Genomic DNA, 72089 nt, shown 5'->3' on the forward strand with positions numbered 1-72089 from the left:
TAGTGTATATTCCTACATTCTTCGCACAAAGTTGGATCCAGAAACTTTCTAAGTAGGTTTTCACGACGTACACTGGTGTCCAAAATTAAAGCAACAAACCTCTATTTATCTGTCCTGTGTCTACTTCACGATGTAATCATACAAACTGAAACGTCCCCTTAGAAAAATTGTACATAAATTTGTTTAAACTGACACACACTATTTTTAGCGCAACGCAATCTGACTTTCAATAATCCCTACAAAAGAATGGCCCTGACTAACATTAACCTATACCTTTCACAAATCACTTACCTCACAAAAAAATTCGTTACTCGAACTACTGCAATACAGCGAGCGCCACTACTGCCAGCTAAATAAAAGATTCAAACTACTGAAGGCACTAACTACCGATAGGCATAGTTAGGAAATGAAAGATTTTGATAGAGAACAAACAATGTATTTACCTTAATAGTGTTCAAAAGTCATAATATATATATCAGTCCATGATATCCAATATTACAAATTTACTCTTTCTGATGGACACACGTCCAGATCGTTCGCTCTCAAAATTCCGCCATCTCTCTCCCCACATCCACCACTGCTGGCGGCTCACCTCCAACTGCGCAACGCTACGCGCTGTTAACATCCAGCTGCTCAACACTACAAAAGCCAACAACAATGCAAACCAGCCACAGACTGCACACAGCACAGTCAGTGATTCTACTTACAAAACTGTCAACCAGATGTTCGAACTATCGTGTCCTGCACGAAAGATGGCATTCCGGTCAATGGATAACCATGCCAACGCTGACGTCAGGGTATCTATGAAACGAGGTAGTGTTTTCCGGGTAGTCCCACATCCACAATCACTGTGCACATAGTCACAGGCGGCGCAGACAAGATGCCAATCAGCTCTCTGCGAGGGGGAGGGGGGAGGGCAGAGAAAGAAAGTTAGTAGAACAGTCGCAAACTGATTTGGCCCCGGTGGTTTAATGTAATCGTTCTGTTGTTTCTCAGATATGGCGACAGTTTATAGGGACCGAAATTGTATCCCGAAGAGCAGGGCAGCGCCGACAATGTATGATATCAGAAGAGAGAACTTTTATTTGGCTATAAGGGCACGATGCTACCGCTTTAGTACTGCACGGCAACTGCCACGTGAGCTCGCAGCATCCACTGGACGAGTTGTATCGAGGCAAACGGTGTGCAGAAGGCTTCGGAAGAGTGGCCTTTATTGTCATCAACATTCCACCTGGATGGTCGAATAGTGGGCCAATGCTGTTTTCACATATGAGTCCCGATTTAATCTGGAGAGTGATACTCGATGGATTCGCATCTGGAGGGTATGCGGAACACGATTTCTGGACCCAAATACTGTGGAAAGAGACCAGTTTCGAGGAGGAACCGTAAAGGTGTGGGGAGGGAGTATGTTTACCATTACAGCAAAGTCTCGCTAATACGAACCCCGGTAATCCGTACGTTCGGTTAATCCTAACATGAAAAGAGATAGTCTACGTGAGGAAAATTGTGCGGTAAACTGCTATACAAACAAACTATTTTAATTTACACAGTACAGTGAACATGTATTAGAAAAATTGGCAAGAAAACACCAGGTTTAAACAATGCATGACAATGAAAGAAAAGCTGTCAAACTTATTAAAACACAGCGGACCTTTTATCCCTACTTTTTAGATGACAAAAGCTCAATCATTGTTTATTGGCGTAATGAAGACAGTCTGTTATATGACGCATAGTTGCGCCATCGTCTTATAAACATCAAATCAGCAGGTGTAGCAGTGGGCTGTTGCTCCATATAACATAGAGCGAGGTCGAGGGCTCCTGCTGCGCCACTGTGTGTCGCTTTCAGGCTCATTGCCACTTCCGTCACAGCAGTCCACTTCTTCCTGGTCTTGAGTCACAATAGCAACTAAATCGGCGTCGGTAAGGTTCTCCACACATGCCCCATCCGCTGCCATCCACTCATCTACGACTCCTTCACTAGCTTCTTCACATCCAGGGATTGTCTGTATCATTTGTAGTAGATTTCAAATGGCTCTGAGCACTATGGGACTCAACTGCTGAGGTCATTAGTCCCCTAGAACTTAGATGTAGTAAATTTACTTCTTCATTTTCAACTAGGTTATCCTGAAAATCAACAGATGTCGACAGTTTTCTCCACGATTTTCTCAGAGTATTTTCTGAAATATTCTGCCATGCCTCAGCGGCCCAATAAACAACATCCTTCACATTTGTTTTGTCCACTAAAGGATTGCTATCATCTTGGATCACCAATCTTAAAAATTGTTTTCGGTAAATAAGTTTTAATGTTTGCAGTACGCCCTGGTCCATCGGGTGTAGAGGTGGTGTAACATTAGGCGGCTAAAACTTCGCAACAGTTTCTCCACCACATACAGTAATTCCTCAGTGCTGGGGTGAGATGGCGCGTTATCATTCAAAAGGATTGCACGGGGAAACAAACGATTTTCCTTAGAAAACCGTCGAACAGAGGGAACAAATTGGCCGTGAAACCATTCTTTGAACAGCTTACCGTCAATCCATGTTTTTCTGGTTGCGATATATACCGGCAGGGACTTATGTTGTAATTTTTAAAAGCTCTGGGCCTAGCAGATCTGCCGATCAGCATTAAAGGCAGCTTGTGATTACCAGCAGCGTTGCTGCACGCTAATAAAGTCACTCGATCTTTGCGCGTTTTAAAACCAGGCGCATTGTATTCTGCTTTTCATGCCAGGCTTTTTGTTGGCAACGGCCTAAAATTAAGGCCAGTCTCGTCAGCGTTATAAATTTGTTGGGGGAATACTTTCCCTCTCTTATCATTTTTTCAAACTCACCCAAGTACTCCTTCGCTGCCTCACGGTCAGAAGAAAGCTTCTCTCCACTAATTGTTAGCTGACGGATTACATGACTTTTTTGAATCTATCCTACCAACCCGTACTCGCACTAAAAGACTCATCACCATTCATTAACATGTTCAGGTAAACAGCCTTCTCCTGAACCAGTGCTCCACTCAAAAGTGTTCCTCTTTCTCTTTCGTGCGTAAACCAAAGGAAAAGAGCTTCATCCACTTTATCGTACTGGGACTGTTTCAAATTCTGCCGAATTTGTAGTGTTTTTCCCGAAGACTTTGCACAGGACTGTTCAAGCTTCACTCGGTTCTTCTTCCAATCACAAATGGCTGCATTACCAACACCCAGTTCCATTGACAGTTTAGATACATTCTCACCATTGTCTATCCGCTTCAAAACATTCAGTTTTTCTTTGAGAGTTAATGGTGTATGTTTCCGTTTACTCATGGTGTATGTTCAGGTGTACGAATACAACTGTTACGCTTGCCAGCGATTGATAACTAACATAACCAAGCGCTTTGCGAGCCAACTGGCAGTGCACTGACCTCAGACACTAAAAAAGATCTCAACAATGCACAACAACAATGACATGGAGTGAGAGTGAGCCATTGTTTCCACATTTGTTCGCATTTGTTACCATAGTGTACCTACTTATCTCTTTGGTATACTTCATTCTAGAAACACCTCACCGTAATTCCGACTGATCCGAACAAATCAGTAATCCGAACAAGGTCCGGTCCCAATTATATCGGATTAACGGCACCCTACTGTACCCATGAAATTGTACAGGTGAATCGGCAAGGTTTAACTGCTGTCAGGAATCGTGACAGGACCTTGGGACATTAGCGGTTGTTGCGAGATGCTCTGGGCCCGGACTTCATACTGATAGACTATAATGCTCTACCTCATAGAGCACGGGTGGCTGATGCTCTCTTGGAAACGGAAGATATTGCACGCATGGCGTGGCCCGCTAGCGCTCCCGATTTGAACCCGACAGAGAATGTCTGCGATGCACTGGGGTCTCCATCACATCAGCATCCAGCAACCACTCTCCAAGACTTGCGAGCAGCTCTGCAGGAAGAATGGCCTCAACGTGAGAATGATGACGTTATTCACAGCATGCCCCGTCGTTGTCAGGCCTGTATTGCTGCCAGAGGTGGTGACATCCCATATTGAGCACATTAAACAGTTGTCGGAATGTGTGTGCAAATCCGTTAAGTTGGAAGAAAATGAACAACATTTTTGTCTACCGTTATGAAAGTTGCAGTTGTTTACGTTACGTATCTTTACGTCGTTTCTAATTCAATATCATCTCTTTATACTGTTTTGTGGCAAAATAAACACACACACGCCGGCCGAAGTGGCCGTGCGGTTAAAGGCGCTGCAGTCTGGAACCGCAAGACCGCTACGGTCGCAGGTTCGAATCCTGCCTCGGGCATGGATGTTTCTGATGTCCTTAGGTTAGTTAGGTTTAACTAGTTCTAAGTTCTAGGGGACTAATGACCTCAGCAGTTGAGTCCCATAGTGCTCAGAGACCAAAATAAACACAACCTTGCAAACTTTCTGTTTGTTGCTTTAATTTTGGACATCAATATACTTCGCGTCTATCTTCAAGTGTCTGTCAGTGGAGCCCTTCCAGCATCTTCGTTTCGCTCTCCCCGGAGTCTAAAATCACTGTGACCATTCGTGCTGATCTTCCATATATCTGTTCAATGTCCCCTTTTGGTCCTCTTTGGTATGGATCCCACCCAATTGACGAAAATTCATGGATGGGTCGCACGAGTGTTTCGTAAGCAGTTTCCTTGGTAGCATTCTACCAACGAACAACAGTCCGACAACTGCTTTACCCACGATTGAGATTACATCCTTCCGTTTCATAGCCCTATAGATTGTTACAGCCAAGTATTTGCATAATCTTACCGATTCTAACTGTGCTTCATTGATATTGTAGTAACAGGCTTCTACGACTTTTCATTTTATAATGTGTACAATTTTGGCCGGCCATGGTGGCCGAGCGGTTCTAGGCGCTTCAGTCCAGAACCGCGCGACTGCTACGGTCGCAGGTTCGAATACTGCCTCGGGCATAGATGTGTGTGCCAAATATGACAATACGGCTCAATGCTGGTGCAATCAAAAGTGCTTCGGAGCACTCTGTTGAATAAGGGGCTTTGCAGCTGACCACTCCTACAGAGGGCACGTAATCATCGAAACATGGGGACAGGTCGGGTGAATCACGTTCCATGCTACACCTGGCCGATGGTCACTTCTGGATGCACCGTCGGCGGCCGGAGTGGCCGAGCGGTTCTAGGCGCTACAGTCTGGAACCGAGCGACCTCTACGGTCCCAGGTTCGAATCCTGCCTCGGTCATGGATGTGTGTGATGTCATTAGGTTAGTTAGGTTTATGTAGTTCTAAGTTCTAGGGGACTGATGACCTCAGAAGTTAAGTCCCATAGTGCTCAGAGCCATTTGAACCATTTGATACACTGTCAAGACGCTGCAGTCGTGGACAGTGTGGCTGGTCCTGGCGGAGGTTCGAGTCCTCCCTCGGGCATGGGTGTGTGTGCTTGTCCTTAGGATAATTTAGGTTAAGTAGTGTGTAAGCTTAGGGACTGATGACCTTAGCTGTTAAGTCCCATAAGATTTCACACACATTTGGACATTTTTGAACATACACTGTCATTCAGGCAAACAGCTGCTCTAAGCAAGCTTTTCTTCAAGGACGCACGCCGATGGGAGCCGTACTATGCTACGGGGGACATTCCCCTGGTCTTCCGTGGAACCTGTGGTAGTAATCGAAGGCTGGGGATTGCATGGACATTATTGCGGGTCACCTGCACCGCTTAGTGACTGATGTCTTTCCCGACAGCAATAACATCTTTCAGCAGGATAATATTCCATATCACAGAGTCAGAATCAAGCTTTAGTGGTACGAGGAGCAGGACAGCAAACAGGAGTATATTTATGTCATTGCCACCAGATTCGCCAGATCTCTACCCGATGGAACGCTGTTGGTTACGAGTTCCGTACCCACAACCGACTGCACTGTAATGTATGCATATTGCGTGACCAGAGCGTAGACATGTGTTGCCACACACCTCCCGAAAACTACCAACCACTTTTTGAAAATATTCTACGCAGAATCACTGCTGTATTGCGTTGCAAAGGTTCGACCAATATAGTATTATACACGGTCAGGTCACATTAAAGTGACCACCGCCTATGTTCATTAACCACTCACAGACGGCAGGTGGCAGGTCTAGTAATGAAGGACATAAAGCGTGTCGGCGGCTCAGGACAGGGAAAGAGGGGGGGGGGGGGCGGGGGGACTCGTAAACAGTGCAGTCGTGGTCGTAATGCGGAAACCGAGTGATTTACCTGACGTCCAAAAGGCATGGTCACTGGCTTTCGGACCAAGGATAGAAGCGTTTCAAAAATGGCTTTGTTTGCAAACTGTTCACGAGCCGCCTTGGTTAAAGTACTGTACGTGGCAAAACTGTGCTATCTAAAACCGGCGCCGAGGCAAGTGCGGTTCACTACAGGTCGTAGATAACAGAGGTGAACGGAATGTTTGCTATGTCAGTGGATGAGAGCCCGACGTTAAATACAGATTCTGGATCCAATGTCTGTTTGATTCTATGATTTTTCAGTTGTTTATCATCGCTTTTTCTTCGTGCCAGTGCTAGTTTACAGGGTGAGTAAATTCAAGGTTTGAAGAAAAGGCATTGTGAAAGTCAGGCAAGCTCTTAGTGCTGTTGGCTGCTTTTCACATTAAACAGTTTGTCATTGTCTACTGTTCTCATATTTTGTTTGCATTCAGTAGATGCTGTAACAGCTGTAGAGTCAAGCTACAATTTCCCTAAGCAAATAAAGAAAAAAAGTCAGATCTTTATTCAAGAAATGCTTAACCCACGGGGAGATGGTAGTAGTTCTATTCCTGAGTAGAAAAATTGTGATTATGGATAGTTGTTGCACCAATGTAAAGTCGTTTCACAGCGGTTTTTTCTTCTGTTTCCTTTTTTTCTGCCAGATCAGCAAGGTTACTGGAATCGGAGCACTAGCTCAGTTGCTCAAGATTGCGGTGAAACTCGCCAAGTGGCCTTGTGGAAAGCGCACTTCAGTGTTTCGGTATTCCGTGGAGAGCTAAACCAGTGTGACTAGTATGATGGCAACCAGATATCACTGTGCTAAAACGCTTGGATTCAGTACTTCAGTCTTAAAAAGGTGTCTCTTCAAGTAGAAATCTTCAACAAGAAAAGAGATGAGAATTACTTTTTATAACTCCTGTCTGGTAGAAAACCACTATCCGCTTCGTGTCAAGTGAATCTTTCGTTGCTTAACTTACATCTTTTTCATGCTACCTGGCTGATCCCATTATTTGTAACACATATGATAAAAGTGTAGATGTTTTGAGTTCTGATTGTCGTTGAGAGAGGTGAGCGATATCATTCAAAAAAAAGAAAATAAGATTCGTAAAAAATTCTCATAACCATTGCAAAGGGGGTAATTGAAATATATTCTGAAGTACAATATGTTTCCGAAATTTCCAATAACAATTACTTGTGAGGTTGACTAATTCGTAGATTCAGTTCAGCACCCGAAAAGTTTTTGAAAAACCTGCATTTGCAGTCACGAGTTGCCTTCAGTCTTAATTTGTTAACCTCAGCGTTTTCGTTTCGTTTAACTAAAATCAGATCTCTGTCTCTAATATCCCTGTCATATAACGCATGCTATAAAATTCAGTAACGCTTTTTATTGAATGGAATAGACTTTTCTATAGTTTTCATTTATTGCACGTAAAACTTGTAAATCAGATCTTTCTTGTACAAAAATATGTCTACTGGGTTTGCACATGGTAGCACGTATATCTGCTCTGAAAACAGCAACAGTTGTCAGAGTTACCAACATCGGTTTGTTTGGAGACAAGTATTGATTCCAATAACGTTTATTTTTTCAAATGCATAGTCTCAGTCTAATAAGATCTTTCCTTTTGTTTCAGGTAAGTTGCCGACATCACTCTCTAGATTGCGTGGAGTGAGATGTAAGTAATATTTTAGTTTCTAAGAAACGTCATCCCTGCTTATTACATGAAACAGTTATTTTCTGTTTTCCTTACACAAGAGAACTATTCCGCTGTACTGCAAGTAAGATACTAATTATGCTCATTCTGAAAGTTCTTTGCCCGCAGCTCGTAGTCGTGCGGTAGCGTTCTCGCTTCCCGCGCCCGGGTTCCCGGGTTCGATTCCCGGTGGGGTCAGGGATTTTCTCTGCCTCGTGATGACTGGGTGTTGTGTGATGTCCTTAGGTTAGTTAGGTTTAGTTAGTTCTAAGTTCTAGGGGACTGATGACCATAGATGTTAAGTCCCATAGTGCTCATAGCCATTTGAATTTGAAAGCTCTTACCTTCCTTTACGCAGAAATTAAAACGGACAATGCAACAAATAATTGTTTAGTAACGTTGCTACTCTCAGTTCGTATAGCCACTAACAGATTTGCACAAGTAACGCTCTGTTATACAAACACCAAGTGTTCACACATCAGAAAGACTTTAACACTTGAGTGTTTAAAACTGTAGAAGTTAGTGGCATAACATAAAACACCTGTTCTGGAGTCCTAGCATATTAATTTCTGTCCATCCATGTAACTGAAGCTATCCAAGCTTTTTTAAATCAGCTGATCCAAATCCTTTGCAAGAGCATCAGTCGTAACTTCTACATCCCTTTCCTTAAAACAAAAAAATATACCGGCACAGACGTGGGGATGGAACGTTTACATGACTGACTGACAGGCTCGAATAAAACAGCAGTGGACATGGATTGAAGCGTGAGACGTTACGTCTAAGTTCAAATCACTATTAATAGAAAAAAGTACACCGTTCATTCATAACGACATTCTTTGCAGATAACGGACGTGGAAATGTGGTAAATACCATATGTCTGACAAACAGTATCGGAATAAAAGCCTGTGTTTCTTACGATGTCTTTCACTTCCGCTTGGGAGAATGACAAATTTCTTTGGCCTATTTTGTTCATTAAACTACATTAGGATCAAGCTGATACTTTTGAATATAGAATGTTCCGTTGGTACTAGTTTCAAGTACATCAGGATGTCTTCTTGTTCTGTTTTGTCACATCTTGTACAAAATTTACCTCAAAAATTGTGTTAAACACTTGAATGCTCGTCAGCTGACAACACTTCATTTCTGTGGTGACCCATAGTAGAGATACGGTGGTATTATTCACAAGGAATATAACCTCATACAGCCGGCCGGAGTGGACGAGCGGTTCTAGGCGCTACAGGCTGGAACTGCGTGACCGCTACGGTCGCAGGTTCGAATCCTGCCTCGGACATGGATGTGTGTGATGTCCTTAGGTTAGTTAGGTTTAAGTAGTTCAAAGTTTTAAGGGATTGATGACCTCAGAAGTTAAGTCCCATAGTGCTCAGAGCCATTTGAACCATTTAACCTCATAAAACACACCGCACACGTCCTACTTGGATAGCCGGCCGCGGTGGTCTAGCGGTTCTAGGCGCTCAGTCCGGAACCGCGGGACTGCTACGGTCGCAGGTTCGAATCCTGCCTCGGGCATGGATGTTTGTGATGTCATTAGGTTAGTTAGGTTTAAGCAGTTCTAAGTTCTAAGTTCTAGGGGACTGATGACCACAGATGTTAAGACCCATAGTGCTCAGAGCCATTTGAACCAGCCTACTTGGATAACAAACAGTCAAGTGCAAGAAATGTAAAACCCAAGAACACTGCGTTACTTATAGGCAACTAATTCTTTCCATCAGAGTGACAAGAGAAAGACACACACACACACACACACACACACACACACACACACACACACACACACAGAGAGAGAGAGAGAGAGAGAGAGAGAGAGAGAGAGAGAGAGAGAGAGAGATAGTTACAGGTGTATCGGTGTCAACCGATACTCGAGTAAACATTCATTGAGGTAACTGTCAGATTGCTAAGGGATACATTTCGCTTCTGCGCAGGTCACCATTTTTCGCTGGCTCAATTTACGTAACTATTTTCTGTCGAGAATTTACAATCTTTGTCATCTATAACTGGGCAGCTAACTTCCATTGATTCAGTCGTGAATGGTAAGGACGATTCTTCGCTTGAGTACATTTGATTATCCGTCGAAGGATTTATCCGCAGTAATGAAAACACTGTTAAACATTATCATCGATTTTCTGTAATGTTACGATCGTAAAAGATTACGACGTATCTATTCTAAACCATGAGGGAGACGCGGTAGCCGATCGGCGAATACAGAAAATTGTTTTCAAGACATGTATTTCAGTTTGGGTGATACAGGGGAGGGTGCAAGATAGATAAAGACTTAATGTGTTAGAAATGGCTGTCTTGGTCACTAACAGATTTTATGTCCGTTGCCAGATTTCAGTCTATCACATAAATTATATTTGCATCTAGTCTTACAAGAAAAAGTTCATCCATGGAAAAAAATGCAGTTGTATGTGTTTAACATTACAGGAATACGACTGCACTTCTTTCTTGGAGTCGCTGCTCGTTGAAGTACCGGTTCTAAAGACGATCTGTGTGGCAGATTCAAAGAGGTTCTCGAAAATACGTGTTGTTTTTGATACAGAAGGTATTTTTATTCAGCGATGAAGGCTTAAGAATTGATCATTGATTTACTCTGTTGTCTGATAGTAAGACGTCATATTGTTCCTTCCACAGGACACACTTGACCGTGCAATAGGTTGTATTCACATATTTAAGGGAACACTTTGCCACTTGGACTCTGGTGCTTCAAAAAATGGTTCAAATGGCTCCGAGCACTATGGGAATTAACATCTGAGGCCCTAAGTCCCCTAGAACTTAGAACTACTTAAACCTAACGAACCTAAGGACATCGCACACATCCATGCCCGAGGCAGGATTCGAACCTGCGACCGTAGCGGTGTCTGATGCTTCCTTTCATAATAAAAGTCCAGTTGGGCACCTCTGTTTGCACATGACGTGAAACCTTCACTGAAGAGCCAAGGAAACTGGTATAGGCACGCGTATTTAAATACAGAGACATGTAAGCAATCAGAATACGGCGCTGCGGTCGGCAACGCCTATATAAGACAACAACTGTCTGGCTCAGTTGTTAGATGTAACTGTTGCTACAACGGTAGGTTATTAAGATTTAGGCACGTCCGAACGTGGTGCGACAGTCGGCGCACGAGCGATGGGATAGAACACCTCCGAGGTAGCGATGAAATGCGGCTGTTCCGTACGATCATTTCACGAGTATACAGTGAATATCACGAATCCGTTAGAACATCATATCGTCGACATCGCTGCGGCTGGAAAAAGATCCTGCAAGAACGGGACCAACGACGAATGAAGAGAATCGTTCATCGTGACAGAAGTCCAACCTTTCCGCAAATTGCTGCAGATCTCAATATTGGGCCATCAATGAGTGTCACCGTGCGAACCATTCAACTAAACACCATCAAAATGGGCTTTTGGAGCCGAATACACACTCGTGAACCCTTGATGACTGCACGACACAAAGCTTTACGCCTCTCCTGGGCCCATCAACACCGACATTGGATTATTGATGACTGGAAACATGTTGGCTGGTCGGACGAGTCTCGTTTCAAATTGTATCAAGCGGATGGGTGTGTACGGGTAGGGGGACAAACTCATGAATCCATAGACCCTGAATGTCAGCAGGGAACTGTTAAAGCTGGTGGGAGCACTGTGGGACGTGTGCAGTTGGAGGGATATGGGACCCCTGATTCGTCTAGATACTACTCTGACAGGTGACACGTACGTAAGCATCTTGTCTGATCACCTGCATCCGTTCATGTCCATTGTGCATTCCGAAGGAATTGGGCAATTCCAGCACGACAACGCGATACCCCAAACGTGCAGAACTGCTACAGAGTGGCTCCAGCTGGATACCAAAGTCACCCGACATTAACATTGGTGGACATATATGGCATGCCTTGCAACGCGCTGTTCTCCAACTCCCTGTACTCTTACGGATTTATGGGCAGCCCTGAAGGATTCAAGCTGTCAGCACTACTTCAGACCTTAGTCGAGTTCATGGCACGTCGTGTTGAGGCACTTCTGCGTGCTCGCGGGGGTCCTACACGATATTAGGCAGATGTATCAGTTTCTTTGGCTCTTCAGAATGGTTCAAATGGCTCTGAGCACTATGGGACTTAACTTGTGAGGTCATCAGACCCCTAGAACTTAGAACTACTTAAACCTAACTAACCTAAGGACATCACACACATCAATGCCCGAGGCAGGATTCGAACCTGCGACCGTAGCGGTCGCGCGGTTGCAGACTGTAGCGCCTAGAATCGCTCGGCCATCCCGGCCGGCTTTGGCTCTTCAGTGCATTATAAAATCATACCACCGTTCGGCAATAACGCAATAGCGCGATCTGTGAAACTATCAAGGAACTCCTTGAGAGCGAGATCGCAAATGCCGAGTGGTGTTCGTGGCATTCGATGCCACACATATTGTCTTCCATGCCACCACAATAATGCCTGCTAATGGCAACACGGGGTGGGGCAGGAGGTGTCCAATTGAAAGGACAGCATGAGTCTACGAAGGGTAGTTCAACTGCTTGGTAGACGAGTGACTCAAACAGTGCTGCAATGCTAGTGGTGTTGATCCAAAGCAGATCAATGGCAACAATAAACAAAGTAATCATTGGATTATGTGTACAGCAACAATTGACGAAGTTGACATTTAGTCAGAAAACAACGCAAGGAATTTCGCCGGGTGAGACATAAGTGGCAGATGAAATATTAGCGTTTCTGCAAGATGAGTCAGTGGTATGTGTGCTGCCGTATACCCCCAGCTGTGCGGACGATGTGCATGAGGACTACAATGATGGCGATACGTGCTTAAAAAGTGAAAGTGGTACCTGCAAGATGAGTCAGTGGTATGTGTGCTGTCGTATGCGCCCGACCGTGCGGACGATGTACATGGCAACTACAATGATGACGATACGTGCTTAAAAAGTGAAAGTCATACTGAAACAGTTGTCATGTCACGTAGTTGATTATCGTTGTCAAAAAGGGAGCGACAAATTCCGTCTCCAGTGAAACATGGTAAAGGACGATCGTTGTCAAGGAGCGGGTAGTAAAAATAGTTACGTAAATGGATCATCATTCACAGCACAGTAAATAAATAAATAAAAAAATAAATATATATATATATATATTTATTTATTTATTTACTGTGCTGTGAATGATGATCCATTTACGTAACTATTTTTACTACCCGCTCCTTACCACATCAAATTGCGCGCGCCATAGGTTAGAGTGATTTTGAGGGAAGCATTGGATGGTTGCGTAACTTCAAATAGTGCTACAGAATTTCAAGATCTAAGGTAACGCAATTTCCAAAAACGCGTCAGGTTGACGATGCTCTGCATGTGTTGGCGCGAAAATTTGTAGATGAGATGTTCAATAACGAATTTCTTTTCAACTACGACCAAGAGGGATATGAAGAGGAAGTGCATGTGGAAGGAACCCTGGAAATTAGATGTGCCAAGAGAGTTTATCAAGATCATCTAACATAAGTATCTTAACACATTCGTAGACAATTATGCCGACTGTTAATCTGGATGGTAAATCGGCTGGAAAGTTATTTATTGGCTGCGATAAGTTGGATATGCTCTGCCCCCTGCGATTTTTTCTCATGTGCGTGATGTTGCAAGGTCAGTAGGGAAAATCTACGTCACGGCAAGCAAGACTGGGACAATAGGCATAAGACAACTACAACTATGCTATGAGCACTGACTTTGGCCAATAGCTGGTCAAAATAACTTGCTTTTGCTTGATTCCAGGTCTGCGTATAAAAATCATAAAATCATACTCCTTCTGCGGGAACTACCCCTCCTGAAAAGTATGTGACATTGCAATTCATACCGCCCGGAGCCACTGGATAAATTCAGCCTCTGGATGATGGATTTTTCCTTGCCTATAAAACATACTGTACACTATCTGCAGCCACGCCTTAAAGGGCAGCCAGTTTCACATAAGCTCCATGACAGAGTGCTTCACATTCGGTTGCATGCCATCGCATCCTATCAGATCTCGTCACCCCGTTGCACCAGTACGATTCTAAATGCATTCTTTAAGAGCGGATACCTAGCTGAACGCCCTGCACGGTTTGTAGCTCTCAAGGAGTTCGCCTTCGATCTTGATGGTGCGAAACTTTATGATCCCTGTGGCACGCCATTTTTCATTCGGTGTTCATTATGAAAGTTAATGGTTTGTTTTGGCCACTTCATGAATGTCGACGATGTCTGTTTTGCGAAGAGCAATACATGTATCCCATAGAAGATTCATCTCTGCACTTCCTGGGTACTCATTTTCTCTCTCTCTCTCTCTCTCTCTCTCTCTCTCTCTCTCTCTGTCTCTCTCTCTCTCTCTCTCCCCCCCCCCCCCCTGATGCTCATGGTGAGTCATTAGCAACTAATATTATTCCTGTTTTATTTGTTGTAGGGGAAGCAGTAGAACAGAGGTTGCGGGAGAAAATGGGCTTGATACTAGGAATGAGGGGGAAGAAAGACTAATTGAGTTTTGTAATAAATTTTAGCCAGTAATAGCGAATACTCTGTCCAAGAATCACAAGAAAAGGAGGTATACGTGGAAAAGGCCGGGAGATACAGGAAGATTTCTGTTAGGTTACATCATAGTCAGACAGAGATTCCGAAATCAGATACTGAACTGTAAGGCGTACCCAGGGCAGATATAGACCCAGATCACAATTTAGTAGTAATGCAGAGTAGGGTGAAGTTTAAGAGATTAGTCATGCAGAATCAGCACTCAAAGAAATGGGTTATGGAAGTACTAAGGAATGACGAGAGGCGCTCGAAGTTCTCTAAGGCTATAGATACCGCTATAAAGAATAGTTCAGTAGGCAGTACAGTTGAAGAGGAATGGACATCTCTAAAAAGGCAGTCACAGAAATTAGATAGAAAAACGTAGGTGCAAAGAAGACAACTGCGAAGAAACCATGGGTAACAGAAGAAATACTTCAGTTGATCGATGAAAGAAGGAAGTACAGAAATGTTCATGGAAAGCCAGGAATACAGAAATACAAGTTGCTGAGGAATGAAATAAACAGGAAGTGCAGGGAAGATAAGACGAAATGGCTGCATGAAAAAGTGAAGAAATCGAAAACGAAATGATTGTAGGAATCACTGGCTCAGCACATAGGAAAGTCCAAACAACATTCGGTGAAATTAAAAACAAGGATGGTAACACTAAGAGTGAAACGGGAATTCTATTGTTATATCCAGAGGTGAAAGCGTATAGGTGGAAAGAGTACACTGAGGGAGAAGATTTATTAGATGTGACAGAAGAAGAAACAGGAGTCGATTTAGAAGAAATAGGGGATCCAGTATTAGAATCGGAATTTAAAAGAGCTTTGGAAGACTTAAGAAGGCAGAATGGATAGAAACAAACCATCATAATTTATTAAATCATTTGGGGAAGTGGCAACAAAACGCTATTGACGTTGGTGTGTAGAAGTTACGAGTCTAGCGATATACCATCTGACCTTCGGAAAAATATCATCCACACGATTCCGAAGACTGCAAGAGCTGACAAGTGTGAGAATTATCGCACAATCAGCTTAACAGCTCATGCATCCAAGCTGCAGACAAGAGTAATATACAGAAGAATGGTAAAGAACACTGAGGATGTGTTAGATGTCGATCAGTTTGGCTTTAGGAAAGGTACAGGCACCAGAGAGGCAGCTGTGACGTTGCGATTGATAATCGAAGCAAGATTAAAGAAAAATCAAGACACGTTCACAGGATTAGTCGATCTGGAAAAAGCATTCGACAATGTAAAATGGTCAAGGTGTTCGAAATTTTGTGTAAAATAGGGGTAAGCTATACAGAGCGGCGGGTAATACACATGTGCAAGAGCCAAGAGCGAATAATGAGCGTAGAAGACCAACAACGAAGTGCTCGGATTAAAGAAGGTGTAAGACAGGGATGTAGTCTTTTCAATGTTCAGTCTGTACATCGAAGAAGCAATGATGGAAATAAAAGAAAGGTTAAGATGTGGAATTAAAATTCAAGGTGAAAGGATATCGGTGATACGGTTCGCTGATGAAGTTACTATCCTTAGTGAAAGTGAAGAAGAATTACGTGATTGGCTGAATGGAATGAACAGCCTGATGAGTACAGAATATGGATTGAGAATAAATTGAAGACAGACGAAAGTAACGAGAAGTAGCAGAAACGAGAACAGCGAGAAACTTAATATTCAGTATTGACAGTCACGAAGTAGGTGAAGGAATTCTACCAACTAGGCGTCAAAATGACCAGTGACGGAAGGAGCAAGGAGGACGTCAAAAGCAGACTAGCGGTGGCAAAAAGTGCATTCCTGGTCCAGAGAAGTCTAGTAGGATCAGATGCCTTAATTTGAGGAAGAAATTTGTGAGAATATATATATGTAGCACAGCACTGTATGTTAGTCACACATGGACTGTGGGAAAACCGAAACAGAAGAAAATGGAAACATTTGAGATGTGGTGATACAGACTAATGTTCAAAATTTTGTACACTAATAAGGTAGGAAATGAGGTTGCTCTGCCTAGAATCGGAAAGGAAAAGAGTTTGTTGAAAATACCGACAAGAAGAAGGATGAGATGACATCTGTTAAGCTGTTAAGTCATCAGGGAATAACATTCATGGAACTAGAGGAAGCTGTAGAGGGTAAAAACTGTAGTGGAGGACAGAGGTTGGAATACATCCAGCAAATAAATGAGGACATAGGTTGGAAGTGCTACTCTGAGATGGCACAGCGGAGAGGAATTCGTGGTGAGCTGCATAAAACCAAATGAGCCTTAATAGAGATTGAACTTGCGATCTCTCATTCAATGGTCTCCTTCTAAGCATTGCAAACTGTTATCTTTGTACGAGGCTTGGCATATAATAGGAATTATTTTAAGCACTTCACTGTGTATACATTTACATGTGTGTGATAAGTGTTTCATAGATTTATAAATTTAATAAGTTTTATGATTTTGACATATTTCTCTTCATTGTGTACAAATTCACCTAGAAATGTGGAAGGAGTATTAGCATATTGAGGCCTTTGCAAATATGGTTTATGTGTTTTGGTTTTCTTGGTATTTTATACGTCCCTGTAGTGAACTAGCTCTTGTATTAACCTTTAAAAAGGAATAATCCAGGTAAAAACGTTTTTCAGTCTTGTTTACTTCGTTTAGGGCCCAGCTCTGTCTATCAGAAGCTACGAGTGATAAACTCTCAGTTGGCGTACGAGCAGTAGCGTTTAAGTTCCGTTCTGCATCTGCACCTACATCTACATCTACCGTCTGTAAACCATTGCGAAGTTGCACTGCGGAATTACACGTGGCCATGTGGGAAAACCGAAAGCCTTTCGTCGGGAGTTGAGCAGTTACGAATTTGGTGTTTGCTTGTACTGTTTATAATACTGGAGAAACAGTTGTCTCATAGCGCATTCGTGAAGACCATTCATAGCAGCAGTAAACAAATCACATTTCGTTTTCTTCTTCGGATGCACTTGTCACCCCTTCATGATTCGAAGTTCAAATACAGTCCTCTCATAAAATTTCTGTATCTTGCACAGTGGCCCTCTGCGTGGTTTTTCATACTTACATGAACTAAACACCATTTCCCTAAAAAGGTTTTTTAAAAAACAGTCAGCTGATATCGTAGATGTAGGTAGCTGATCTGTTTTGTAAACATCTGCCTATCCGTCTGATCTGATGCTCTACACAATTTTATTTAGCTGACCATTCGTAATATCCTACTAGAAAGGCAGACTCGTAATATTACGCCACTTTGTACGCTTCTCAAGTGGAACCACTCATAGTTACATTATATCATATCGTACTCTTTAAAATAAAGCAAGACGCGTCTGTTGTAAACGATTTGAAACTAACAGAACTTTCCAGTAGGCACATTTTCTTCAACGTCCTGTAATGAAATCGTCGTCGATGGAACGATCTTCCTTCTTGTTATCTTACCTCAGTTCAACTTCAAAAACGCACGATTCTTGTGATAAGGTCGTTACACGTGGCATAATTAGCACATGGAAAAAAAATCTCCATTCTTGAGTATTATAAACTAAATAATTGCTTGCCGTTTTCTACTGGATAGTATATCCATTAAGCTACCACTGACCAATCCTGAATGGCCTAGTGGTCGAACCATACGACAAAGAAGCCGCACGGATGAAGAAGATGATGGAAAATACATGGAAGACTGTAAGAGGAGAGCGTAGGATTTTGAGTTTGTACTGACACAAGTTTACGAAAGCTTTATGATATCCCCGAGGGAACGATTATAGACGCGCGTAGAGTAGCAAAGCGAAATCGAGCTTAGGAACGTTCCAGTACGATCACTCTGTAGAACCGGTTCTTGTTCCACAGTCAACAACAGGCCTAAGGGCAAAGCAGGGGTTGGGAAGTCCGTAGCGATAATCCAAAATACTGCAGTTGTGAGACAGTACCAACAGCATTCATAATAATTCATGATGTTCTGCATTGATACTGAAGGCTGGTCGGTAGCTGATAAAGAAATTCATTTATCTTCGGTTTGCTCCCCGAAAACTAGCACCAAGAAACGAAAAAGACAGATAAAAAAATAGAGACATAGAGACAGTGTAGCTGTGGAACATCGATTTCCAAAACAAATCCACGATAAACACAATATAATTATAGATTTTGGTGTGCTAGTGAAGCGTAACCACTACTGACTCACTGTAGAAAATCACTCTCTGCATTACCAATAGATGCAGTTGTAACAGGTTTCGATCTGTGAGATAAATTATCTTCATATCAACTCTTACAGGAAGCAGTTTGTCCAAGGGAAAAACTGCAGTTGTATGTGCGGAACGTGGGTTTAAAATTACATGCATACGACTGACTTTTCTTGGTCTAACTGCTACTTGGAGTACTAGATATGATGATAATCTGTATGTCAGGCGGTAGGCTGCTCCCTTATTTATGAAATTTTACTACATGTTCAGTCCAAGAGATACGAGCGACATTTATTGCGTTATCTAGTGTCTCACCCTGGTACCGCTCTCACTGGTGTGACTATAACTGTGAGCTGTTCTGTAGTAGTGTCTCATGGGAACATTAAGGATGACAAAATTTCTAAAAAAGTGCTTTGCGTTTCTGGCTACTGGTACAAAGGTCACAGGTTCGATCCGTAATTCACCGACAAGCATAAAATCGAAAAGCTTGCACCAGACAGGACGTGCACGCTGTTTCAGTACGTAGTATACGAGTAGTACCGGCTCTGCGTTTCCCACTTCTTTGCCAGTAACGAGGCCATGCCGGACTGGGCTGGAGCGGCAGCCGGCCAGCTGAGAGGCAACGTGAGAAAAGCACCGCGTGGGAAGCTGTCCGCGGGCCTGTTGCTCGCGCCGCGGCGTGCTACCCGGAGCCGGTTGTACACGAGACTGGTCTTGCCCCGCTGCCTGCTCGCTAGGCTGTCCGCACTTCGCTAGGCTGCTGCAGACACTTGCTGCCAAGGACCCAGGGTGCCAGGCGCTAATACGCACTGGAAAGCCAGTACATGTAAATATCCATTATTCGCCGAAGCCGAGGGCCACGGTTAAACTGCCTTCATACATTTCTTTCTTGCTGCTAAATTGTGCAATTGTTAAGACACTGAATAGGTCCCTGAGGTGAGATCGACCTTTTGAAGCCATCTATACTATGATGTAGGTTAGAGTCCCAGATATCACACCCTGAAGCGAGTCTCCCTAATGGGCCCTCATTTACGAGTAAGCGAGGAAAAAAATTTACGGAATTTTGCGTGATGCCCTAGATTCCAGAGCTTGAAAAATGGTTACACCCAACTTGAAAGGGTGTTATGGCGTTGAGGTTTGGGTACGATGTAGGTGTGCATACAGTTGTGAAAATTTTTTTAATTTTGTAATCTTTACCGTAATTGCTTTGTTTACGTTTCTATTCAGTTAATTGGTTAGCAAGCAAAAGTCGTAATAATCTATTTATGTTAGGTGTGTAATGGTGTCAAAATGTACTTTTCACTAGAAGATGTACATTTTTGGATGGTAATCTTCGTGCAAAAATTTAAAACACAAATTATTGTTGCATCATGGACAAAACAGCACAGATAAAGAGTTAAACGAAAGAAGGAATTATTCAACTAAAATGAGGAACAGAAATAATGAATTCGAAATCATGGACCCAAATACAGGATGATAAAACGGAAGAAATTAAACAGGAGTTAATACATAAAAAGAAAATTAAATACACATGTGCAAAGCACCAAACGCACTAAGAATGATTGGAAGATAGAATTAAAGGGAAACAAATAGTTAACATAATGATTAAAACGACGGGGGAAAGGATTAGAAATGAGAAAAAATACATTTAACCCAATTAATTGCATAAAAATTATAATTACAGTCATCTCGATAAATGTTAAAAAATGAAAAATTTGCAACGCTCGATGACATTCAAACGCACAACACCATTCAAAGCACTGTAATCATTTCCATGACCTTAACACATCACGCGATATTCCGAATATTTTTTCCTCGGTTACTCGTAGATAAGGACCCGCGAGGATGGTTGGCTGCAGAGTGTGATATCTGGGACCCTAATCTACATGACCGTATAGATGATTTCAAAACCTGGATCCCGCCCCTGGATACTTCTCCTTGTCTGTCAGCAAAGCCCAAATGCCCGTCCACCCATCTAGAATGACAAAAAAATGTGTGTGAAATCTTATGGACCTTAACTGCTAAGGTCATCAGTCCCTAAGCTTACACACTACTTAACCTAAATTATCCTAAGGACAAACACACACACCCATGCCCGAGGGAGGACTCGAACCTCCGCCGGGATAGAATGGCATTTTCCGTGGTTTGGTTCGATCACTTGAAACGAATGTCGGGATGGGTCGTTTGAAAAATACAAGGCTGATTTCGGTTTCCTTGACCTACCGTTTATCAGATCCATTCGGTCACATACCGGAGAACACGGAGGCCATTGGAGACCTGAACTGATTCGTCTGGACGAAGGTGGAGCAGAGAATCATCAGCAGTCTTCCTGCAGTGATGGAGGAAAACCATGCAAACGTATTTTGGGGAGGCTGTTATGAGAAGGTGTACCACGTTCGTCTCGTTCGAATCAAATGGTTCAAATGGCTCTGAGCACTATGGGACTTTACTTCTAAGGTCATCAGTCCGCTAGAACTTAGAACTACTTAAACCGAACTAACCTAAGGATAGCACACACATCCATGCCCGAGGCAGCATTCGAACCTGCGACGGTAGCGGTCGCGCGGTTCCAGACTGTAGCGCCTAGAACCGCTCGGCCACCCCGGCCGGCTCCTTCGAATCCAACTGATATTATGTATCCGCCTATCTCTAGCACACAAATGCTGCACTGAAGAGTGGAATAATGACATGACGTGAGTCAGATCAGGAATATTGAGCTCGATTGTTAGAGTTATCGCAGTATGATAGATAACAGATGACTTTCAAAGAAGCGGTCCAGACAACAAGCAGCGTTGCCCTCGCATTCTAGGTGACACTGTCGTCCCAGCGTTGCAGCTGATTTATCCGACATCCGTTAAAGATGACTTCCAGCGATAATACATTAGGAAAATAAAGCTCAGTAGACGAGGTCAATGTTATACGAGGGCAGTTCAATAAGTAATGCAACACATTTTTTTTCTGAAACAGGGGTTGTTTTATTCAGCATTGAAATACACCAGGTTATTCCCCAATCTTTTAGATACAAAACACTATTATTCAACGTAATATCCATTCAATGCTACGGCCTTACGCCACCTTGAAATGAGGGCCTGTATGCCTGCACGGTACCATTCCACTGGTCGATGTCGGAGCCAACGTCGTACTGCATCAATAACTTCTTCATCATCCGCGTAGTGCCTCCCACGGATTGCGTCCTTCATTGGGCCAAACATATGGAAATCCGACGGTGCGAGATCGGGGCTGTAGGGTGCATGAGGAAGAACAGTCCACTGAAGTTTTGTGAGCTCCTCTCGGGTGCGAAGACTTGTGTGAGGTCTTGCGTTGTCATGAAGAAGGAGAAGTTCGTTCAGATTTTTGTACCTACGAACACGCTGAAGTCGTTTCTTCAATTTCTGAAGAGTAGCACAATACATTTCAGAGTTGATCGTTTGACGATGGGGAAGGACATCGAACAGAATAACCCCTTCAGCGTCCCAGAAGACTGTAACCATCACTTTACCGGCTGAGGGTATGGCTTTAAACTTTTTCTTGGTAGGGGAGTGGGTGTGGCGCCACTCCATTGATTGCCGTTTTGTTTCAGGTTCGAAGTGATGAACCCATGTTTCATCGCCTGTAACAATCTTTGACAAGAAATTGTCACCCTCAGCCATATGACGAGCAAGCAATTCCGCACAGATGGTTCTCCTTTGCTCTTTATGGTGTTCGGTTAGACAACGAGGGACCCAGCGGGAACAAACCTTTGAATATCCCAACTGGTGAACAATTGTGACAGCACTACCAACAGAGATGTCAAGTTGAGCACTGAGTTGTTTGATGGTGATCCGTCGATCATCTCGAACGAGTGTGTTCGCACGCTCCGCCATTGCAGGAGTCACAGCTGTGCACGGCCGGCCCGCACGCGGGAGATCAGACAGTCTTGCTTGAGCTTGCGGCGAAGATGACACACGCTTTGCCCAACGACTCACCGTGCTTTTGTCCACTGCCAGATCACCGTAGACATTCTGCAAGCGCCTATGAATATCTGAGACGCCCTGGTTTTCCGCTAAAAGAAACTCGATCACTGCCCGTTGTTTGCAACGCACATCCGTTACAGACGCCATTTTAACAGCTCCATACAGCGCTGCCACCTCTCGGAAGTCAATGAACCTATACGAGACGAAGCGGGAATGTTTGAAAATATTCCACAAGAAATTTCCGGTTTTTTAAACCAAAATTGGCCGAGAAAAAAAATGTGTTGCATTACTTATTGAACTGCCCTCGTATGTTGCTTGTGTAATCTATAGGAGAAAACAGTACTAGAATAGTATTAGAGCTGGTGTTAAAAATGTATGAACCAAGTGACTTAACACAAAAATTCCAAAAATTCATTATCATGTTACCGAATAAGGCACGAGCTTATAAATGGGAACCCGCAAGACGATCAGTTTGACATCTGACGGTTGTAGACTTCTGACCGGGAAAGCACACAGGAGAATACGAAAGAACTAAAGAGATAGTACCTGCAAATCAGATAGAATACAGAAAAGAAAAAGGTGCTCGACTGTGCGCTTCGTAATGGAAAGAAGAATAAAATTGGCCAGGGCCGAGTAGCAATCGCGCTCTGAGGTTTCCCTACAAACTTCATTACGTATACAGACAGTCCATCCATCCCACGAATGAGAATCTCGACGATTTTGGCTGTTAACAACACTGATACTGGCAAGATATTGGTCCCGGGAATTCCAAGACTTTCGAGAATCTTTTAGTTTTAAGGTTTAAAATCGGATAAGGAATGACGAAAGGACTGTTCCATAAAAACACGGGAGGACTGCCGGATGTCAGTAACGTCCTGCCACGATATTTCGGCGCAGAGTCTTCTGGTCATCTTCAGGTGAGTACCACTGTAGTAGTACTGGCTCAGCTCAGCGCGTACTCGCCAGTACTACTACAGTGGTACTCACCTGAAGATGACCAGAAGACTCTGCGCCGAAATATCGTGGCAGGACGTTACTGACTTCCGGCAGTCCTCCCGTGTTTTTATGGAACAATCAGTACGCTGGGAAAGCTTTAAACATCACGACAAAGGAATATTTGTCTGAGTGATACAACGGCAAATTAAAAATTTTCTGTTTTTTCCATTTATCTGTACTGCGAAACCATGCTTCTTGCCAAATTTCCTGATTCTAGGGCAACGGGAAATAACCTATAGATTTTGATGAGTGAGTTTGCGAGTGTCAAAATATATAATATAAATGGCCGTATCTTTTGATTTCACTGGCTTAGAAAAACAGACATCACTCGCGTCGGTCGTCTGGTGCCATAGCTCATTAACGTTAAATTTCGCCGCACTGTCCTAACGGTTAGGTTCGTCGTACGTCCCGCATTGATTTCTGTACTTACTTCACGCAGTGTTGCTTGTCTGTTAACATTGTCAACTATACGTAAACTCCGCTGCTGTCGGTCGTTAAGTGAAGGCTTTCCGCCACTGCGTTGTGCGTGCTGAGAGTTAATGCCTGAAACGTGGTATCCTCAGCACACTCTTGATACTGTGGATATCGGAATATTGAACTCCCCAACGATTTCCGAAATACAATGTTCCAAGCGTCTAGTTACAACAACCGTCCCGCGTCAAAAGCCTGTTAATTCCCGTCGAGAGGCCGTGATCACGTCGGAAAGCTTTTCTCATGAATTATCTGAGCAAAAATGTCAGCTCCGCCAAGGCACTGCCCTTTTACGAGATGCGACAATAATGTAATGAGGCTGATGTGAAAAAAAAAATGTTGCTTACCATTTTAGTCAAGTTTAGTATTGTCTCCTTCAAAGTAGTTCATTTCTGATTGTACACACTTTTTCCAGCGTTTCTGCCATTAATGGTAACATTTTTAGAACTCATCTTCTGCAATATACTCCAAGACCCTCGTCACAGTTTTTTGTGTTGTTTGAAAATTGTGTCCCTTGACCGCCGTTTTGACTCTTGGAAATAGAAAAAAGTCGCACGGAGCGATATCTGGTGAATAAGGTGGCTGTGGTAGTACTGTAATTTGTTCTTAGGTTAAAAATTGGTGTACTGTCGGAGCAGTATGGGATGGCGCATTATCGTAATGCAGAATGCAATTATCAGCAATGTTGGTACAGACACGAAGAACTCTTTTACGAAGTCTTTCTAAAATTTCTTTGTAGTAATAATGGTTAACTGTTTGTCCAGGAGGCACCCACTCTTTATAAACAATTCCCTCGGAATCAAAGAAGCACACAAGCATGCATTTTACTTTTGACTTTGACATGTGAGCTTTTTTTGGTCTGGGTGATCCCTTTGAGCACCATTGCGAACTTTGGCGTTTTGTCTCTGGATCGTGCTGAAAAAACCAACTTTCATCACCAGTGATAACACGGCCCAACAATTCTGGATTGACATCCGTTTGCTCTAACAGATCGGCTGCCACATTTTTCCGTGTTTCTCGCTGTTGTGGTGTGAGATTTTTGGGGACCATTTTTGCACAGATCTTTCTCATACCAAGATCTTCAGTTATTATTTGACGAACCGTTTCTCCATTGAATGTTCAGTTCTTCTGCAATCATTTTCACGGATAATCTTCGATCAGATTGTACGAGTTCACGCACCCTGGCCAAGTTGACATCCGTCGGTGAGGTTGATGGTCGTCCACTGCAGTCTTCATCTTCAACATTCGATCTTCCTTCACTAAACATTTAATGCCAACGAAAAACTTGAGCTCTTGACATAACCTCCTCTCCAAAAGCCTTCTGAAGCTTACCGTAAGTAATCGTCGCGCTTTCACCCAATTTAATGCCAAAAGAAATGTCTATAGACCAAGATCAAAGATATTGCGCATACGCAAGCCTGCAGGGTTGCCACATCTTGCGAAGAAAATCAGTCTCATTACTTTATAGTCGCACCTCGTATATCTTGTGTACACGATACTACTGTGATCTGCATATGTGCAAATTGCTGTCCCATACTGTTGTCACCTCAAAGTTAATCAGGCGGATTGCAGTTGTTCCGTTCAGTATGTGCGTACTACAGCGTCAGCAACGTGTGAATTTCAATGATTGTCTCTGACGTTTCCAGTCGTATGTCACTTTTGGCTCACACCTGCGATTGTTGGACGCTATTAGTTACACGGCGACCAGAGGCGTCGAGGAGGTGCCTGGCAGACAGCTGTACCCGATGTGCGTGCCGCCACGTCTGTCCCTGCAGAGGAAACGGCCGGGGCTTCGCAGGAAGTCGGGGGCGTCGCAGACACGCGGAAGTCAGTGGAGAGGCGAGGTGCGCGCCCTGGCACCGCCGGGCACGCGTCTCAGCAGGCGGGCCGTCCTTCCGGGCTGGCCTGGGCTGGGCTTGCCGACCATGGAAAGCGGACACACTCGGGGTCAGCGACCGCGCTTGTCATATAGCCTGCCACACATTTATTGCCAGCCTTCAGTTGGGCTCGTCCTGCAGTCACTTGTACTCCCAACTTACTCTATTATCCACAAAAGATCGCTTGTTGTTACTACATCTGCATCTCCACATGAAGCGTGGAAATGAAAATTGCTGTGTCATTTTCTTCAAAAACGTCACGGCCACTCAGTAAACACATTCGCCGGCGTTGTGAGGTAGTCACGTTTTCTCCGCTTTCCGTGTATCCGCTATAAATCTTCGAAACGGACTACACTGAAACTCCAAACACTTCGGTTACCTTGATTACGGAAGAACCATACGAGCACCAAAAATTTGCCCACGTTCGTATACACTTAGCTCCGAAGTAATTCACTGACAACTCCATTGCCGGCCACTGTGATCGAGCTGTTCTAGGCGCTTCATTCCGGAACCACGCGGCTGCTACGGTCGCAGGTTCCAATCCTGCCTCGGGCATCGATGTGTGTGATGTCTTTAGGTTAGTCAGGTTTACGTAGTTCTAATTCTAGGGTACTGATGACCTCTGATGTTAAGTCCCATAGTGCTTAGAGCCATTTGAACCATTTTGAACAACTTTATTAAACATTGTTCTGACCACGACGGACAGTTGCAACGTAATTGAGGCTACTGTGCAGGTTCCCTCCTTGCTCATGCATGGCAGTGCAACGAGCAGGCTTGACTAGCATCTGCATTTATGTTCAAGCACGTACATCTCGCAGTTTCTCCGTATTTTTGTCCAACCACTGTAGGTGCAAAGTACACGTACTTACTTACTTACTCACTGGTCGTACCGGACGCGAGAGTCCATTACCGCAGCAACGTATTTTCGCCACCTGTCCTTGTCTTGGGCTATTTCCTTCCATTCCCCTTCAATACCTAGGCTCCTCAAATCAGCCTTCACATTGTCCTCCCATCTACGCCTCGGTCTCCTCACAGGACGTTTTCCCACTAAGTGCCCTACCAGTACTCTGCGCGCTGCCCTGCCCTCATCCATTCGAGCTACGTGACCCGCCCATCGCAGCCTACACGATTTAATAATACTAATTATGTCAGGGCTTGAACAGAGTTCGTGAACCTCTCCGTTATGCAGTTTTCGCCACTCTCCGCTAATTTCATCCCTTTTTCCTCCGAAAATTTTCCTCAAAATTTAGTTTTCAAATACTCGAAACGGCTTTTGATTTTGCACAGTGAGAGACCAAGTCTCACACCCATACAGCATAACTGGGAGAATAATAGTTTTGTATATTCTAATCTTTAAATTCCTAGACAATATCAGTGATGAAAGAAATCTATTCAGTGAGAAGTAGCATGCATTTCCCGCCCGTAATCTCTTCTTCAGTTCGGATTCAATCTCATTTCTCGAAGTGATGTCCACGCCTAGATACTTAAATGTGTTCACTTTTTCAAACTGCATGTCTCCAACTCTTAACATTTCCTGATCTACTGCTGTTGGCATTCTAGTAGTAACCAGATATTTAGTTTGGTCTTCACTTATCCTTAGACCTACATCTTCACTAGCCTTGATTATCGCATTCGCATTTGCTGTTACAGATTCTTTCTTATCACTAATGATGTTTAGATCATTTGCATACCCTAATATCTTAATATTTCCATTTAACTCCACACCCTCTGAATTATCTGCTGCCATTCGTACAATATATTCTAGGACTAAATTAAAAAGTACCGGAGACAGGGCCTCTCCCTGCTTAAGTCCGTTCTTTATTACATATTTTTCAGACTCCAATTTCCCCACGCGTACTCCACCTTTTGTGTTTTTCAAACTCACTTCTATAAGTCTAATATGCTTCTTTGGTACTCCAAGAATTCTGTACAATTTTGATTGCAATACTGAATCATATGCTTTTGTAAAATCTATGGAAAGATAATGAAGTACACGTATAAATCTTATTTATTTTCTGCCAGTTTTCGGTTTGTAGCTACTCTCTAATATTATGATTTCACAAAGGTAATATTATTCTCCATATCAGAAGGATTAAAGCATTTAATGAAAACTTAAAACTCCTTGAACTTATATGAGCACGGCATTGCCCCTGATTTAAAAATAGCGCTGATGAATAGAAGGACCAGTTTAATGTAGCAAAATAGCGTGTAGCATCTCCGGGGACATAACCATACAAAGGGTAGTGGGGACTCACATATTCGCTCTTCAGTTTAATGTAGCAAAATAGCGTGTAGCATCTCCGGGGACATAACCATACAAAGGGTAGTGGGGACTCACATATTCGCTCTTCAGTTTACCGTATGATTATAAATAATCTGGTACAGGGGAAACAGTCCCGGACAGACTGGTATGCGGTGCTGTAAAAACATATTCTGATGCTGAGGTGTAGTTTCTTTTATTTATTTTTTATTGATGTATCGTAACGTAAGTAGTGACAACTACGTTGTTGTGGTGGTCTTCAGTCCAAAGACTGGTTTGGTGCAGCTTTCCGTGCGACTCTAACCTCTCCAAGACTTTTCAACTGCTAATAACTAGTGTAATCTACATCCTTCTCAATCTGCTGACTGAATTCATCTCTTGGTCACCCTCTACGAGTCTTACCCACCACGCTTCCCTCCAGTACTAAATTAATTATCCCCTGATGTCTGAGAATGTGTCCTACCAACTGATCCCTTATTTTAGTCAAGATGTGTTACACAGTCTTATTCCCCCCCAGTCCACTTCTGTTCAGTACCTCCTCATTAGTTACGTGATCTACCCACCTAACCTCTTCAGCATTCTTCTGAAGCACCACATTTCAAAACCTTCTATTCTCTTCTTGTCTGAACTGGTTACGTCTGTGTTTCATTTCCGTACAAGGCTACACTCCAAACTAAACGTCTGTATAGAAGACTTCTTAGCACTTAAATCTACATTCGGTGTCAACAAATTTCTCTCACCGCCCGCTGTGCCCTAGCGGTTCTAGGCGCTTCAGCCCAGAATCGTGCCGCTGCTACGGTCGTAGATTCGGATCCTGCGTCGGGCATGGATGTGTGTGATGTCCTTAGGTTATTTAGGTTTTAGTGGTTCTAAGTCTACGGGACTGATGACCTCAGATGTTAAGTCCCATAGTGCTTAGAGCCATTTGAACCATCTGAAATTTCTCTCCTTCAGAAACGATTTTCTTGCAGTTGCCAGTCTAAATTTTATTATCTCTACTTCGAGCATCATCAGTTATTTTACTGTAAAAATAGCGAAAGTCATTGTATCGTTTCCTAATCAGTCTCACTCAGCGCTCCCTAATTTGATTAGACTACATTCCATTACCCTTGTTTTGGTTTTATTAACGTCCATTTTATGTCTTCCTTACGAGACACTGTCCACTACGTTCAAGTGCTCTTCTAAGTCTAAAGGTGTTTCTGACAGAATTACAATGTCATCGATAAACCTCAATGTTTTTATTTGTTCGCCATGAGATTTAATTATTTCTCAGAAATTTTGCTTGTTTTCCTTTACTGCTTGCTCTGCGTTCAGATCGAATAACGTTGTGAAAAGGCTGTAACCATGTCACGCTCCATTCTCAACCACTGCTTTCCCTTTCATGCCCCTTGACTCTTATTACTGCCGTCTAGCTTCTATACAAGTTGTAGTCTTTCGACCGCTGTATTACACCCCTCCTACCTTTGGCGATTCAAAGAGTGTATTTCAATTAACGCTGTGAAAAGCTGTGTCTACCTCTACAAAACCTATAAAAGCACATTTGCCTTTGCTTAATCTACCTTGTAAGAGAAATCGCAGGGTCAGTATCGTCTCGCGTGTTCCTACATTTCTCTGGAATTCAAACTGATCTCCCCCGAGGTCGATTTAGCCAGATTTTCCATTCTTCGTTAAATAAATTGCGTTAGTATTTTGCAACCATGACTCATTAAAGTGATAGTTCAGCAGTATTCACACTTGTCAGCAACTGCTTTCTGTGGAATTGCAATTATAGCATTGTTCTTGAAGTCTGAGCTTACTTCACCAGTCTCATACGTCTAGCACAACAAATGGAATAGTTTTGTCTCGGCTGGCTCTCCTCTTGCTATCAGTAGTTCTGACTGAATATCGTCTAGTCTAGAGGCTTTGTTTCGACTTAGGCATTTCAATGATCTGTCAGATTCTTCTCACAGTATCATATAGCCCATCTCATATTCATCTTCATCTTCTTTTGGTTCTATAATATTGCCTTCAACTTCATTTCCCTTGTGTAGCCCCTCTACGTATACCTTCCACCTTTCAACTTTCACTTCTTTGCCAAGGAGTGGTTAACAATCTGAGCTTTTGATATTTATAAGGCTGCTGCTCTTTTCTCCGAAAGCTTCTTTGATTTTCCAATAGGCGCTATCTATCTTCCTCCTGGTTATATACGATTCTTAACTTGTTCCAGCTGTTAAATCATTGAGAAAATGTTTCAAACTTTGGTTACTGAAAAATGCATGGTTTTCGAGCCAAGCAGCGTTTCCTTCAGCAGCACTTAATGGCATTCCAATGCATATAATGGACTCACTTGGTTTAAAAATGCTGCTGAAACATTGGTATCAATGCAGGAGTACAAGATCTCCAAAAGCAGTTTGATCAAAGTGTCTCCTACTCATCAACCTCAGACAGGTATAAAAAATTCCTACCTGAAACAGCAGCATTGAAAACTGTAAAAAGTGTTAAGACCACGGCTGACATACTTCATTCCGTGCTTCACCTGAAAGACTAGTAACGTTTATCAGTTGCAAAACAGAAGGATCTGTTGAAGTTGTTGCCATTTATTCCTCAACTGCACAGGGAGTTTTACAGTAAGCTTTGCAACATTTTGTCCCAAGAATGGAGTTGTGTAAGAAACAGAAGACAGTACTAAGAAGTATTTTCACGAATTTAATATTGTTGTTCTCTTCTAAAAAATGCAGAAGAAATTTGACTTTCGAGAAGTGGAAGCTGAACCCTATTTTGCGGGTCAAAGCGAGAACGGCAACCCTTATGAGTATTTTCACAGGCATTCTAGTGCAGAGAATTAATCGAGGTCCACCAATAAATGATACCGAATAGGAACATATAGCCAACGGCATTGTCGCAGTGGTAACACCGGTTCCCGCGTCGGATCACCGAAGTTAAGCGCTGGGCTAGTACTTGGGTGACCATCGCATCTGCCGAGCGCTGTTGGCAAGTAGGGTGCACTCAGCCCTTGTGAGACAAATTGAGGCGCTACTTGATTGAGAAGTAGCGGCTCCGGTATCGGAAACTGACATACGGTCGGGAGAGCTGTGTGTTGAACACATGCCCCTCCATATCCGCATACAGTGACGTCTGTGGACTGAGGATGACACGGTGGCCGGTCGGTACCGTTGGACCTTCATGGCCTGTTCGGGAGGAGTTAAAATGTCTTTAATTCCTCTGTGTCTTAATACTAGATATTTATGTACATACTTATGCCTAAGGTCAGCTACAAAAGACTTTACTGGAGAACTTATCAAAGACATATTCTTCTGTCGTTTCTGTGGGAGGAGCGTACCTAGGTGAGCAACTGGGTTGACGGCCTTGGACTAGCTATTGCGGTTTTATTCTCTGAAGCCAGTCTCCAAAAAAAGGCCAATGCTTTTCGATTAGAGAGGAGATGTGTCGCACTGTTGGTTCCATGGAGTATCTATCGTTGTTTGACACCGAATCCAAGTAGCGCAAAGGTTACTGTCGCTGTGGCAAACAACGTTGTAGTATGCAGGTAAACTCTCTGTACCTATCGAAACCCTGGCGCAATTGCTCTTCTAATTTCGTCCCACGCTCGGTGGAATTCTGTACGTTCTTCAGATTGTAACTTGTGCATCGAAAGTCATCTGGAATATATACATGAAGATTGTGGTGTTCATAGCTTTTGTTTCATTCTTGGCCCACTTATAAATTTTGCATTGCTATCCCAACCCGACCTGCAGCTATACGATGGATCCATAGTCAACCTATTGCTATCCAACCCGCAAGTAGGATAGAAGCAATGCCCCACAATCCAGAGAATTTCTATTTTGATTAATGCGTGTGGTTGCTGTTTCAGAGGAATCGTTGAACAACATTAGGCTAGTGTGGCAACATCATTTCATTCATTTTTTTCAACCAGCCACACTGCACAGTAGGCAGAGGGTTTCTACCACACACAGCAATAGAAAAATTGAAAGTAATTCTGCGCATGAAAATGTATATACGCCACGGCCTATGTAAGAAAAATATAAAATGTAGATTGTTGCAGAAAACTGTGTGATTATATAGATGTAGAACTGAGGAACTAATTCCTGAAAGTGTTAATCCGGGGAACAGGATTGTATGAAAGCTTAATTGGACAATGAGAAATCCGAAAAAGAAAGAAGAGAAAGAATCTGAAAGAATGAAGAAGAAGAAGAAAGAGAAGAAAAGTAAAAAGTTGAACAAGTCATTAAATCAATAGTTACTAGAACAAATAGACGAGGGAAGAAGTGTGTGATGGACTCTCTCCAGAAGAAATGGAGGTTAGGGGGGCCATAACCAAACCATCCAGGAATGTTTTCTGTGTAACACCGGAAACGAAGGAGAGGAAGTGGGGGTGAGGTGGGATTCTATGAACGGACGAAGACTAGAACACGCAAACAAATTTGTAAAGGATGCTAACTGTAGTAGGTGTGTACGTTCGGTAAAGACCGATAAAATATGGAAAAGACTAATGGCCAAAGAGAGAGTGAGATAACGTACGCACACAGGGCTTCACCTTCTTTGAAATTTCCTTTCCAATAATGACCTATCATAACAGAAGAACGTTTCCAAAGTGGTACACGCGTACACGTACTTTAAACTCTACAGTGAGGAAAAAGTCTACTGCATTATTTTATTACACCCATGAACATAAATGAGAAAAGCTCACAATAGTAGTGCACCAGGTAATACGTTTCTAAAAAAAGGAAAAAAAAAATTTCCCTTTTGTGTCAGTATTTCAGTTACGTTTCTCTCAGCGGTTAACACTATCTGTACGTTGATTAATCACTAAAGGAAGACGGGGATAAATTTGGAGAGGGAATTACGGTTGAGGCAGCAAAAATGAAAGCTTCAAGTTTGCTCAAGACATTGTAATTCTGCCAGAGATGGCTAAAGACTTTGAAGAACATCTAAACGGAATGAGTAGTGTCTTGAAAAGAGATTAAAAGATGAACATCAACAAGAGTAAAATGAGAGTAATGGAATGTTGTAAAATTAAATTTGGGGACGCTGAAATAATTAGAGTTGGAAACGAGAAACATAAAGCAGCAGATGAGTTATGTTAATCCGGGAGGAAAACAAATGATGTTGTCCGAAATACAGAGGATATAAAACGCAGACTGCCAGCAGCAAGAAAAGATTTTCCGGAATTTTTTAACATCGAATCTAAATTCAACAGTTACACGATCTTTCCCAAAGGTATTTGTCCAGAGTATAGCGTTATACGAAAGGGAAATATGAATGACTAACAGTTGAAAATTACTTCCGTGTTGTGTAATAAAGAAGACGTATAATTAGCGAACTAGCGTCTTTAGTGACTGCCGAAATGAAGTGTAAAGTACGCAGAATGTTTCTCAACGCGATGCATGACACAGTTAACATGAAGACTGACACAATTACCAGACCTGGAAGAGGTCGAAACAGAGCTCAGTAGGAATGAAACATGTGAGTACTGGACATTCGTTACCACCTCTGCATCTCTTACATCTTTAGAAAACGCGCTTGGCGATCTCAGACAACGGAAACTCGTCACAATGAAACAAACATCCTGGACATACTGCTGGTTATATTTTTTAGTTAAAGGCCACCTAACCATTAGGACGTTGTGTGGCATTAAGGCTCTCGAAATGTAAGGGAGTTGGGAGAACACAAAACTTGTACTTAATCTAATGAACAGAAAAACTGAAAATGAATAATGCAAAGTAATGTTCCAAAAATTGTTGGAAATTAAGATAAAAGGACTCTGAACTCCATGGAACTCAGTATTAATTGGAAGTCTGTAAGAAGCAAAATGAACAACATGTCCACATCTGGGCAGCTCACAAAGGCAAGATACGTACATACATATCTAGCGGTCACAGACCCTGCAGACACCGCACTACTTCCGCAAACTACCCCCATTTCTTTGCTGCTTTATGCTCGATTCCTCCAGGTGACCTCAGTCCGGAGGGCTGCCAGGTCCGTTGGCAGGTCGTCCATCCAGCGCTGCCTTGATCGTCCTATGAGGCGTCTGGCGATTGGCGTACCAAGTGCTTTCTTCACCTGTCTTTCTGCTGGAATGCGGGCTACAAGGTGTGCGGAATGTTGTTTTTTTTTCTGTAGGATTGTTGGTTATTGCATCAAAGGTTAGACTTACTCCTTCTTGCTCCTTCATCATTCTCCTTTATCTAAGATCGGCCCCCATATGTTCCTCATTACTCTTCTTCCAAATATTATTAGTTTGTTTCCTTTTCTCGTTTAGTCACGCTCCAGATTTCTGAATCGCTCATGACTGTTGGTACTATCACTGCGTCATGTATTCTCATCTTAGTATTTACTGGCACTGATTTTGAGCTGAGCATCTCCCTGAGAGAATACATACACTTCATTCCCATTGCTGTCCTTTCCTATACTGTTGTTGCTGGTTAACCAAGATTCCAAGTATCTGAAGTAGTGAACACTGCTGAACCTTACGCCATCTATCTCAAAAAAGTCGTACTGCTCTTGTCTTCATCCTGACTTCATTAACTCCATTTTGTCTTGATTCACCTTTGACCCAACCTACTGTGAGTAAATTGTCCATTTTTTGTACATTTAAACCAATATGAAAGAAATATATATTTGATTCGACATACATAACCAAACGTGTTCAAAATAAGCTACTCAGGCGCTTGATTATATTAACTCCAGAGAGAAACTCACATTCTTCAAGTACAGTGAGAGGTTACCATTCGGCACCAGATGAGAGCCGGAAAGCGAATACCTTTCTTAAAAGCCAAGATATCTCCAGAGCCCCAAGCTCCACTTGGAGAGGAGACTAGACGCTGTTGCCAGTCTGACAAATGATCATATTCCCTTTCCTAAGTGAAAATACGGGAAAGCAACAGAAACTTCCCATTCAAACCTTGCAAAAAGCATCATTATGATTCATGAGGTAGGTACTGGTTTTGAACAGTGTCTCTGCGGTTGGTGAGTGCTGTGGCACCACGTCAGGTGGCAGGGGCGATACTTTGAATTGAATAGTCCGTAAGTTTGGAGGGCAGAAACGATCTTTCTAACGCCAGGTGAGCACAGATAGGTGGCCTCATCTTTGATGTGTTTACAGAAAAGCAAATTTCACCCTCAACGACCCGCAGGGGAAAGCTGTGGCGACATGCTGCACCGTGCCTGTGGCAAGCGGAGTAGCACCAGGAATAGTCCACGTTAAGCATTTCTAGAAATAGCACTATTTCCGTAAAAACTGGCTGCCAGCCAGAAGGTGCTGGTTCCCTGTTATGGAGAAACCGTGAGAAGCCTTTTGCTGGGCTGACGGGACCGCCGAGATCTCCGGACCCACTTCCTTCAGACGAGAAATCGAATACTTGTCACTGCCAGCAAAATGAACCAACCTCACACAAGTAATTACCGCGTAATCGCGACAGAGCTGAAACAAAATCGTACAGTGATACGTCACCGTAACGTGACACAGTTCAGACATGAAGAGAAGTGTTTGAAATGTGATGCTAAATAAGAATGCTGGAGACTCATTGGTAGATCACGCAACTAATACGTAGATCACGATTTCCCAAACTGTGTTCCACCGAACACTGGTGTTCCGCGGAAAGGGAATAAGTGCCCCGTGAAAAACTATTAATAACATGGCGTTTTTTCCTACAATTTGACGACACTACTCATCCTTTTTGTTACAAATAGGTATTTTGATTTCTGTGTTATTAGTTATAATTTAAAATTGAAGTAATCACTGAATAAAACAAGGTTTTCTCATTGTTTAAAAGTTTCATTAACCTTCAAAATGAACAAGGTATTCCATCAAAGTACCAGTATCCTCGAAGTGTTCTGTCAGAGGAAAAGTTTGGGAATCCCTGAAGTAGGTACTGAATCGGACTGGGGAAAGGAGAGATTTATGGCCGCACCTAACTGAAAGAAGGGATCAGTCGATAGGACGCATCCTGGTGCACCAAGGAATCGTCAGTCTGGTAATGGACGGAAGTGTGGGGATAAAAACTGTAGACAGAGACCAAGGTCCAAACTTACTGGGTGGTTGCAATTAAAATGCAGCTACTCACAGAGGTCCAATGTGGGCTGTAAGTTTCGTACAACAGCGCAACTTGGTATGTATGCTAATACGTTAATACGGAACCGGTTGATGCTGGAAAAAAATTATTTTCAACTTTGGCCAGCAAGTGCAAATCTGGCGCTGTACAGCATCTCGTTGATACCTCCGTTGTTAATATTGAACAAATTGTGTAAGCGGCAGTCAATAAAATCAACACTATACCTGTCTCACTTGTTTTACTTTTCTGCACACGTACCGTTCCTAATACATCGTCCAGGGTGAACCACTTAAAACTTGCACCACAAATATTTTTCGATAATTTAAGGCGCTATTGATATACTGACTTCACAGATTGCTATGGTAGACGGGAGCCCGCCTTTGCAGCACAGTCACAGATTCTTAAGAGCTCAAAGCGTGCAAATATTTCAATGCAACAATGCCTATTGAAATTACTACAATCAAAGTTGACTAAATCAGAATTTCAATGGTTTTTTGTTTCAGGAGTCTAGTGCAATTAGTTTACGAGATGTCGTAGTTTGAACATTGTAAACACCGTCAGTTGTTTGTTCCATGTTGTAGCAAAAACGAAACTGAGTTTCTCACGGGCACGTATGTGGAACCCTACATATATGTTAATAGGTTGTTAAATGTGGCCGGCCGGTGTGGACGAGCGGTTCCAGGCGCATCGGTCTGGAACCGCGCGACCGCTACGGTCGCGGGTTCGATTCCTGCCTCGGGCATGGATGTGTGTGATGTCCTTAGGTTAGCTAGGTTTAAGTAGTTCTAAGTTCTAGGGGACTGATGACCTCAAATGTTAAGTCCCATAGTGCTCAGAGCTATTTGAACCATTTGTTAAATGGGACATTGCCTCGGACAAACAAAAGACAAACGAAGGTGAATCCAGTATCTCTTTGGGGTCTGACACCTAAAGAACCAATTTCCCATTAAAGTCTGTGCTCAAAGTGACCGCTACTAGTGTCAGTACAAGCTAGCAGTCCACCATGCAACGACCGCTGCACACGTTCTAGTATTTCAGCGGAAATTGCAGCGCAGGCAGGAGTAATACGCCATTTCATGTCATCTGTAACTGTTTGGAGAGATTGAAGTCTGTTGGGATATGTTTAGGCGCACAGGGTACACGAGTGAACGACGAGCTTCCTACATACACCATAAACCATAAGCATATCCGTGTTTATTGCATTGGAGGGAGGGGGAATACCGCTGGCCGATGTGGCCGAGCGGTTCTAGGCGCTTCAGTTCGGAACCACACGACCGGTACGGTTGCAGATTCGAATCCTGACTTGGGCATGGGTGTGTGTGTGATGTCCTTAGGTAGTTAGGTTTAAGTAGTTCTAAGTCTAGGGAACTGATGACCTCAGATGTTAAGTCCCATAGTGCTTAGAGCCATTTGAACCATTTTTTTGAAAAGCTATTTACAGTTTGTACGTAAACCAGATGGCAGTTATAAGAGTCGAGGGGCATGAAAGGGAGACAGTGGTTGAGAAGGGAGTGAGACAGGGTTGTAGCCTATCTCCGATGTTATTCAATCTGTGTTATATTGGGCAAGCAGTAAAGGAAACAAAAGAAAAATTTGAAGGAGGAATTAAAATTCAAGGAAAAGAAATAAAAAGGTTTCTGTAAGAAACAGGAAAGGACTTGGAAGAGCAGTTGAACGGAATGGACAGTGCCTAGAAAGGAGGACATGACAAAAGCAAAGCGAGGATAATGGAATGTAGTCGAGTTCCATCCGGTGATGCTCAGTGGGAAATGAGACACTTAAAGTGGTAGATGAGTTTTGCTGTTTGGGCAGAAAAATAACTGATGATGGTCGAAGTAGAGGGGATATAAAATGTAGACTCTCGATGGCAAGGAAAGCGTTTCTGAAGAAGAGAAATTTGTTAACATAGAGTATAGATTTAAGTGTCAGAAAGTTTTTCCTGAAAGTATTTGTATGGACTGTCGACATATATGAAAGTGAAACACGGGCGATAAAGAGTTTAGACAGGAAGAGAGTAGAAGCTATTGAAATGTGGTGCTGCAGAAGAATGCTAAAAATTAGACGGGTAGATCGCCTAATTAATGAGGAAGTGCTGAATAGCATTGGGGAGAAGAGGAATTTGTGGCACTACTTGACTAAAAAACGGGATCGGTTGGTAGGAGGTATCCTGAGGCATCAAGGGATCACCAATTTAGTACTGGAGGGCAGCGTGGAGGGTAAAATCGTAGAGGGAGACCAAGAGATGAATACTCTAAGCAGATTCAAAAGGATGTAGGTTACAGTAGTTACTCGGAGATGAAGAGGATCAAATGGCTCTGAGCACTGTGAGACTTAACATCTGTGGTCATCAGTCCCCTAGAACTTAGAACTACTTAAACCTAACTAACCTAAGGACATCACACACATCCATGCCCGAGGCAGGATTCGAACCTGCGACCGTAGCGGTCGCTCGGCTCCAGACTGTAGCGCCTAGAACCGCACGGCCACACCGGCCGGCAGATGAAGAGGCTTGCAGAGGATAGAGTAGCATGGAGAGTTGCATCAAACCAGTCTTTGGACTGAAGACCACAACAACAATAGTGTTTCTAAGAACAGTAACAGAAGTTTATCATTATGCGTGCTACTTCCGAACATAGCAGCCAACTGCAGAGGAGGACTTCAATTTAGGCTGTGTTTTTCACGCGTAAACGAACCGAAAAAACTACCTGTAGCCGGTACCTCACACCACATTACGTCACTTCTGCCTTCTCAGCTGCTCTAAGAAGAGCTTGTCGTAGCTGAATATGAGGGCTGCAAGGCCAGCAGTATTACATTGTCCGCTGTCTGTGAAGAGGCCGCTGACTGGAGAGCAGAGTACACGCATTCCCGCCCGCGGCTCGGGTCCTGTAATCTGAGGCAGCCGCCGCTGCGCCGCTGGTGATGGCTGGCTGCCGGCGAGCTCTTGCAGCCGGCCTTCGTGTTCCTGCGTGCTGCTCCTCCCCTCCTTCCCCCGTACCCTCGCGACTCAGGCGATCCTCTAACCGGTTCCCGTAATCGGGACATCGCGAGCCTAGCCGAGCTGCTGCGCGTGCTGCCCTGCCGGAGGTCGCGCGGCAGACCACGGGGGATCGACACGCGATCGATCACCGATCTACATCGATTCTCAGCAAAACACCGTGAACTGCATATCAGAAGATACGTCCCATTGTACCAGTTATTAGCGCTTTTTACCAATCCAGTCACGTACAGAGCGCGGGGTGAATCATTGCTTAAATACCTCTAGCATGCTGTAATTGCCGGACGGTATGGCCGAGCTGTTCTAGTCGCTACAGTCTGGAACCGCGCGACCGCTATGGTAGCAGGTTCGAATCTTGCCTTGGGCATGGATGTGTGTGATGTCCTTAGGTTAGTTAGGTTTAAGTAGTTCTAAATTCTAGGGGACTGATGACCTCAGAAGTTAAGTCCCATAGTGCTCAAAGTCAATTTAGCCATGCTGTAATTACTGTAAGCCTGTCTTCCCCATGGGAGCGACGCGTAGCGGGTTGTAATGCAGGGCTACGATAAATGATTCCTTCCTTCTCAAAGCTCTATTTCGGCTGCTCGTGGTCTGGTGGCAAGATATTCTAGCTCGTATGTACGGAACCGATTTATGCTTGAAAAGGAAAAAAATCCAGTAATGGCCACTAGATGCAAATCTCGCTCTGTGAAGGCAGAGAGACGTAAAGAAATTTTTCCAAGTACAGGGCGAATCACCTAGCATTTGCTCCGCAGATATTTCGGATATGGAAGGTGGTATCGATACACGATTTTCCCAGAAATGAATTGCAGGCAAGGGCGCGTATTTTCACGCGGTACACATATCTTGAGACGTGGAGGAAAGTGGAGTTTTTTTCTATAACGATTAGAAATTTTTGAATGAGGCAATGCCTAGAGACAATAAAATCCTAAAAGTAGCGTAAATGAGAGTGTCAGTGGTGTTCGTTTCAGAAATCTAGTGCAGGCAGTTTACGAGTTATCGTAAACATTGTGAACACCGACAGTTGTTTCTTCCATTCTACTGCTTAGATGCTAGGCGAAGATGTTATGTTTGTTTACGTTGTGTTGTGTGTACACCGCAATTGCAACAATCCTATCCCTTACTGTGTGATAGTGGACGTAGTCGGACGTGCTTGGAAGATCGTATTTCCCAATGCGATAAAAGCGGATATGCTTACGGTTTGTGGTGAATGTGGGTAGTATGCAGCTTGTTCGGGTACCGTGTACGCCGAAATATGTCCCAACAGACGTCAACCTCTCCAGACAATTACAGATGATATGAAACGGCGTATTACTCTTGCCTGAGCTGCAGTTTCCGCTGAAATATTGGAACAAGTGCAGGAATCGAAAATGGTTCAAATGGCTTTGAGCACTATGGGACTTAACATCAGAGGGCATCAGTCCCCTATATTTAGAACTACGTAAACCTAACTAACCTAAGGACATCACACACGCCCATGCCCGAGGCAGGATTCGAACCTGTGACCGTAGCAGCAGCGCAGTTCCGGACTGAAGCGCGTAGAACTGCTCGGTCACAGCGGCCGGCTTGCAGCAATCGTTGTATGGCATTCTGTAGGCTTGTACTGACGCTCGTGGTTCTCACTCTGAGGACACGCATTGAGGGCACATTTCGTGACAGACACCACAAACATACTGCATTGACCTTTGTTTGTCTTTCGTTTATCCTAGGCAATGTCCCATTTAGCAACTTATTAACATCCGTGTAGGCCTGTACATACGTATCCATGTGAAGCTCAGCTTTGTTTTTGCTACAACATGAAACAAACAAGTGTCGGTGTTTACAATGTTCAAACTACATCTCGTGAACTGCTTGCACTAACTCCTGTAACAAACACCACTGACGTTCTGATTGAGTCTTCTTGGATTGTGATACTGTCAATAGACATTCTTGCATTGAAATATTTGCACCTTTTTATTAAATAAGTGCGCATTTGGAACTCATAAGACTGTCTGGGGTGCACAGGCGGGTCGCTGCCTACCATTACAATCTGTGAAATCCGCATATCAGTTGCACCTTACGTTACCGATATACTTGTGGTGTAGGTTTTTATGTTCTTCTCTCTGTACAATGGATTAGGAACGGGACGTGTGCAGAAAAGGTCAAACAAGGGAGAAAGGCATAATACTGAATTTATTATTAACTGCCGCTTACACAGCGTGTTCAATATTAGCAACAGAGGCGTCAATAAGGTGCTACACAGCGACAGATTTGCACATGCTGGCCAAAATTGAAACTACTTTTTTCCCAGCATAAATCGGTTCCACATTATCATATTAGCATACCTACCAAGTGCCATACGATACAGCCCACATTGGAACTCTGGGTGTAACTGCACTTTAATTATAACCACCCTGGACATTTGGACCTTCTTACTGTTTTCGAGCCTTGGTCTCCGCCTGCACCTTTTACCCCCACACTTCCTACCATTACCAAACTGACGGTTCCCTGGAGCCACAGGATGCGTCCTATCAGCTGATCCATTCCGTCTGTCAGGTGCGACCACAAATTTCTCTCTTCCCCAATCCTGTTTAGTATCTGCTTCGGAGGTTCCCAAACTTTTCCTTTTATGGAACACTTTGAGGATCCTGGTCCTTTGTTCATCTTGACGGTTAATGAAACTCTTAAACAATGAGAAAAACTTGTTTTATTAAGTAATTACTTCATTTTTAAATCATAACTAATAAGACAGAAATCAAAATATTTTTTCTAAAAAAATTAGTAGCGTCGTCAAATTGTAAACAAGCGTGCAATGAGTGCCCCTCTGCTCACCAAACTTGGAGGTTTTATGGTTCTGTTCACGCATTAATCACATTTATACATCTAATGAATCATTTCTAGACGCTCTGTATATTCCCAGATTCATCACTTACAGTCCGGCCATCCTGATTTAGGTTCTCTGATTTCCCTAAATCGCTTCAGGCAAATGTCGGGGTGGTTCCTTTCAAAGGGCACGGCCGATTACCTTCCCCACCATTCCCTAATCTGAGCTTGTGCTCCGTCTCTAATGACCTCGTTGTCGACTGGACGTTAAACACCAATCTCTTCCTCCTCCTCGAATTGACCGATGCCTGTCAGTCATCGCTCATACTGAAAGAATAAGTAGGCAACTTCATGCCGCACCTCTTTCACCACCGATAACCTTTTACATGAAGGTTTCCGGTTCTCCCACAGGAATCCAATAAATTCAACCGTTTTTGAAGATGCGACAAGATCCCTTGCTCAGTAGAAAGTTCATGAACGAAATACAAGCGAATCCTAGCAAACGTGGTATGTGCACCAGTTTTACTGTTAGCAGATCCAGAGAAGGCCACTGTAATAGTGGGCGAAACATCGATTTTGTAACATTTAGCGATAATTATTTTACAACGCGAGGCAGCTCTACACGCAGAAAACTTTTATGTTAACTTTGTCTCAAATGTTTTCACTCGTCTGACCGTAATCTGCCTCAGTGGAGCCACGAGGTACTTCCACGTGCCTTAAACTCCGGACAGCTGTTTTTGACCGAGCCTTTCTCCCTGCAGAATTCCGTCGGCCGCCGAAGGGAATGAATGAGTGTGGGTCAGACGGCGCAGACCGGTTCCCCGGGCGGCGGTTTCGTAAGCAGACGCTGATGGCCCCTCTGATTTACGCCCTCCTAGAAGCCCACATTCAGCCCGTGCCCTCCGTGTTTTCTCCGGGCCTCGCCCATTCTTCTACAGAGTACCGCGCTGCAACAAGAGCCTCCTGCGCTTGACAGTGTAACACCTGGCTGGTATTCAGGTCTCCCATGCTCGGTGCTTCCACCATTCAATTTCCCCCAACGGTCGTTAATTCTTTTTTCCACGCATCTGTTTTGTCTCAAGCACCGAGTGCGCGCTTTCCTCGTATTCAAGGAACAGCGAAGTTACTTGGTTGCATTCATTGCATGCCTGCTTTCTAGACGGAGATGTACGAATGCTTTCTCGCACACATAAAAGCAAATGACAACTCCCAACTGTGTGCTGCTTTTGCTGTAGTGACAATGTGACGTTTCTACTTTAACAACGTGATGCGGTGGCGAGGAGACGGTACTCGTTTCCTAAATAGCAGAGTGCAGTGTGCCATCAAGTCATCTTGGACTAGACTTGCTATGGTTTTACCTCTTTCTGTTCAGCCAGTCTCTCTCCCAGAGACCGCTGGCGGTCATCGCCTTATTGACCTTCCTCTCACGTCATAGGTGGTCTTCCTCTTTTCCTTTTTCCTCCAAGAGTCCATTCCCACAATTGTTTAAACCGTCTGTCGTCTTCCAACCTTCCTAGCTGCATTACTTCTATTACAGTAAATATCGCGTTGCTGGCTCCCGAAGTTTCTCTTACAGTGTTATTCTTCACATTTTCCATCCGCGAAATGCCGTCTCCAGGGCCTTATGACCCATATATATGGTTCTAAACTGCAACAACCTGCGGCGCAGCCTCGGTGCCTCATAAAGTGGTGTTTGTGGGCGTGTGTCCTGCTTGGGGTATTGATTCTGAATGTTCCGTTACTCCATGTGGACAACTTATAAACGTTAATGTGTAAATATATTTAAAAAAAAAACTTAACTCCGTCAGAACAGACCATAAAGGTCCAACGGTACCGACCGGCCGCCGTATCATCCTCGGTCCACAGGCGTCACTGGATGCGGATATGGAGGGGTACGTGGTCAGCACACCGCTCTCCCGGCCGTATGTCAAGTTTACGAGACCGGGGCCGCTACTTCTCAATCAAGTAGCTCCTCAGTTTGCCTCTCAAGCGCTGTGTGACCCCGCTTGCCAACAGCGCTCGGCAGACCGGTAGGTCACTTATCCAAGTGCTAGCACAACCCGACAGCGCTTAACTTCGGTGATCTGATGGGAACCGGTGTTACCACCGTGGCAAGGCCCTTCGCAAATATGTGTATTATAGGCGTAAAATACAGATGACCAGTAAGACAAGAGTGATTCTAACACTGATACACTCGCGGTATGATCAAGATGTAAATGCAGTTAAAAAAGAATAACACAAACGAAATTACAAACTCTAAAATTCCCCCTCTCCTTTCTTTTAGATATAAGGCTCTGTCTCATAACCTTCTTTCGTTAGTCTCTTGTTATTTTAATCACTTAGTATCAAAAAGGAATCTTCTAAAATCTGTATCTACACCGTATCGTTCCGCTTATACGGTACAACAGGCATCTTGATTTGTTGCACCTATAGCACGAATGAACAGATAAAAGTTTGTCTGCTGTGATACCAGCACCTGTATTTATTTTTGAAGTATATATTTCTTCAGTAAACATATGAAAATCAGTCACACAATGGCAATATTGCTTTTTGAGCGAATACGAGCTACGATAATCCATTTATGACGGCCAATACTATCGATTCTAGTGAAAGAAACGTTAAAATCACGTGTCATTTTCAAACGATAACTTAATATAACCAGTCATAGCACTGTAGGCGCTGATATCAATTTCTACATGCTTCTCCTTCCCCACCTGTCATCTGGTTCCTGTGTCTCTGTTCCACTTACATCCTCTCTCTCTCTCTCTCTCTCTCTCTCTCTCTCTCTCTCTCTCTCTGTCTACCCCACGACCACTTCCATAGTCGGAACTTTTGTTATTCTGGAGTGACCTTGTTGCTTTATGTGTTGTTATTTCTTATCATACCATCGGATTCGAATAGAATTATACTTAGTTTTTTAACGTTCACTCTCTTTTAGCTAATATTAATTCAAAAATTTCGTTGAGAACTATCGCTGTAGGTCAGGAGCCAATGCACTGATGTTCAATACTGTATTGCTCGTATTTTTATTTAGATCCTCTTTAGCAAACCACTTATGTGATTATGTTGAGGATTTTTGGTAACTTACGCTACCCTAAGATCAGTTGCAAGCCAGGTTAGGTGCATCATATACAACAACGATTACCTTACATTTCTTTCCATTAATAGTATAACTTCAGTCACAATTCAATTTTACTAGGATTGCCCGTCTCAGGACATCTCGATTCTAGACTTCCCTGACTTTCGAGAACTTGAATTTTTATCGTAATAAGATATTTCATTTGGAACTGCCTTAACATTTTGAAAGAAACTTATTGCAGTGGTTATTTTCTGAATAATTACCAACTCTTCAAGATAATGAAGCATTCATAAAAAATAGCGTGGTTTACTTTACGAACAGTAAGTATTATTGGTGAGCAGCTGGGGCTAAACTATCATATTGTTTTTGTTGAAATAAGGCAGTCTCAGTTGCAAAATCTTTTTTTATTTACAGCACATGACGCTTTTCACCATTTTGGGGCATCATCAGGTTGGCCTAGAGATGAAAAATGTCACTTAATTTTAGCTTGTATTTCCATAATCTTCGCGCAGCCAACTTGGATGCCTGACAAAGTTAAAAATAATTGTAATTTTTCATCCCTAGTCCAATCTGATGACTAGCGTCATTTCCCGTGAATAAAAAAAGATTTTACAATCAGTACTGCCTTATTTCAAGAAATTCATAAACGGTTGCAATACCAGGCTCCCAGGATGGAATGGAACCAATTTTATACAGTTTTTGTGTAAATCAATGTAACAACCTGAATACGTTTTACAAATGTAAAATTACAAAGCCTTCTTACCCCGCATCAAGCCATCAAAAATAAAAAGTAACTGCCGTGTGGCAGCTCGCAGTTCTCGATCAACCCGCCTTATTTGTGCCAACAGGTGATGAAATACCGCCTTGCAAATATAAGGATTGCCAAATGATGGATGGCTGAGAGCAAAACTGCCAACAGCAACGCATTATAAGAACTCTCCGTGATTGTACGATCGCTGTCAGAAATAAGGGTTGGTTAATAGCTACGTCGTCATTAAAGGGTTAATGCATGGTTCTTTTTAAATGTGGTCTCGGGATAGGTGTTAAACTTTTATGTTGAAAAAATAAATAAAATACTAAGAACAAATACACACATACACGTACGTGAACATCACCAGTGTGCCTTTACCACCACCACGCCCAACCCCTAGACCTTATTACACTGCTACCCTCCGAAGTTTCCATATCTCACCTAGCCTACCTAGCAGCAAGGGCTGTGCAATGAAATTATTAAAGTTGTGAGTTGCAGTCGATTGAAGAAATACGGCGTATTTCATTTATTGCTCACACAAAAGCCTATGGATACACATAAGGGATAGGAGTCACAACAGTAAGAACAAAACAACAGTCCTGTGATTGGAAATAGTTAAGTATTAAGATAACCTAAATGTGGCGCCGGGAAAGGCTAAATACCTCACACATTTGTAGTTAAAGAACACAATTATCGTTCTTATTTTTTTCTAGACCACTGATGATCTCCTATATGACTGGAAGAAACATGTTTTGTAAATATAGTAATAACAACTCGGTTCGGAAGATGTTAATACTTATTCTTATCTAGATTTTAAACGTCAAAATTGTTTTAACTTTCGTTTTACGGGTTCGGACAATAGGAACACTTTTTCACTGCGTGGTCAACTTTTCTCTTTCAGTATAGGATTCGAAATAATTGCAGCAGATAAACATGGAAGCAAACCACCATTGTACTCTGTGGCAAGCGGATGGTCGAGGTAGAAGATGAAGTTAGAAGACAAGGAAAGCCGGAAACGTCATATACGGATCGATATCACGTTTATTATTAAAATTATGCACTGGAAATGTTATGCTCACGACATTATCGATAACACTAAAGGAAGCATATTCTGTGACGGTCTAACTGTCAATGAGACGTTCAACCATTAACTTCCTGCTCTCATTTTCTTTTCTTTCTAAAGGAAGCTTGGATTTTTAAAATCAGTCCTATATCGTTGGAAGTGCATGACCACATCAGCACGTAAAGTGGAAAGATAATACACCTCTCCCTGAAGGTAACGTTACCAGGTTAACCTTTATACCTCAAATAGCTTTCGGGTTTGGGCGAGTTAAAATGTTGCAACTCAGTTTCGTGTCGTCACTTGCTCAGCCCAAGTTTGATTGCTGTTGGCATTTGAACAGATTACAGCAAGTTACGATTAAAATACTCGGCATGCACAGTAATAAATGGTAGTGGCTTATATCACGCGTAATAGAAAATAATTTTCTTTCAGTACACCGGAATAGTTAGAATTTGTCGTAAAATTTCTAAACATCCTTCGTCAAACAGTCGTTCACGTCGAATTTAAAGGTCACAGGAGAAGCGATGAATCAGATATTCCATTTTGTGGGGCTCGGAGGGAATTTAGTTCCCGGAAACATGGCAGGAAGCAGGTGGTGGTCATCTGCTGGGCTGGACATCTGTCGGGAAGGCAATACAGTGAAGCAGAAACTTTCTACTCCTTCTTCACTCAAAGAAAAACTGTTTCTTCCGAGGCACCGTATCGAAGATATATACCACATACAGAAAAGAAGGAAAAACATCACCCGCTAAGACACAACACGGAGAAAAGAGTGTCTTGAGTGACCACGATGGACGGGCATTAAAGAGGATTGTGTCGAAAAATAACAGAACGACAGCTGCGCGCATCGCTACAAAACTGAATGTCGCACCCGTGAACCTTGTTAGCAGTAAAACAACACGATAGAAACCGAGCGAGGTGGCGCACTGGTTAGCACACTGGACTCGCATCCGGGAGGACGACGGTTCAATCCCGCGTCCGGCCATCCAGATTTAGGTTTTCCGTGATTTCCCTAAATCGCTCCAGGCACATGCCGGGATGGTTCCTCTGAAAGGGCACGGCCGACTTCCTTCCCTAATCCGATGAGACCGATGACCTCGCTGTTTGGTCTCTTCCCCCAAAAACCAACCAACCAACACGATAGAAAGAAGCTGGAAATTACAGGGCGAGGTAGAGTTCCAAAACCACACATCAGCGATGTAAACGCACTTAACAGGGAAACGTGGTAATCAAACCATAAAGCCCAGTCTGTCGAGCAATGGAAGAAAGTAATTCGGTAGAATGAGACTTGTTTCATAATGTTTCCAACTTCTGGCAGAGTTTACGTCTCAAGAGTGAAACACGGCGGACTTTCGATGATGATTTGGGCAACCATGACGTCGTATTCCATGGGCCCCATGGGGTACCCTACGAAGTTGTGTTATTGCGAAGGAATATGTGACCACCCTGGCTCATCAGGTTCATCCCATGCTACAATGTTTGTTCCCCATTGTTGATGCTGTGTTACAAGAAGACAGGGCTCCTATTCACACAGCAAGCATCGTCCAGGACTGGTTTTGTGAGCACGACGACAAACTGCCGCATCTCGTCTGGCGGCCACAGTCACCAGAATTGAATATTATTGAGTCTTAGTGGTCTACTTTGGAGAGAAGGGCGCGTGACTGCTACCCACCCCCTCGTCGTTATCTGAACTACCCACTATTTTGCCGTTAGAATGGTATAACATTCCGTTGAAAAAAATATAGCACCTTTAACCCTTAACTCACGAGGTGTGGTCTCTCAGACCGCACGAAAATTTTCGAACTCGCTCTCCAAGGCCAGTTGCTTCCATACTCCCCCTAACCTCCTTAAATTGTAAAGCCTACGATGTTTTGCTGTCGGTTGCGATATCGCCTTCTGTGTTTATTGTTGACGCGTGTTACTGATATGTACTGGAGTCTCCTAGACAGCACCTCGTGAACTACGTATCTGTTTTCTTCAGTACGGTACCGCATAGCTCAAAATATGTTGCCAGCAATGAGCCATTTTTAACTTTTCCTTATTTGATGTAATTGTTAGTCGGTCTATGGAGGTGTCAGTGATATAGATCAAGAAATAAACAAAAAAGACGACGATTTTACATTAGCCAGTAATCACAGTTCTGCTATCGAACAGGAGTTATAAATCAGAGGAAGAACTTCAGGAAAGTTGTGATTTCTTCAATTAAATACTTAAAATGTCTGTTAAAATCAAATGTGTTCTGAGTGGCGATAAAAATGTAGTTCCAGCAACGAATGTCAGTTTGACAGACTTTTCAGTTGCACCTATCGGATGGAATTTTTATGCGCAAAGTTAAACCCTTGAATTTAATTTTATTTGTTAATTTATTTCCTACAGACATTGCATATGTTTCAGAATGCAATGTTCAATACTCTAACAGTCTATTTATGTGTATTATTTAAAAGAACCACACAAAATTATGTACTTTTGTGCGATAAATAGTAAAATGCTTCAAGCTTTGTTTAGAGCAATAAAATAAACTAAAAGCATTTAAACAACACTTAAATAATTGTAAAAATAAATGTTATATAGCAAAAATTGAAAATTTCAAATGATTTTTGCCTTATATCTCGGTTTAAACATAGGAGTCCCAAAGACCCGCCTCATGATATACGTTACAGAAAAGCCACCTCGCTAGTTAAGGGTTAACAAATTCTTTTGCGTGGCCATCCTCCGTAGCAAGCACAGAAATATTTGTTTAGTAAATAAAACCGCCTTTCCTTGCTGCACTGTAATTTATTTTCCCAGGCACGTTCGCCACTTTTTTACCCTAAGGCATCTTCAGTTGGCTCTACAACGATATAGTTTTGTTTTGATATTTACGTAAAAAACGGGACTTGATCTGCCTGATAATCTAAAAATAACACACACCAAACCAAAAGTGTATTGTTGTAGATCCCACTAAAAATGCCTTAGAGTAAAAAAACGGCGAAATGCGTCTGGGGGAAATAAATTACAGTGCAGCAAGGAAAGGTGGTTTTATTTACAAAACAAATATAAGAACTTTTATTTATCCATTTCGAGACGACTGGAACCTATTTTGATTGCAATGGTTTTTCTGCACTATATAGGCATGGCAACATGTATAAAGAAATTTCGGAATACATTTGTCTAGGTAACATATTTAAGTGATTAACATTGCTACATCACAGGTTAATGTAAGCGCGAGATAAGTCTTTGCAAATGTGAAATGCTGTACATCAATAACAGGTGTAGCCGCCAGAACGTTCAATGCAAGCTTGCAAACGTGTTTGTATTTTGTTGTACAGGTGCCGAATGTCAGTTTGTGGTATGGAATTCCATGCTTGTTGCACTTGGTCGTTCAATACAGAGACGGTTATTACTGTTTGTGAATGACGCTGGAGTTGTCTTTCCATATGTCCTCGACCGGATACAGATCTGATTATCGAGCAGACCAAGTAACATGTCGACACTCCGTAGAGCTTGTTGGGAATAGCAGTATGTGGACGAACCTGATACAGTTGAAAAACCTCTCCTGGATTGTTGTTCATGAAGGGCACCACGACAGGTCGAGTCATCAGACTAACGTAAATTTTGCGGCCAGGGTGCGTGGGATAATCCCGAGAGTGCTCCTACTGTCTACGAAATCACACCCTAGACCGTAATCCCAAATGTAGACCCAGTGCGTCTAGCTCGCAGACAGGTTTCTTGCAGGCCCTCGACTGGCCTGCTTCTAACCAACACACGGCCATCACTGGCGCCGAGGCAGAATCAGCTTTCATCAGAAAACACTCTTCCCTCAAATGAGCCCTCGCTTGACACGACTGAAGTCGCAAATGGCGGTGGTTTGGATTTGGTGGAATGCACGCTACAGAGTGTCTGGCTCGGAGCTGTCCTTCGAGTAACCGATTTGTGACAGTTCATTGTGTTATTATCGTGCCAACTGCTCCACGCATTGCTGCTGTAGATGCAGCACGATTTGCCAAAGTTATACGTCGAACACGACGGTTCCCCCTCGGTTGTGCCACGTGGCAGTCCGGATCCCGGTTTTCCTGCGACCGTATTTTCTAGTGACCATCGCTGCCAGCAATCATGTAAACCGGCTACATTCCTGCCAAGTCTTTCTGCTATATCGCAGAAGGAACATGTAGCTTCTCGTAGCCCTCTTAAACGACCCCTTTCAAGGTCAGTGAGGTGTTCATAATGGCGCCTTCGTCTCTTCAAAGCCATTCGTGACTAACATCAACTCAACACGTCCAGTCACATTGATGAGTGCATGCAAAGAGTATTGTTTTTGTACTGGTGATAACGAGACCATGAAACTCGCAGCGAGTGCATAGGATGCCCTTAGACTGAGAGAGCGAAGTGGTTAAGGCAAGTGATTCGGATCTAGGAGGTGCAGGTTTCAAACCTTAGATCAGTCCATCAAATTTACTTTTTTTATGATTGGCCTAAATCTCTTGAGACGAATTCTTGGAAGATTCCTTCAAAAAGCAGACAGCCGCTTTACTTCCCTCCGCTTGTACAACCCGAATTTGTTTTCCGTCTGTAGTGACCTCGTCGTCGACAAGGTGGGACACCCCAGTACTGCTTTCATCTTGAATGATGTAGAGGGATTTAACGCTTAACGCTTTCATTCAACCAACGCTTCCCCATCATAAGTTTCCACACACATTCTCTCCGTGACATGCTGTTGAACTGTAAGGCGACACATCCTGTCAGTCATCAGGATACGAATAGACTACTTCCGTGTTGTGTGCCAAGTTATTACCTTGCGCTGATGCGCCTAAGGTGCGGAGGCGTTTTATCTTATTTGTCACAGAGAGAGTCAAGGGTGAAAACTTTCTTCTTTAAGAATTGTTATTAAAAGATATGTTAAACCAGTACCCATAAGACACCGTATTATCTCAGGCAGAGATAGGAAAATTTCCATTGGACGATGAAGCCATGAAACACGTGTAATCTGTTTTTGATGAAATAATGAGATATCTTGTGATGTGACATGCTTCGCATTATCGATAAAGAAAAACGTGAATCTGAAGACAGTAGTTGGACGATATTAGTTTTATACTTTGCGCTGTGAGATAATGATTTTTCACAAAACAATTTTGATCGATAGGAAGCGTGAACGCTCGAGATGAAAGATAGTCATCGCAGTATTTCTAATTAAAAAAACTTATTTATAAAAGGAAATCAATCCACCAACCATGTAAGGTGATTGCTATTACTAAAATAGATCTGAATAGGTACCGTAAGTCAGTTCAGACTTGAAAGAAAGTCGAAGAAGAGACAGAGACGTGTTCAAGGAAGAAAGGAAATCCCCATGTCTTGCTGGAGTAGCACTCGTGTAAAAAAGTATACAGCGCAGAAATGACGCAACCGCAGCCTAGGAGAGAAAATCTTTGATTTTGCAGCGGAGAGTACGCGGTTCTGAAACTCGCTGATAGATTAAAATTGTGTGCCGGACATGTTATCTCTACTGGGGACCTCGCCTTTGGCAAAAAATTCTCTTACTATGGGTGCTCGGTAGATAATCAGGGAAAAAAAACCGCATTGACAGTAAATAAATGGCGTACGTACGTGAGTTTACAATACGAAAGAATATCACCGGAGACAAGGGACATGATCGCTTTCGATTACAAGTTTTGCATTTTATACTAGATTTTATGTTTCGGAAAAGGGAACGTATACATATCACACTAATACTAAGTACTTACGCTTCAGGGTTCCAGCAGGAACCAAAGGCATGAGAAAAAGTTGCAAAAAGGTTTGTCACACAGTAACATATCTTTTTTAATTTTTTTAAGCACCAAGGTCGACGTAAACGCGCAGCCGGCCGCTGTGGCCGAGCGGTTCTAGGTGCTTCAGTCCGGCACAGCGCGACTGCTACGGTCGCAGGTTCGAATCCTGCCTCGGGCATGGATGTGTGTGATGTCCTTAGGTTGGTTAGGTTTAAGTAGTTCTAAGTGTAGGGGACTGATGACCTCAGATGTTAAGTCCCATAGTGCTCAGATCCATTTGAACCATTTGTAAACGCGATCGTAATTGACCATCAAATAAAACAATTTTTTTGTCGCTTGATGCAGGAAAAACGTGCAAAGAAAGTAGCTCAGAGGGAAGACGTGTAAAGCTCCTGTTTACAGAGTCTTCTAAGCTCAGCTTTCCACAGACGTCTTAATTTTCAAATGAGAACAGGTATGTACCGGTCTACTGCACAGTTGCACTATTTTTACAGCACAACGACCCGTTGCTTGCTAAAAGAGTAGTGCACCAGCGTGCTCTCACAGAGGATAAACAGCGCCATTACAAATGTTTGACTTCCGTTTTCAAGCATGAAATTACACGTTATTCTCCGGAGTGCAGCTAGGACGGGACTTCCTCGTTGGGATGAACAGATTACCGGCAGACAATACGTCGCTAGAAAGTTAGAGACCTGGTGCTAGCACTTAAGGAACATCGTGTTGCGCTGCTGCAAATTACTCTCTCAACAAAGGATATTTTCACGAATGGGAAATTCTGACGTGCTCCTTACGTCTTTCCACGTGAGCGGCAGCACAAATGGAGCAGAGCAGCGTCCAATACTTACACGCCAAGCGTCAACTACCTACTGTTTTCATACGTTACGTTATATTCAGTGGTTAATTAATATACTGCAAACGCCCGTGCACGACTCGCATGTGGACTTCCACTACGCCACAAACACTGTTTTGTGATAGTCAAATAACCACACCTTAAAGAAGACATTCCAAACCATATCACGCACTAAATATCTGCAGGCCTCGTAAAACTTCAGGTAAAGATACAGTGTAAACATAACAGTTCCTATTATTAATTGCTGTCTATGTGAGCTAAAGGGTTGTATCGTAGCACTTCCTCTTATTAAGGAAGTCATTTAGAATGAAGTTTACTCTTTAGAATAAAAAATTAGCCGAGTGCGAGTAGGACTCCCACACAGAGGGTTCCGTACAAACTTAATTGTGTTACAATAATGAGAGCCAAATCGTTATGACCATCTGCTTATTAGCTTGTTTATCTGTCTTTTGAACGAAATGTAGCACTGATTCTGCGTAGCAGGGATCCGACAGTTTGTTGGTAGGCTTGTGGAGGTACGTGGCATTACATGTCCATGCACAGGTCATGTAATTCGCGTAAATAACGGGCCGATGATTTGAGTAGGGCCGGCCGTTGTGGCCGAGCGGTTCTAGCCGCTTCAGTCCGGAACCGCGCTGCTGCTATGGTGGCAGTTTCGAATCTTACCTCGGGCATGGATGTGTGTGATGTCCTTAGGTTAGTTAGGTTTAAGTAGTTCTAAGTCTAGGGGACTGATGAACTTAGATGTTAAGTCCCGTAGTGCTCAGAGCCATTTGAGCCATTTTAATATGCGATGATGGCACCCGATAGCGTCCCAGATGGGTTCCATAGGATTTACATCAGGCGAATTTGGTAGTCGAGACATCAACGTGAATTCACTATAATGCTCCTCAAACCACTGTAGCACGGTTCTGGCTCCGAGACGCGCACAATTATATTTTTGAAAGATGACTTCGCCTTCGAGGGCGATATCGAGTATGGAGGGATGCAGGTGGTCCTCAGCTGACATGGTGTCTTCAATTACTACCACAGTTCCCATGCAAGCGCAGAATGTCTCCCATAGCATAATACTGCTCCTACCAAACTGCACGTTTCGAGCCGCCGTTCACCTCAATGATAGAGTTTGTGGAGAAGATCATCGACCTACTGTAGCAAAAACGTGATTCACTCGAAGAACCGACGAGTTACCATCGATCGACGATCAAATCCAGATGGTCCGGTGCATACTTCAGTCGTAACTGGTGATGTCGTTAGCCAACATCTGAACACGTAGGGGTGGTCTGCTGCGGAGCACCGACGAACGGTGCGCTCCGAAACGTTTGTGCAAACACCAGAATTGCGCTCTTTCCACAGAGATGCTACAGTTTACCATCTATTCTACTTCACAGAACAGATAAGTCTGCTGTTGTGACTGACAATTCGAAATTTTTCACAAGACCACTTTTATTGATGTAACTTCACAAGGTCGATGACTGAACAAGAAACGAAAGGTAACAACACACACCTAGTAACAGTCCAATTCAGAGATGAAGACCTAATCTTCAATGGTCGAAGTACACCAGGTCGGCATCCGGAGTGAACTGAACTTCGGGGCTGGTTCTAGAACCTAAATAGTTGTCTCCAGCCAGTGTGGTTTTGGCGTAGTGATACTTCCTGCAGGCCGTGGCTCGAGCCCCGCCTACAGGAAGTAGTGTTCGGAATGTCTGTTTCCATTGTCTTGTACTAAAATAGCCGGTGTTTACCATGGTGCTTTTGGTACGCCTTGGAAATAGACAACCTCATCCTCTGCGGTGTAACATGGGTTGCCGGCCCTCAGGGGCTACCTTGGCTCCGTTGTAACACCTCCGAACCTCACTTTTTGTGAAGAGTCATGAACGTTCAAACCACCTAGTGGCTAGTGGTAATTTCACTGTCCTACCTCTTTCCGTAGATGCTTACGACAGAAGCACGTGAACATTCAATCAGCCTCGCTGTTTTCGAGATACTCGTTCATAAGCTCTGGGTAATATCAATCTGCCCTGTGTCAAAGTTGCTTATCTCAGTGGATTTTCCCATTTGCAGCCCATACCTTCGCTAGGGTGATCCCCCATCAGTGTTTGCTCCTCTTACATACTTTTGTTACCGCGTCACGTGCCCGCAATGCACCCAGGCGGCATCCAACGGCGCGGTGGGCTATGTTCATAATGTCTTCGTTGATCAGTATAGACAGTTCATCCTTTCCGCGGATCGAATATCTCGACCATTTTGGCCGGTTATCGACATTGTTACTGGCAAGATAACGGCCTCAGAGATACCCAGATTTTCTAGAACGATTTGATTTCAATAATTCCAGTAACCAGTAGCTCCGTCATCAAAGAGGATTTGGAAGGGCATTGTTTTCTCTAATATATCAGTAATTAGGCTTCTACTAAATAGTGACACATATAGCAACTTTATCCGTATCATTTTACATTATTTTTTAAGAAACCTTTTTGCTTCCCCTGTGAAATTTAACAAAACGAAGTTACGAACTTTTTATTGCCCACCATCGATAAGTCAAATAGGAGGCAGGCGACCATTACCATAACTATGAGAAAAAAAAAGGCTCTGAGCACTATGGGACTTAACATCTGAGGTCATCAGTCCCCTAGACTTAGAACTACTTAAACCTAACTAACCTAAGGACATCATAAACATCCATGCCCGAGACAGGATTCGAACCTGCGACCGTAGCAGCAGTGCGGTTCCGGACTGAAGCGCCTAGAACCGCTCGGCAACAAAGGCCGGCAATAATCAGCAGCTGACTGATTCTGAAACGAGTCACATGAGCAATAAACTCATTCCTTGTCTGATGTTTGACTTTTACCATTGCGATCATCTCAGCGTGAATGAAGAACAACTAATTGGATTAATTTCAGGTTTGATGTCGGGTAATAGATGACAAGAGACACATTTTTTTCATGTGATATAATTACAGATTTAGCGTTTGCGTCTCTTTTTCCTTTTGGTTTTATTTCAAACCTTGCTTCTTAGCAAATTTCATGATTCTAGGCCAACGCAAAGTACCCTATAGGTTTTGATGTTTGTGCGTGTCAAAATATGTTACATAAACGGCCGTATCTATTGACTAAACTGACATACAAGCTTCAATTTTTTCACCACCAAGAGACCATAGACTTTAGTACGCGACAATAATTAGAACGCGATACGTCTGTTCCTTCTTGAGAAAAACGACAGACAGAGGGGTAACTAAGTGATCATACAAGGGTTCCGTTTTTACAGACTGAGGCATGGAATCCTTAGAAAAAAGGCACATGTTTTTCAATATAATCTTTGCATAAATTAAGACAGTTACCGTAACGGTACAACAGCTTGTTAATTCCATCGTTTCAGAATAATGACGCCTGATACATCAACTACGCACGGACGCCTGTGTGCAGTCTCTCTTCACCGTCGAAGCACAGTCTTGCGAGCCAGATCTTCAGGTGTGGAAACAAGTGAAAATCGCTCTCTAAAATTTCCCCATCCGAAACCATGCAGCATACGTCGAGGTCGATTGGATATGTGGGGTCGTGTGTCGTCATGAAAAAAAAAAAAACAACTTTTCGAGAGGCATATTTGTATCGCTCATCTTAATTTATTTAATGTTTCACAATAACAGTCACTTTTTTAAATTTTTTCATCACTTTCGAGGAAATCTGCTAGCACACCTTCATTGTCCCAAAAAAAAAAAAAATTGCCACTTCACAGTTCCTCGAGGACATTAGTGAGGCCGTTCTTAAAAATGATGCACCATTGTCTCACTCCGGCTTCACTGATTACGTCGTTTCCGTACACCATACAAAGTTCCCCATAAAACTGGACTGGTCTCAGTTTTTTGGCGAACAAAAACTGAATCACTGGTCACATTTCGCAGATCGCGGGATTTTATTTTGCTACGCAAATTATGAACATCGACAATGAATAAATCGGAGACAAGAGGCAGCGCAAACGAAACGATCAGAATCCAATATCTAAATTCAGAAGACTCCGACAGCAACATAGGGACGCTAGCGCCACTTTCGCCACGCAGTTGCTAAACGTACGTTAGTTTCTGAATAGCGAGTCTCAATTGAGAATGTTTGGAAGGGGATTTTTAGTTCTGATATTTACCTTTAAACCTAGGGTAACCACCAGAAAACCTTGGTCAGAACTAGGGATGAGATATATATTTTTATTTGACACTGGGACGGTATGTCCCAGGCAGAATACCGTGAGGTGGCGAAAGTTGTGGGATAGCGATATGCACATGTACTGATAGCGGTAGTATCGCGTACATGACGTACGAAAGTGCATTGGTGGAGCTGTCATTCGCACGCAGGAGGTTCACGTGTAAACGTTTCTGTCGTGATTATGGTCGCATGACGAGAATTAAGAGCGTTTGAACGCTCAGTTGGAGCGAGACGCACGGAACATTCCATTTCGGAAATCGTTAGGGATTTCAGTATTCCTAGATCCACAGTGTCAAGAGTGGGGCGAGAATATCAAGTTTCAGACATGATCTCTCACCACAGACAACACAGTGGCCTACGGCCTTCACTTAACGACCGAGAGGAGCGGCGTTTTTGTACAGTTGTCAATGCTAACAGAAAAGCAACAAAGCATGAAATAACCGCAGAAATTAAAGTGAGGCATATGACAAATGTATCAGTTACGACAGTGTGGCGCAATCAGGCGCTAATGGCCTATGGCAGCAGACGACCGACGCGAATGCGTTAGCTAATAACACGACATCGGCTACAGCGCTTCTCCTGGGCTTGTGACATTATCGGTTGGACCCTAGACTACCGGAAGTCCGTGGCCTGGTCAGATGAGTCCCGATTTCAGTTGGTTAGAACTGATGGTAGGGGTCGAGTGAGGTGCAGATACCTCGAAGCCATGGACCCAAGTTGTCGCAAAGGCACTGTGCAGGCTGGTGGTGACTCCATAATTGTGTGGGCTGTGTTTATATAGAATGGACTGTGTCCTCTGTACCAACTGAACCGATAATTGACTGGAAATGGATATGTTCGGCTACTTGGAGACGATTTGCAGCCATTCATGGACTTCATTTTCCCAAACTATCGTGTAATTTTTATGGATGACAATGTGCAATCTCAGATTATTCTGGACTAGCCGAGCGATTGATTTGGCCACCCAGATCGCCCGACATTTATCCCACCGAACTTTAACGGGGCGTAATCGAGGGGTCAGTTCTGGCACAGAGTCCTGTACCGGCAACACTTCCACAGATGTGGAGGTGTATAGAGGCAACATGGTTCAATATTTCTGCAGGGCACTTCCAACCACTTGTTGCGTCCAGCCACATAGAGATGCTGCACTACACTGGGCAAAAAGAGGTCCGACAGTATATTAGGAGGTATCTCATGTCTTATGTCACATTAGTGTATATAAAATCATAGTGTACGTAAAAATATATTATTTTACAATGTAAGGAGCGGACTGGAATAACAACAATATGGAAACGATAGGCGGCTACTCACCGCATACAAGAGGCGTCGAGCCGCAGGCAGCTACAATGAAATGAATGCTAGAAGTGTTGAGCTTACACTCTACGTCCTTCATAGAAGCAGATAACACAGACACATTCACACAGGCACACCTCTCTCTCTCTCTCTCTCTCTCTCTCTCTCTCTCTCTCTCTCTCTCACACACACACACACACACACACACACACACACACACACACACACGCGCGCGCGCGCGCGCGCGCGCGCGCGCGCGCGCGCGCACGCACACACACACACACACATGCACACACACAAGGCAACTGGTCGTGTGCTAGCGCTGGAAAACTCCCAGTGCTAATGCCCACTAAAAGCTGCGAGGATACTTTAATCAGATAGTGCATAAGTTTAAGCGTCTAATTACCTCTTTTAAGTAAACGACGAAGACCAAACTCGTTTGTGCGACAGGGACCAAAAAATGTCATTATCTACTAACTGCTTGAGGGCGCTGTTCACGGTGAAACAGAGCTTTCCATCATGTGAGGTGGGAATCCCTATATTTAACTATACATTCGTGTTCCACCAGAAAAATGAATAACTTTGTAAGGAAATATTATTTCCAAATGCGGCGTGAAAACGAAGTCATAAGCATGACTGCAAAGACAGAGCTAAATTAGAAAGTTATGATAACTGTATCGCCGCTACTTAGGAGGACGCAGTTCTGTTTATGTGAACTACAGTACCGAACAGGGCGTTATTGAGTGTTAGTGTCACTGGCTTTGTGTTTTTTCGGTCATGTGAACAGTATCACATGTTGTAAGTAGATTGAAATTGCAGGCCTTTGTGTCGTTGCTAACTACAAATAACGGGCATTGTTCTACGTTTATTTTTAGTCTGCGTTGTAGAGTATCAACATATGTCGGACTTTCATTTGTATTTCCTGCTGTTTGTAGGTTTTACACGTTATTTGTTAGATTTGCGTAAGTAACCACAGATTTGGTTTCAGTATAGTAGTGCTTTACTAGACATGGTCGTACTGAAGTTGGTCTGTCCTTCCCTTCTTCCGACCGTTTAACAGACTTACCATCTAACTACAGGCCAACTTAACGATTTAACGTGACTCTCAAATCGTTATCGGTAGCTTAAATAGGGAATTAAATGGAGTATTATGTTGAAGAACAAATTGAAATAACTTTTGATTACGATGAATTACTGGTTAGTTAATATCGGGAATAGGATAATTGGTGAGAAAGTGTGTTATCCTTTCCAAAATGAATCTTTGACTCCGCAGCGGAGTGTGCACTGTTTCGAAACTTGTGTGTTGATTAAGCCGGCCGAAGTGGCCGCGCGGTTCTGGCGCTGCAGTCTGGAACCGCGAGACCGCTACGGTCGCAGGTTCGAATCCTGCCTCGGGCATGGAGGTGTGTAATGTCCTTAGGTTAGTTAGGTTTAACTAGTTCTAAGTTCTAGGGGACTAATGACCTCAGAAATTGAGTCCCATAGCGCTCAGAGCCATTTGAACCATTTTTGTGTAGATTAAAACCGAGTGCTGAACTTTGTCCTGCTTGTTTCGGGGGCATTTTGGATGAAAAAAAAACGGATGAATAACTTCTGGTGGACGAATTATTTTTGTTGTTTGAAGATATTACCAAGAACGTCGGATTCCGTCGCTACCCCGTTATGGTTAGCCAACAAGTGACAAACGAAAGGCATTCGAGGTGTCAGTTTGCAAATACAATAGCCGCCCGGTTGATGGAGAAAGTACAATAAATTGGCGTGCTACATTACGAGAACTTACAACTCTCGATTGCATTACGAAGCAACGCAAATATGACTCAACGTTATACGAATACAAGCACAGATTTGAACGAGGCAGTGAAATGGGGAATGTAAATTCTAATTTTCTGCTGCATATCGCTGAAAAGAACTGATGGTTAAACGTATTTGAGTTCCTCAGTTATTCTCGCTCAGTGATTTCTAAATCAGTTACTCACACTATTTATAAAAGATTGGTGTGTTAGCTGGTCGGAGTGGCCGTGCGGTTCTAGGCGCTACTGTCTGGAACCGGGCGACCGCTACGGTCGCAGGTTCGAATCCTGCCTCGGGCAAAAATGTGTGTCATGTTCTTAGGTTAGTGAGGTTTAATTAGTTCTGTGTTCTAGGCGACTGATGACCTCAGAAGTTAAGGCGCATAGTGCTCAGAGCCATTTGATTGGTGTGTTAGCACAGTGGTGGGATATAGAACATCTCGCATGAACGATTCTCAACACGTATATATATGACTTCACTTGCAACCTTCAAATGCAAAATGGAGAAGCGACTGAAGTACGAGAGCTTGCTCCAAAAGCAACCAGGCAGAGGTGAAGGCTGTACTTCAGACACCCATCGGGAGGTGAACCAGGACGCTGGGACCTGTTGCTCCTGGACGTGAACGTCTGCCCGGGGCTGACTAACCGCTGCTAATTACAGCCTGTCAGCGCGGCGTCCCGCTCGTGTATCACTGTGGAGCCTGCGGGCTATAAAACAGGGTTCGCACTGGAACGGGATGCTCGACGTTATATAGCGGGCTGCTGCCAGTGCCAAACACGTGCTGAAACCGGGACAGTGCGCGCCCAAGGCCGTCCCGGGAACACACACACACACACACACACCCACCCACCCACACACACACACACACACACACATACACGTAAGTTTAGTTTACTGCTGCAACGTCTGGTCCTCAAGAGGATCTGAAAAGAGAGAACTAAGAAGTTATTAAGGTTTAACGTCTCCTGGCTGACAGTATCTTTAGGGATCGCTTCGACTGGACATTTATGGGAAGGAATTTGGCCGAGTTGTCCTCCAAAGGCATTTGCCCTAAGTGATTTAGGGAGGCCACTGAAAACTGAAATCTAGGGCAGGGAATTTAAGTCGACGCTTCCAGCTGCCAGAACTCGTGCCAGCAGATCTTCCTCTGTCTTTACAAGTGTCTCGTAAACTCTCTCTCTCTCTCTCTCTCTCTCTCTCTATATATATATATATATATATATATATATATATATATATATATATCGGTTTGTTACGTTTGGAATCGTGGATGAAAACATTTGTAAGTCGTGACGTTGCGTATATTTCGCACACTCTTAGTAGCGGCTAAAATATACGCTAACAATCATCAACGTTGTTACGTAAGCAAATTATTCTGAGTAAAGGTACTACGTCGGGTTGTAACAATTTACTTATGTTGTCAACACACACAGCTAGCTCAAAAATACGCGTTGTTTGCTTGAAATTGTAGTAATTAATGACCAGGCCCGCCCGGTTGGCCGTGCGGTCTAACGCACGACTTTCCGAGCTGCGGTAGTCGTCGTGGGCTTGTGCACCACTGCGGCTGCGGCGGGGACGGAGCCTCTCCGTCGTTTCTAGGCCCCCGGTTAACATACAATACAATTAATGACCGATAACTAAATATTGTTGCAGAGGGAGAGATGATATAATCACCTACGTACCTGCACTATTATTCTCAATGTTACGTAAATTCTTTGTTGAACACTGACTTTTTATACTGTTAATTATGATTTGAATAATATTTACAGCGGTGAAAACAAGATTTTTACCAGTCGGCGATTTACTCATAAGCAAGCCTGAGCCTCATATTATTGTTTATCATCTTTGCGTTCGTCGTGTGTAGTTATTCAGAACTTTTCTGCAAAAAAAAAATAATCTTTTTGTGATAGCAAAAATATTCAATTATTTTTTTCTATTAGCTTATGGGTGAAGCCCGAAAATCATGCTATTAATTATGCTCCACGCAATGGCAGTCATTGGGCCATTACGACAAAAGAATGGCAGATGGAGAATGATAAAACCAGTATTCCAGCGATAATTAATCATTTCCACTTAATTATATTCACTTGGAGGGAGAGGTATGGAATGAGATTACAAGGAGAAATACTTTTTGTACCTACATTCTGAAAAAAAAAACTTACGTACAATTAACAAAACCGCGCGTTCAGAAGCAACCACGTACAAAAGCATCTAGTAGGTTCGGGAGCTGACACCAGAGTGATCATTTTATTCATCCAAGTCTTTATTACACGATTGTATAGAAGTTACCTGACATGATATACTCATAGTCTTCATATTTTTAGTATTAGTTACTTAGAAAGATATTTATTATTAATATTTTTATGTTCAAAACACGTATGGGTGGAAAGTATGTCTCGTTTAAAAATAATATTTCATCACTGGTAGCACATTTACAAAAATAAACACGCATAGTGTTGTTTCCTATTGAAACAATTCACCTGTGGTTATCGTTACTGCAGTTTTTAGAAGGGTTTCCAGAACACGGTACAATACGATGCCACAAGAAGTAGTCCTGTCAGCTCTACTGCATACCAGGACACTTTCCGCTTTCCCTCAGCAGACATTGACGCATTACAGGTCTAAATTGAAATCGTCGTAGAACGGAAATGGTACGTTTCTGGACATGGGTTCCTGTTCAAAATACCATGTACTCACTCCCTTCTACAAATCCTAGAAGTTTGTGACGGGAATTTCCGAATAACCAGCATATATGCGAAATATATGTGACACACGCGTACGTGGGTTAAGCCACGGCAAAAAGTTGGTGTAATTTATGGGGAATATATATTTATATGGAACGAACACACATGTATTTCAATATAGACTTTAATGAGTATTCTAAGGATTCAGTTTTATTTGAATTTCAGGGGGGCCACTGGCTCAAATGGCTCTGAGCACTATGCGACTTAACTGCTGAGGTCATCAGTCACCTAGAACTTAGAACTAATTAAACCTAGCTAACCTAAGGACAATACACACATCCATGCCCGAGGCAGGATTCGAACCTGCGACCGTAACGGTCGGTCGGCTCCAGACTGCAGCGCCTAGAGCCGCACAGCCACTCCGGCCGGCGGGGGCTACTGAGTCAACGTGCCGGCCAGTGTGACCGAGCTGTTCTAGGCGCTACAGTCTGGAGCTGAGCGACCGCTACGGTCGCAGGTTCGAATCCTACCTCGGGCATAGATGTGTGTGATGTCCTTGGGTTAGTTAGGTTTAAGTAGTTCTAAGTTCTAGGGGACTAATGACCTCAGATGTTAAGTCCCACAGTGCTCAGAACCATTTGAACCATTTTTGAGTCAACGTCGTAATAAGAATACATTATACTCTCAAGCTGCAGGAAATCCCATTGATATGCATCCAAGTATATTTATACTCTTTGTTAACATGGCTACGACGAGGTTTAATGAAGTGAGAGTAGAAAATGTATATGCAACGGCTTTCTACTCTTCAAATGACCGCAAAATTTTTGAAATTTCGAAAATGGACTGTTAAGCATTAGATACATGAATTTAAGTCTCTTATTTTCGAAATGCAGTGAAACTGATTCCTAAAGCGCTAGGATAGGAAGCAGGCTCAGCAAGTTTTACATTGTGATTTGGCTTCAGTTGCCGGATCTACTTCTGTTATGATTACACCTGATAGGATGTTCGTGGTGATCTCTGACGTATAGCGTCACTAACGTTAGCTACGCCAGCAACCTGCCGCCCACGGCAGCGCTTAGCGTCAGCAGGTGAGGGGGGCGGCGTCTGGCAGCGTTCCCATTCAGCAAGTGGCGTTGCCACCCAGGCAGAGCGCGGCACGCCCATGTAATGAAGCAGGAAGGCAGCTAGAGCGGCAACTTCCTCGCCCGTAATCCGGAGGCTATATTAGCGGTAGCTGCGCCATTACCTGCCTTATTTTACCCCACGTATGCAAGTAGCTGCGCTGCAGGAAGCACTTCGCGTCGACGTCATGATTTAATGGCCGCTGAAACCTCATTTTGTGCCTATGTAATTAAAGCTTGTTCGTACAGTATCATGTTTGGCGGACACTGCCTTTCGGCACTTTTGTGTCTGGCAACCTCAACAGCATCTGAGCAATTCGTTCATAGGCTGCGTCAATTGTGGCACATTTCTGAATACGCTAGTTGGATACAAAACTGCGATCACATAGAAAGTACAGAAGGATATGTTGGGTCTCAGTCTTTTGTAGATAACCACAACTGTGCACCCTTTTACTTTGTTTTTGTATGGTTGTTAATTTATCAGATTGTGAAACAGCTGGGGGGGAAGTATATTGAGAAGAATGAGTGTTATGCAAAATATGCCGAACCAAGTCCCATAATCGTTCCCCATTTGCCCCTCGTCCCAGCTTGATTTAGGCCTAGTCGTAGTACACAGCACGTGTAGCACCGTGTGTCCATTAAGTATCTATCATTAAGCGAAAATCTTTTTGGTAGGCATGGATTTTTAGTTCAAACTGTAGTTCGAATTCTTAAGAGGCTCAACAATTGTCAATAATATCGTTACTTTTGTTTCAGGTAAGTTGCTGACATCTTTGGGTCCTTACGGTCTACATTTCTGTAAGTCTTAATCAACATTACTATTTTTTTTTGCTGAAATATTGTTCTTTGGGTTTGTTTCGATGTAGCTGTCACATCCTTTTAGGATTCGAATAAATATAACCCATCAGTTAAAACACGAAGACATATGCAAGACTAATTACTTAATCAGTATGATGATGGCAAACGTGAGTTCTCTGCCATTAAGTTCTAGTTACTGGCAGCCGATAGGACGAATTGTGAATGGTTCAAATGGCTCTGAGCACTATGGGACTTCACATCTGAGGTCATCTCTCCCCTAGAACTTAGAACTACTTAAACCTAACTAACCTAAGGACATCACACACATCCATGCCCGAGGCAGGATTCGAAACTGCGACCGTAGCGGTCGCGCCGTTCCATACGGAAGCGCCTAGAACCGCTCGGCCACTCCGGCCGGCCTGGGCGTCACAAGAAAGACGAGATGAACAGTATTTGTTTGAGCTGACTCCATCTACACAGTCCAAAAACGAAATTACAGATATCCGCTGAAACTCTAGAGAAAATGTCTCCGACAGGTTTTAGGAACGATACCTGACATTTTGTAAACAGGTACGCATACATATTATAAAAATATGTTTGTATGTGTGTGTGTGTGTTTGTACGCTCCACATCTCCTCCTAAACTACTCGACCGATTTCAACCAAACTTGGCACACACGTACTTTACTGCCAGGTAACAGATAGTGTGAACTAAGAACTTCCTACCTATTAAAGGGGTGGAAGTAGTGGTGAAAAAGAAGCCTAGCCAGTGACGCGTGAATTTACAGACTTTATTCAACCTTTATTTGAGAATGAGAGCGCATAGCGACTTGCAAAAACTTTACACTTAATATGAAACCCTCATGAAAATTTTTCTGGACGGTAAGCCCAACAAAATGACGAAAGAAAAGAGGTTTTTTGTTTACTATGTTTCCGCTGTTCCTGCAGTTTTAAGTACGGCATGAAGCATGACGTTCTAATTTAATATATTCACGACACACTTGGCAGACAGTGTGCACATATAGTGTGCAGACAATGTGCACAGTGTGCAAATATTGCATCATTGGGCAATAAGTAGTTCAGGAAATATGACGTCATAAACTGTGAGATTGTTGAAAAACTGCCGCATCACGCATGACATTTATATTTATTACTTCGAATCCACATACGCCGCTGAATGTACGTACATAATAACATCACTGTGCGACCCGTGGTTCAGGAGATATGACGACGTAAACATTAAGCACAAGGCCGGATGGTTCGTGACACGGGCGTGGACGCACAGCTATAAATAAATATCTGGGCAACGCCGGGTTTCTCTGATGGTTCAAATGGTTCAAATGGCTCTGAGCACTATGGGACTTAACAGCTGAGGTCATCAGTCCCCTAGAACTTAGAACTACTTAAGCCTAACTAACCTAAGGACATTCCACGCATCCATGCCCGAGGCAGGATTCGAAACTGCGACCGTAGCGGTCGCGCGGTTCCAGACTGTAGCGCCTAGAACCGCTCGTCCACCCCGGCCGGCACCCATGGGGGGCGAAATAAAATTTTCTGAGGGGTGAAAACAAGAGGATTCGATTGTTTAAGTCACTAAACTAATTATTTCCAAAATATCATAACTATTATTACTATTTCGTAACACTGTAATACTGATTAAATACGTTATTAACAGTTAAATTTTTTTCCCAATCCTGGCGTTAACATGCGACAAAATGTGGTGGAGATTACAGCTCGTCAATCGAATGTGTGAAAAACATCTTCCTCATATTGTTCAACCAATACGCACATAGTTTGTAGTTCGTACCATGGATCCATGACATGTGTGCTTAAATAACTAATGAAAATACCTTTCAAGTTGTAGGTAATTCTGTCAGTGTACCAGAAATTGCTTCATTATTCACTTCACAACAGACGAACTGCTTGACAACACAACAGAACAGTAACTATCTAACTTTTAACTATGTTGCTGTAGGGTCTATACAGTATTATTATGATAGTATTGTCAGTGGTAGTGGTTAGACAAAAAGTATTGGCTGCCTGAAGTCTTCCGATTTCCTCCAGTTCGGACGTAAAAAATCCAGCAATCAAGTGATTCACAAACAGGAAGTTTAGTGCACGCATTTTAACTTGGTTGATCTTAAATGGTTGTGCAGAGCGGGGGAATGTGGGTGAAGCAAATATCGCTAGGGAGAAGATTGCTGCAGAAGAAGCATACTTGTCTTTAGTAATCGTTATCAGTGTGGATAGTTACCTTTCTTTTATGAGGATGAGTTGTAAGTAGCACTTGCGATGCACTGACAAATAAATCATTTTTCTATAAAAAGAAGCTATTGGAAACAATCAGTACCAATTTTCTCTTTGATTCATTAGTTCGTGGTTTAGTAAAACGCTTAAAAAACTAAATATTATCTGTTTGACATGTTTTTAAAGTAAAAGTGTTGAAAGAAAATTGTTTTTCATTCTAAAGTATAGTCAGACGCGAATATTGATGATGGCGGAGGAAAGAGAGAGGGGGGGGGGGGGTATTAGCTAATACCTGATTCAAGGGGCCCGGGTTAGATTCCCGCCTGGGTCGGAGATTTTCTCCGCTCAGGGACTGGGTGTTGTACTGTCCTCATTATCATTTCATCATCGCCAGTGGAAGGAAACGGGAAATCACCACTGGAATCCGTTCCCTATAAGCTCATGCGTTGGACCTCTCTGACGAGGCTTCCCCCATGACAAGCCCTGCCGTAAGGCAGAACACAAAGCTTAAAGATTTTACCCTGGTGTAACGACCCCAGAAAGGGCGAGAACCGTTGTCCTACCCCGTATCGTTCACAGGATAGTTCAGAACAGAGCGAGCGCTTCGCCGTGCTACTCCAGAGTAGGTCGGGTGTCGCCTAGTGTGGAAGGCGGAGCGCGTCCCCACCTGCTGGGGGAGGGACGGCCGATGCGCTACGATGCGGCCGCTGGTGACATAACGGCGAGAGCCGCCTGTTGACGAAACAAACGAACGGCGCCGTGTTCCAGTTCTGCACGGCGCGGCGCTGTGCGGCGCGGTCCCGTTTCCTTAATAAATTAGCGTGAGAGGGAATGTGTAACGCGACGAACCGGGTCACCTAGGCCGGGCCACCGGCCACATCGGCCGTGACACCTGCGTTACGTCGCTTCCCGTGGTCTGGCAGAGCACTTGATGGAATTACAGGCCTAGCGTTCTCCCTATCCCCTGCCCCCTCACCTGCTCCTATCCCACCCGAGTGATGTCCAGGTGTTACAGTACTCAACCAGCTGAAAATGAGGGAAACTGAATTTTAATTTTTAAATTGTTACTGACCTCTGCTTATTTAAAACCCGTTTACACAAGCATATAATTAAGGAATTTTATTAGTTTTCCACTGTTCGTTTTGAAACGTCCCCTTAGAAAAATTAATGAATTACTGTGCTGATAAACCTCTTTGTTTGCCGGCCACGGTGGTCTAGCGGTTCTGGCGCTGCAGTCCGGAACCGCAGGACTGCTACGGTCGCAGGTTCGAATCCTGCCTTGGGCATGGGTGTGTGTGATGTCCTTAGGTTAGTTAGGTTTAAGTAGTTCTAAGTTCTAGGGGACTTATGACCTAAGTAGTTGAGTCCCATAGTGCTCAGAGCCATTTGAACCATTTTGAAACCTCTTTGTTATTTGATTTTCAAACAGCTAAGCAGAACTGAACGTACTCAGTCATTTCTCTCTTTACTTATTATGATCAACACTAATCTGACACACAATATTTTTAGCGCAACGCAGTCTGACTTTCAATAATCTCTACAAAAGAATGGCTCTAACAAACAATAACCTATACCTTTCATTAATCACTTACCTCACAAAAAACTACTGCATAACAGCGAGCGCCAATACTGCCAGCTAAACAAAAGATTCTAACTACTGAAGGCACTAACTACTGATACGCATAGTTAGCAGCTGAAAGATTTTGATAGAGAACACACAATGTATTTACCTTAATAATGTTCAAAAGTCATCATATATATATCAGTTCATGACATCCAATCTTACAAATTTACTCTGTCTGATGGACACACGTCCAGATCATCCGCCCTCAAAACTCCACCATCTCACTCCCCACATCCACCACTGCTGGCGGCTCACCTCCAACTCCGCAACGCTACGCGCTGTTCACATCCAACTGCCCAACACTACAATAGCGAATATTCCAGCAATGCCAACCAGCCACAGACTGCGCACAGCACAGTCAGTGATTTTCATACAGAGTGCTACGTGACGTTACCAACATAAAAACCTAAACAGCCTACTTACAGTTTCTGTAACTTACCTTTATATTTTGTTGTTAAGATAGCACTGTTCTAGCTCTCTTCTCACGGCGCCATCTGCTGTGAGCGGCGCACTCTAGCTGTAATTCTCTTGAGCTCCAATACCCAGTATTATACAGGGTGTTACAAAAAGGTACGGCGAAACTTTCAGGAAACATTCCTCACACACAAATAAAGAAAAGTTGTTATGTGGACATGTGTCCGGAAACGCTTAATTTCCATGTTAGAACTCATTTTAGTTTCGTCAGTATGTACTGTACTTCGTCGATTCACCGCCAGTTGGCCGAATTGAAGGAAGGTAATGTTGACTTCGGTGCTTGTGTTGACATGCGACTCATTGCTCTACAGTACTAGCATCACGCACATCAGTACGTAGCATCAACAGGTTAGTGTTCATCACCTACGCTCAATGGAGCACGTTATCATGATTTCATACGGGATACTCTACCTGTGCTGCTAGAACATGTGCCTTTACACGTACAATACAACATGTGGTTCATGCACGATGTAGCTCCTGCACATTTCAGTCGAAGTGTTCGTACGCTTCTCAACAACAGATTCGGTGACCGATGGATTGGTAGAGACGGACCAATTCCATGGCCTCCGCGCTCTCCTGACCTCAACTCTCTTGACTTTCATTTATGGGAGCAATTGAAAGCTCTTGTCTACGCAACCCCGGTACCAAATGTAGAGACTCTTCGTACTCGTATTGTGGACGGCTGTGATACAATACGCCATTCTCCAGGGCTGCATCAGCGCATCAGGGATTCCATGAGACGGAGGGTGGATGCATGTATCCTCGCTAACGGAGGACATTTTGAACATTTCCTGAAACAAAGTGTTTGAAGTCACGCTGGTACGTTCTGTTGCTGTGTGTTTCCATTCCATGATTAATGTGATTTGTAGAGAAGTAATAAAATGAGCTCTAACATGGAAAGCAAGCGTTTCCGGACACATGTCCACATAACGTATTTTCGTTCTTTGTGTGTGAGGAATGTTTCCTGAAAGTTTGGCCGTACCTTTTTGTAACACCCTGTATGCGCGGCCAGAACATGTATAACGGCATCTCTTACATGTTTTCGTTTTGTGATGCTTTCCAAAAATGGTTCAAATGGCTCTGAGCACTATGGGACTTAACTGCTGAGGTCATCAGTCCCCTAGAACTTAGAACTACTTAAACCTAACTAACCTAAGGACATCACACACATCCATGCCCGAGGCAGGATTCGAACCTGCGACTGTAGCGGTCCCGCGGTTCCGGACTGAAGCGCCCAGAACCGCACGGCCACTCCGGCCGGCGGTGCTTTTCTGTAGGCCAGATCGCCTTTTTGGTGTGTCATAGACGGCGTAGTTTATTCAACGAGGTAATCTGCTGGCTTCTTATTTTCTAGTATGAGCAGATTATTCACCTCGAATGCAGTTTTGGGTATCCTTCACTTTATTTTAATAGGACACTGCACGAAACTTTTAAAAACTTGGCAAGGGCAACTACCTCAGACCTTTTATGTACACTGAAGCGCCAAAGAAACTGGTATAGGCATACGTAATCAAATACAGAGATATGTAAACAGGAAAAATACGGCGCTGCGGCCGGCAACGTCTCCGAGGTAGCGATTAAGGACGAATTTCTCGTACGGCAATTTCGCGAGTGTGCCGTGAATATTATGAATCTGGTAACACATCAAATCTCCAACATTGCCTAAAAAGATCCTGTAAAAACGGGACTAACGCCGACGGAATAGAATCGTTAAACTTCAGAGAAAGGCAACCCTTCCGCAAATTGCTGCAGATTCCAATGCTGAGCGATCAACAAGTGTTGGCTTGCAAATCATTCACCGATACTTCATCGATATAAGCTTTTGAAGTCGAAGGCCCACTCGTGTACCCTTGACGACTGCATGACACAAAGCTTTATGTCTCGCATGGGCGCGTCAACACCGACATTGGACTCTTAGTAACTGGAAACATGTTGTCTGGCCGGACGAGTCTCGTTTCAAATTGTATCGAGGGAATTGACGTGTAGAGATATGATGAGAACCTCATGAATCCAGGAGCCAGAATGTCAGCAGGGGACTGTTCAAGTTCGTACAGGTTCTGTAATAGTGTGGGGCGTGTGCAGCTGGAGTGATATGGGATCCCTGATATATCTACATACGACTGTGACATGTGACACGTACTTAAGCAATCTGTCTGATCACCTGCAACCATTCACGTCCATTGTACATTCAGACGCACTTGGGCAGTTCCAGAAGGACAACGCGACACTCCACACGTCCAGAATTGGTACGGAGTGGCTCCAGGAACACACGTCTGAGTTTAAACACTTCCGCCGGCCACCATACTCCCCAGACATGAACATTATTGAGCATATCTGGAATGCCTTGCAACGTGCTGTTCAGAAGAGATTTCCACCCCATCGAA

Source organism: Schistocerca serialis, chromosome 9, assembly GCF_023864345.2.
Source record: "Schistocerca serialis cubense isolate TAMUIC-IGC-003099 chromosome 9, iqSchSeri2.2, whole genome shotgun sequence".
Lineage (NCBI taxonomy): Eukaryota > Metazoa > Arthropoda > Insecta > Orthoptera > Acrididae > Schistocerca > Schistocerca serialis.